The 72,089-nt window shown below is 52.4% G+C and overlaps 1 protein-coding gene across 1 annotated transcript; it reads left to right on the top strand.

The window, feature by feature from the left end:
• The first annotated feature begins 37,299 nt into the window (after positions 1-37,299).
• LOC149336913 (uncharacterized) lies at positions 37,300-39,433 on the top strand. The gene has a single exon (XM_089554787.1). The coding sequence runs from the start codon at positions 37,563-37,565 to the stop codon at positions 39,390-39,392; it is 1,830 nt and encodes a 609-aa protein (XP_089410913.1). The 5' UTR covers positions 37,300-37,562; the 3' UTR covers positions 39,393-39,433.
• Positions 39,434-72,089: the final 32,656 nt, after the last annotated feature.

Here is a 72,089-nt window from a genome sequence, read left to right as displayed (position 1 = left end):
GCGGTAACAGGGGATGGTGGTGGTGAAAAACATTTATAGTGCAATAAATATTTACAGAGAGGTGATTGGGGTAGGCCCTATTGGCCCTTTCCCCTAACAATACTAGGTGGAGCCCCTATTCCGGGGCCCCATTGGCAAGCAACGCCGCCCGCGTCCGGTGAACCAAGGCCTTTTGGGTCTTTAGGTCCTGACAGCCGAGCAGGGCCGCCTCCCAGTCCTCTCTGGTGGGGTTGGGGTTGGCGGGGATGGATGGGTTGGATTGACACGCCCAAACCATGTGGAAGGTGTCAGCCACCTCCCCACAGAACTGGCACGGCGTCCACAAGAGCATCACACAGCGGCGACAAATCAATTTGAGCACGTGCACAGTCAATGATGGCGCGATGCGCGGACAGAAAGTCCCACCCGAGGATGATGTCATGAGAGGAGCGGGCGAGAACGAAGAACTCAATGGTGTAGGAGGGACCTTGAATGACGAGGCGGGCAGTGCACGCTGCGAGAGGGCGAATGGGGTCAGCGCTGGCGGTCCAAAGCGAAAGATCAGAAAGCGGCGTCATCACTTTTTTTAATTTGCGGCACAAGTTGCGACTAATGATGGACACGGCAGCACCAGTGTCAATAAGCAAGTGGTACGGCGGGTGACATGCCGCTGTTTGCGGAGCTCGTCGTAGCTCTGGCACAAAGACACGACGTCGGAGATGGTTTGGGGGTCTTTAGACACCAACATTTGAAACGCATCGTCCTCAATCCCTTTCAGAATGTGTCGGATTTTGTCAGCCTCGCTCATAGATGAATTGAGCCGCTTACACAAATCAACGACGTCCTCGATATAACTTGTGAAGTTCTCGCCGTTCTGTTGGGCACGACTGCGCAACCGTTGTTCAGCGCGAAGTTTTCGGACAGCGGGGCGGCCGAAAACGTCAGTCAGGCTGCTTTTTAGAGCCGCCCAGGTAGTAAAATCCGCCTCGTGGTTGCGGAACCATAAGTTGGCGACGTCGGTCAAGTAGAAGATGACGTTCGTGAGCTTAACGACGACATCCCATTTGTTGTATGCGCTCACGCGTTCGTAGGAGGCGAGCCAATCTTCTACGTCAGTGTCGTCAGTGCCGCTGAAGATCGCCGGGTCGCGCTGACGGACGGCACCAGAACAGAGGACAGGCTGGGCAAGTTGGACCGAGGTGTCGGACGTCGTGGTAGAGCCTTGTAGCCTGGGCATCGTGGCGTAGGTCCACGGGGAGAACAAGCATCACCTCCACCAAGTGTAATGTGGAAACTCGCACAGTTAGCGTGGACGGGCACAGTCCTTGTCCCAGCGGTGCCGCTCAGCAGGCCACCGTTCGCAAGCGCAAAACCCGAACTTCGTCGGCTTCGCCTATCTTCTTGCTCGCCTTCGTCGGCGCTAGCTGCTGGGGCATCGAACTCCAACTCTCTTCCTTACACAACATATTATCAAAATTGTCATCGCCTTTACCCTAGCCCATGTAAAGGCCTGAAGAAGGCGGATGAGCGGCTCCTTCTCCGCCTTCTCATCAAAAAAATTCAGGGGGCACTTTGACTGTCTAAAGTGCGTAGGGGCGAAAGCGTTTTCCGCACCACTTTGCCTATGTGACGCTGGTGACGTCACCACTGGATGACGTCACACATAATTGATGGTCAAGTAATGACAAATTACTAATTAATGACTAATTACTGATTAATCACTGAACACTAATTGACAGCTAATTAATGCCGCTTAAGCTTCGCCTTTAGGATTGGAACGCGACCGCGTGTTGTAGCGCTGCCAGGGAGTCCACGGAACACCACCATCCGTTCGGCACGATGCCTTGCCCTTTGAACGTAACGCTTTTTGAGGAAAGGAAATGGCGCTGTAATTCTCAGTCATCTCGGTGGACACCTTAACCGCACCGTACAGGAAGGGAGGAAGCGGCAGTGAAAGAAGAAAGAAGGGCCTCAAAGATTTACGCAGAAACTGCCTCACATATCTCGGTGGACACCCGTCAAAACGCGGACACATCGGTCGACACGGCTGCCGACAGGGCTCTCGATACGGCTGCTGACACGGCTGTCGACACGGCTGCCGACACGGCTGCCGACACGGGCGCAGACACGGCTGCTAACGACAGCATGAGGCTTTAAAGGCTTTCGCCTTAATATAATGCTGTGCCCGACAGCAGTAAAACACTTTTTCCCCTCCTTTAACGGCAGCTGCCCGCACTGGAGTGCGGTGTCTTCTGACGCCTATCACATGGTGTGGGCCTACCCCTCCAACCCGACTATTCCCCTGTCCCCAGGCCAATCCGGGAGGACTGGGAGGCGACCCTGCTCGCCTGCCACGACTTACAGATCCAACAAGCCTTAGTCGGGCGTGCCCGGGCGGCGGCCGCCTAGACTGGGGCCCCATACTAGGCAGCACCAGCTAGTACTTGAAAGGATCGGTCCCTTACGGCCTGGTGGAAGCATACTTCCTCTCCCTTCTTAATAAATGTTTTCGCCACCACCACCACCGACCACAAAACTTCATTCAAGAACTGTTAGTGGAGTGTTTCTTGAGCTAGGAATATGTGTGAAAAATAACAAGTTGCATGTAATTGTACGCACGCATTTCTCGAATTCTTTGCCTAATTATATGGAAAAGCTGGAAGAGCTTATGTGCTCCGCTGAAATTTCGCATTAGGAAGTAACGTATTCGTGGGCAATTTGTGTAGCATGAGCTACATTGGCCGCACTCTCATCTTTTCGCGTGCTCACTCCACTGATCATACTGCGCATGCGCGAGGACAGAGTGACGTCACAGCGCACAGCTTGCGCGCCTTGCCGCGCGCGTTCACGGTCGCGTCGCCGCTGTCGCTGCTGCCGGCGGCGCAGAGCCACCTGACGACACTGCTCACGCTACGTATATCCTGGCATAGCAGAGCTAACCCACTACTGACGTTTTAGAGCGCAGCTCTTAGGCGCCCGTTTCTGCGTTTTGCGGCGTCGCCGTCGCCCTCGCCGTCCTCGTTGTCCGTTGTAACCAGTATTGCTCTCGCAATAAAACAGCGCCGCGCATACGGTTCTCGCCGGTGCGCGTCGCCAGACGGGGGAGAAAAAAAACCTGGATAGCGTCTAGCCTTGTTTGTGTGGCTGCCCCCTCCCTCACCGCTCCACCGTTCCCACCGCTGTTGACGGAGAGGGCGTAGTCTGCGTGCCCTAACCGATGCCCTGCACCTCTTCACTCGCGCGACAGCGTCGGCGCTGCGACAGAAAGTTCGAGATGTTCCTCGAAGTCACTGCCGGCCTTTGACCAATGAGGACGTGCGCCCAGCGCTAGAAGGAGAAGGAGAATGCACAGCCGACACTCTGTGCATGTGCACGCCTGCCTTGCCGCGAAGAAGAGGCAGACGTGGAGCGAGTCTATATAAGAATGGCGTTGACCGCTCGAGCCGCCGTTTAAGCTTCACTGAACAAATTGTGTTTTGTTTGCTTGCCTCTCTCTCGTGCAATAACTCTTCTTTATTGTAACCTTTCTCAAGTTTAACGTTACTGGTAGTGGATGGTTGCTTGAAAAAGGAATAAGTCAGAAAAATAAAAAAGCTGTCTGTAGTTGTAGACACATGTCTAGCTTCCATTCTTTGCCTCAATTTATCAAAAAGCTGAAACAGCTGATGAGCTGCGCTCAAATTTCGCATTAGGAATTTCGCATTAGGTCGCCCTCCCAGTCGACACTAGAGGCGAGCAGCTCGGACACGTGGCGTGTGAGGACGTCGCTGTTGTCCGTGGCGCTGCTACTCGGGGCCCCGTTGGGCAGCGCGATTTCCGCAATAAATGCGGACGCATCCTCCTCGAGGGCTCCAGCGCGAACCTGCCGCTAGCAGACTTGTGGCTTATGGACGCCAGCCTACTGACAGATTGGTCGAGTGTCACATCATTGCAGCGTGCGCTGGGTGCTCCGGGCGCGCGCGCTAATTCATCACTGCCGTGGGACGAGCGGAAGAGCGCGTGGCGTGCACTCCTTATCTCGGAAGGCCGTCATCGAAGAGCGCGCATCACTCGCGAACTCAATAAGACGCTGGCTCGGATCCGCATAGTTAAGAGAGGCGCGCCGCTAACGTTTGCTATGCGCGATTACTACAACTTACTGAAGGCTTGCTACGAGACGCTGTTGCGGCGAGCGGCGGTACAGCGAGCTGTCCGGCGCCCTACGCAACAGGGACAACAATAGAGCGTTGCGCTTTGGCGCGTTCTCCGCAAACCTGTTGGGCGACGTACAGCGGGTTTCGGCCGTGAAAGTTCTGGGCGTTTATTTCCTCGCGTCTGTTGAGCCGGCTCGCGAGTCGTGGACTCGCCTTAGAGAGACCGCCGAGAAACGGTTGACAGTGGCGGCGCGATTCCGCCTGTCCCTCGCGGAGCGCGCATTTATCATCCGCGCGTCGGTGTGCGCCCCACTGTACTATGTCGCTCCCGTTGCCCACCCACCCCGCACCTTCATGCGCCGTTTGCCCACTTTATGTGACTCGTTCTTCTGGGCAGGAAAGACAGAGTCTGTAGCGCGCGCGCTCCTCCGGCTTCCCACTAACATGGGGGGATTCAGCCTTCCCCACTTGCCCACGATATGCAATGTGCTCGCTTTGCGGGCCACCAATGACCTGGCTAACCAGGCCGGCTACCAGGGTAGGGGGCTACTGGCTTACCTACTCGGCACGTCGCGCTCCGTTTTTAAAGCGAAAGCTTTACTACTTCCACTTTCAGCCTTTGCCGTGGCGCGGTGGTGCCACCATAGACCTTTAGTTGACCTCTGTGTGACGTCATGTGTGACATCACGCCGAAGAGAAGGGCGACCGACTCTCGCCGTCGCAAGCCGCCGCGGTGCAACCACCGGCGCCTAACTCCTGCGCTCTCCGCTAGGAGCGCGATTGTGGCGTTACGCTGAAGAGATTAGGCTCGACTCACGTAGCTAGAAAGCAGCAGCTGTGCCAACCACCAGCGGCTTGACATTGCTTCGCGATCTCGCGCCCTCCGTGTGCTACGGCGGTGCATATGAACGGCGGCCTGACTGGACTGGATTGTACTGGACAGGATTGGATTGGATTAGAATAGATTAGAGTAGATTAGATCACATTAGATTACATTGGATTGGATTGAATTGGATTGCATTGGATTGGATTGTATAACAGATGCATCGCTTAAGTATAACCACAAGCACCACCACCTAGCTAGCTACACTACCAGCTGAACCATGGCGTAGGTACGGATATTGCTTTCGCAATTACCGGGCTTAACCAAGCTAAGCCACAGCGAATTTTTTTTTTCTCTGAGCAGAGTGTTGGCCCGACAGCCTTTTAGCACCCTCGGTTTTACCAGAGAGCCTGCCAGACGCTCAGGTCCCTCTCCGCAGCACTGCCAGAGGTAGAGTTATTTTCAACTCCCGCCTCTCGGACATGCGAACTCCTGGCCATCAAAGCAGCCCCACAGGAGAAATTCGCAATAAGCAGGGAGGTGCGATGGCGGGACCTGACGTCTTCATCTCTTCCCGCAGACGTGCGAGACTTGTAGAGACCTTGCCGCACGCGATCTTTGAGTGTTCGATAGCTAGGACATTTTGGGTCCTTATGTCGCGAATGTTCGGGGCGACCCTTGGCCCCAATTCAAGGTTCTGCGACCCTTTTGTGCGTATGCTTCTTTGTGTCGGGGCGTTCGTACTGTGGCGCCAGAGAGGTGCAGCGGCTCTACAAGGACAGCCGCAGAGGGCCATGTACGCCATATTGCGGCGGGTGCGTGCGCGCATGTTCGCCCAGGCGTGCGTAGACCTCACGTCGCTGGAGGAGCACCAGTTCCTTCGGCGCTGGTCTACCCGCTTCATCGTCGTAGGCAGGGGCCGTGTTACAGTGCGTCCCCTGCCATATTAAGTGTGGCGCGCGTGTGTGGTGCGCGTTGTTCGTGCGCGGGTTTTTGTGCGCGCGTTTTTGTGCGCGGTTTTCAATCCGGCGTGCTTCTCCCTCGTATGGACCCACTAGAACTTTCTTGGACACTTTTTCCTTTGGGACACTTCCGTTCTCTGTGAGTGTGTGTGCATAGGGCGACATCAGTTGCCACAATGTATCTTTGTTTTTGTAGAGGGACGGATGTCCCGTTTTGATCGTGAGTCCAAGTAAACTTCTCTTATGTAGACTTTGGACACTTTTGGTTTTTGAACACTTGCATTCCCTGTGAGTGTGTGTGCACCGGGCGACATCGGTCGCCGTAATGCATCTTTGCTTTTGTAGAGGGACGGATGTCGCTTTTTTATCGAGGATCCAATGAACTTCTCTTATGTGTAATCATTGACAATACTTTTCTCTCAATTTTGTACAAAAGGAAAGGCACATTACTGGCTCCCTGAGTCAGTGATCATGTCTATCGCGCTTTGAGCTACGAGGTGGAGGGTGCGGTGCACGTGCAAAAGTGCCATGTTTTGGTTCAATAGGCCCCCATCATTTTGAAGATGAGAACGTTGCACGCTTTGAGAAACAAAATGTGGTCTCTCCATGAGCACAAATGCGAAAATGTACTGTCGGGGACAAAAGTGGTATACTCGACGCGGCGGGAGCCGGAGCAACGGAAAAATGCGACATTTTGGCGAGCTAAAGCACGAAACATTGAAACGAGCCAAGCGATATGCCTGCTGGTAATAAAGGTCACACACTGGCTGTCTGATCCCAGATACCGCCTGTAGATGGTGTTGCAAAGCCGTTTTTCGTTGCTCCGGCTCCCGCCGCGTGGAGTACACCACTTTTGTCCCCGATAGTACATCGAACACATCCAGAACGATGGCAAAAACACCACCACCCTCAAGAAACTCAAGCAGGTTGTAGGCGCGATATCGCACCTCATCCGCAGGGTTTCGGAACTTCATAGAGACATGAAGGAGCGCGACCTATGTCACCCCATTCATCCCTTTGTCCTCAGCCGTGTGCTGTACGCTACCCCATACTTACAACTATCCAAACATGACATCAACGCTTTGGATGCTTTGATTCGCAATGCATTCAAGGTACCACCTCATCTTCCCTTTAACACACCCACAGACAGATTACTAGGCCTTGGCCTCGACACTACGATCGGGGAACTGGTGGAGGCGCATTGACAGGCCCAATACATCAGGCTCGCACAAACCTCCACAGGTCGGTATATCCTGTACTCCCTCGGAACCAATATACCGGCCAATAACCCAACCCTCCTCGCCATCCCACGATCCCTTCACCGGGAGCTCCTCATCACGCCACTCCCGAAGAATATGCACCCGTCCCACGATGAGCAGCGCCGCAGAGCCCGTGCGAAGGCACTCCATCGAGCGTACGGCCCCGAGCCGGACGCCATATGGGGGGACGCTGCCTGCACGGGTGATGAAGCGACAGCAGCTGTGGTGGACTCCTCTTTATCCGCCCTTCTCACACTACCTCTCCCTCCAGACACGTCCCCAGAGGCTGCAGAGGAAGCCGCCATTGCACTTGCTATCACCCGCACGGAAGCCCGGTACATTTTAAGTGATTCCAAAAAATGCGATTGTAAATTTTGCTCGAGGCCGAGTCCATGTCCCTGCTTTTGGCATACTGGACTCGCCCGATGCACCTAAGCCCCGCCAAGTGGAGCTAATATGGGTGCCCGCGCCCTCCGGGAATCCCGAAAACGAGGCCACCAACCTTTTAGCACGATGTTCTTTAAAGCGGGCTCAGGTGGCCTCGGATCGGGGATTCACGAAGGAGCGCATGCACTCATTCAGCGAGCTGACGCAAGCCTACAGAGCCTCACGCCACCTGTACCCGCCGCCCCACTCCTCCCTAGATAATAAACAAGCAACACTACGGCGCAGACTACAGACAAACTCTCTCCCCTCACCCCTTAGCCTAGCCCACTATAATCCCTCCTTCCCCACTCCGGCATGCGCCCTATGCCCAGAACCCTTCGCTTCTTCCCTAAAACGGAGAGTTGAGCTAGTTGGTACATGTTTCTTGGAAAAAACAGCGCTAAACGAAAGGACAACGAAAAAGAGTACAACAGGACCGGCGCTGACTATCAACTGAAGGGTTTATTAGGAACAACACGCAATATATACTCCAATGACAACCAAGAACGCATGGCAACACCAAAAGCTACAATGATACATCAATCACCTGGATCCAGATACTTCAGTTCACAGTCATGAACTGTTACAGAGGGGATGCTCACGCACGAGTCACTGTTTTATTGAATATGAAAGGCTTCGCTGATTTCCCGTGTTAGTTTATCTTTGTGTTTGTACAGAATCTTAGTTTCGTTAAAAATGGGGGTACATGATTCTTCAGAAGAATCAGGTTGGTTATTCTGGGAACAGTTCCTGTAATGCAAGGCCAAGTTTGACGACGGAGCCCCCCTTAATGAAGTGTTGTGGTCTCTTAAGCGGGTGTTCAAGCACCTTCCTGTTTGGCCTATATAGGTCTTCCCGCACGTGAACGGCACTTGATACACAACCCCTTCAGCACAAGGGACAAACCGCCGGTCATGCTTAATCTGGCAACCTTTTTTTGTTTTTCTTCGTTTCTTTTCCTCTTCCCTGGCCCTTCTATCTACAATGGCGCACAATTTGCCGAGCTTGTTTGGTCCCGAAAAAAGAACGTCAATGCCATATCTGCTGCCTACTTGCTTCAAACGGTGTGACATTTGGTGAATGTACGGTAGAACAACGAATTTCTTTTTTCCTTTTTTGAAGGTTCCTCTGGTTCATGCCTTTTGACCCTTTTAATTATCTGGCTGCAAGCAAGTAATAAAACATCATCTGGAAAGCCCGCACTTCTTAGCCTCTGAACCTGCTGATTAAAACTCGTACTGATGGCATGCACGCATGACTTGGTTATGGCAGCACCTAAGCAAGAAACTGCTATGCCACATTTAACAACCTTGGAATGCGCTGAACGAAAACTGAGCAAAGGCTTCTCTGATCTCTGAAGGAAGGACCAGCACACGTGATCTTGCTTCGTTGTCAATCTTATATCTAAAAACTGCAGCTCGTTGTTGTGAAGTTTTTCAAAGGTGAAAGTTAGTCCGTGCCCGCTTGCGTCGAAAATCTTTAACACCTCATCGACCTGTCTATTGAAGTTATGATGTTCGACAAAAACAAGATAATCATCCACATATCTAAAGATGCGTTTTATACTGACGCCTAACTTACTTTTAATAGCCTGATCTACATAACTGAGAAAGATGTTACTTAGTACAGGAGCCACTTTTGAACCAATACAGACCCCTGTTTTTGAGTGTACAACTTCCCTTCCCATGCAATAAAGGTGGACTTAAGATAAAAAGATAAAAGCTCCAAAAAGGCACCCACAGAGATCCCGCATTTCGAAATGAAATCACTTTCATCATTATCGTCTATTATGCACTTGCTAACATATTATAGCAGGCTATTGTGCGGAAGTGAATAAAATAAGTCCTGAACATCTATGCTGAACATACTGCACAAACCCGGATTATGACACTTCAAATAGTCAACAACAGCCAGGGAATTAGACACAAGAAACGGATCAACAATTGTTAGTGAACTAAGGTATTTCTGTAAGAAACATGACACCTCATATTGCCATGTTGCTCTCTCTGTAACAATACAGCGGAATGGGACATCGGGCTTGTGCGTTTTTGCTGAAAAAAATACATCCAGGCAGTCTTCTTTAGCATTCTTTACAGACGAGTGGAGCAACTGTAGATTCATTTCCCCCAGTAACTTCAAGGCTTCTCGCTTTTGCTGTTTAACATTTGCAGACAATGGTTTAAAGTTCTTTGCGATGGCTACTCTGGCTTTTTCAGTAAACAGTTTTTCCGGGAGAATGACAAAATGCCCCTCTTTATCGGAAACAGTCAGCCTCAACTTTTCAGACTCCAGAAAACTAACCAATGGCGCTAAGTTACGACTTCTTCCCGGCACGTCCTGAGTCCTTTTCAGAGCATCAACACATTCAACGACGCACCTGGGCCGCTCTTCTTGCGCTCCCTCCACATCCTTTCCCTCTGCCCGGCGGACCCTCCCCGGCGGGACCTAGAGAACCTCAAGACCTGGGAGGACTGGGAGACCCTGCCGCGTTCGGAGAACCCGGCCGTGCAGACTGTCGCCACCGGCCGGGCTGCCAGTGTTATGGACCTTAGGAACATAAACACTTGAGTGCAGTGGGGTCGTGCGGGGACCCTGGGGCGTGCCCCGAATTCCTCTTCAAATAAAGTTTTTCTCTCTCTCTCACCGATACCTTTTTATTGCGTAAGTAATGCTGCGCCAGGTTTTGAGCCGTCACGTAGCTCGCGGCGTTGAACTTGAACTGCGTTGCTTCATCCGCGCTCCGCCAGATGGCAGCGGCGCCGAGCAGTTTGATTTTTTTCGGCCGCTTATCTGTTTTTTCAGCAGCGTCCGCTCCTCCGCCTCTTCACCAATACATTGCTGTGCCCGGCAGCCCTAAAACATTTCGACCCCTTCTTTAGCAACAACTGCCCGCACTGTAGTGCGGTGTCTTCGGACACCTATCACATGGTGTGGGCCTGCCCCTCCAACCCGGCCATTCCCCCCATCCCCAACCCAACCCGGGAGGACTGGGAGGAGACCCTGCTCGGGTGCCACGACTTACAGGCCCAACAAGCCTTCGTCGGGCGCGCCCGGTCGGCGGCTACCGCCACTGGGGTCCCAAACTGAGGACCTCCACCTAGTGTTTGTAAGGATCGGTCCCCTACGGGCTGATCCAAACACGTCCTGTCCGTTCTGAATAAATGTTTTGACCACCACCACCTCCGGCGGACGCAGTTATTGCGACGCGCGTCTTTTCTTTCCTTTTTCTCTTTCGTCTGCTCTTTTAGCTCTCCTCTATCTGCACGTGGCAGCGGTGTTGGCTTGGCTCGAGTCAGTAGGCAGGCCCGTGCAATTTCCTTTTCATCCTTCTCTCTCAGTCACAACAACAACGAAATCGAAACAGAGCCTTTGGTATTTGAAGCGGAGATGCTACCACTCCGCCACGAAGGCTGAGGGTTTGAGCGTGAATAAAGGCTCATCTAGTGAATGCATGGGTCTCATAAACAGAATAAAAGAAATTAAAAAAATAAATTTAGGAAAGCGAAAAATAACAAATAAGAATATGAGAAGAAACAAAAATAACTAATACATAAAAATAAAGTAAAATATGAAAAAAAAACTGTGCACCTGCAAACGCTAACGCCTTACATCGGCGGCATTCGCATGATATCGGTTAAGCAGTTATCCTACTTTATAGTCAGACCACATAAATAAAAAACAACAACGAGTAGGAAATTGGTTGAGTTGGGGAATCGAACCAGATTCTCCGGAGTGCTGACGAGGACGCTAACCGCTCCACCATGCCAGCTTTTTTTTTCTTCAACATGGTATTTATTACAGTGATGTAATGTTCTATGTACATGAACTATATACAAGCCATTATGAAAACAGTGTTAAACAATGCATGTTGAAAAGACCATGCACTAGAAAAGGGGCAATGCAGAGCACATCAGTAATAGTGAGTGCCACTCCGGTTCGTACTCAGTCTGGGCATACACGTATCTTAGATGAACAACCATTCGACTGAAGTGATCCTTTGTAGACACAACAGGTTCACAGTGTCTGTCCATCATGCAGGTTTTCCAGAGGCTGTACAGTCCAATCAGAAAGAACATGTCCAGGGGTTCATCAACAAATGGCAGCGCAGTGAGATAGCGAACAGAATGTGGAGTCAGATGAATTCTTTTTTTAAATGTGCGCTGCAGGATATCCCAAAAGAGTACTGCATCTTTGCAACTGATGAAACAAGAAACTAAGATAGAAAGTGAAGTGGATACAGAGATAGCCGTGCGACCTTTCCTAACAAATTACACGTCTGTGTGTCGCACTCAGTGGGTCTTTCGGCAGGTGTCTTTCTTTTCTTAAAGAAGAGTCTACCTATTTCTAACTTTAAGTACCAGACTGACATAGAAGGGCGTCTGATGTGTTATGACTTTCGACTGCATGGCGAGTCGTGGAGGGTTATCAATGGGTATGCTTCAAATAATCCGGTGCAACGAGCAGTTTTATTTCAAGCAACTGCAACTCTCCTAGGATGTGAATGTTATGTCGTTTTCATGGGTGACTTCAACTGTGTGTGCGACCCACGCGATCGCACAGGTCCTAACCAAAACGCCGATAAGAGCTCTGGTATATTATTGTCTATTACCGAAAACGCAGGTTTAATTGATGCCGGATTGTCATCCGCCTTCACATACATCAGAGGAGCCTCACATTCACGCCTTGAGGTCGATAGTTTGGAATGAACAAAGGCGCGTCTAGTGAATACAGTGTCTTCGTTCACTGCCGTCTTCTTCCCTTCCCGTTCCATCGTTCTCAACACGATGGAAGGCTTTCGCCTGATCGAGTGAGACAAAACAACCAGGTATTTCCGTTCTCAAAGCGAATGTGACCAAGTCACGAGTTAGTGCGAGAGACGAGAATCCCGAGCGTCCGGGCAAGCTGCAGGTCTCGGCACGGCTTACGAGCACCGATAAAACCTTAACCTTTTAGCCAGCAGCGACGCCACGATCTTGTAATCTGGGTTAAGCAGAGTAATCGGGCGCCACGCTTACGGGTCAGATGGACATCTGGCGGGCTTCAGGATGAGCTCTACACGGTTCTCCCTAAAAGACTACGGCCTCTCCCCGTCCCTGACGAAGGCGTTCAACATCCGGAGAAGGTGATCCTGGAGGAAGGTGTAGAAACTGGCATAAAAGCTGGTGGGAATGCCGTCAGGGCCAGGAGCTGAGGCGGCGTTCATGCCCTTAACGGTCTCGAAGTGTTCTTCCGCGCCTACGGGAGCGCTCAGCTGCGCGCCGAGATCCCTCGGGACCTGCGGTAATTCAGCGCAGCAGCTACGGAGGGCGTCCGTAAAAGAGGCGGTGCGCTACTGTTCGGCCCCCGAAACAAACAGCCGCGAAAAGGGAGGCGTAAAAGCGTCAGAGATATCAGGCGCGCTGCTGCTCCTGGCACCGACCGGCAAAACTACCTGGTCCACGCGGGCCTGTAGTTCCTCGTCCAGACTGCCTGCTCGTACCTGCCGTAACACGGTTGGATATGAAAGCGGTCTGAACTGCACGAGCACCTTACTTGCTGACCGCGATGACTGCCGGCGTAAAATGTTGTAGTGCGCGTTAAGGATCTTGAGGTAATCGCGCAAACCGAAAGTAAGCGGCGCGCCATGCTGCACGGCGCCTAAACGAGCGAGCGTGGTGTTTATCTCGGCGTTATTCGGTTCCGGCGCTGGCGCCCTTCGGTAATAAGGAGCGAGCGCCATGCCACTTTTGTTTCGTCCCAATAAATACCCGTCTGGTCGCGTCCATCCGGGCCTCCAAGCGCGCTCAAGTGCTATCAAGCTTGAACAGTCTGTCAGCAGACATGAATCCATCGTGGGAGAGCGCCCCCGCCAATGTCCAGTACTGCAGACAGAGGACAATGATCGCTAATGCGTGGGGTACTCGGGGCAAACACGAGCACACTAAACGCCACGACAAAATACTCGCAAGGCAACTAGGGACTTCGCAAAGTTGTCAGGGACAGTTCAAATGGAGTCAACTATGCTGTTCATGGGGAGCAGCATCCCAGGTTAGCCAGCCTCTGTACATGAACCAGATAGTGGGGGCTGTTTCGCCGCGCTGAAGGTTCGATGTACATTTTCGCATTTGTGCGCATGCAAGACCGCATTTTGTTCTTTAAAGCGCGCAACGTTCTTATCTTCAAAATGTTAGGGGTGTATTGCACCAAAACATGGCTGGCGGTTGAGCATTGCTAACCACAAAATATTTTGTTAAAGCAAGGTACTTTTGCACGTGCACCACACCCACCACGAAGCTCAAAGCGCGATCGAGATTGACTTCTGACTCCGGGAGCCAGTAATGTGCCTTTCCTTTCATACCAAAATGAGTGAAAAAAATTGCCGATGATTATGTTATTTCCTAATACGAAATTTGAGCGCAGCTCATCAGCGGTTTCAGTTTTTTGATAGATTAAGCGAAGATTACAAGCTAGACATGTATGTACAATTACAGACAGCTTTTTATTTTTCAGACATATTCCTTCTTAGAGAAACACCCAACTACCCGTAAAGTTACACTTGAGAGAGGTTACAATACAAAAGAAATATTGCGCTTAAAGGGCACTACCACAAGAGAGAGAGAGGAACAAACAAAACACCATTTGTTCACTGAAGCTTAAACGGCGGCTTGGGCGGTCAACACCCTTCTTATGTAGGCTCGCTACATGTCTGTCTGTTCGCGCCAAGGCAGGTGTGCGCATGCATACAGCGTCGGCGGCGCAGTCTCCTTCTCGCACTGGGCGTGCATCCTCATTGGTCAAAGGCCGGGAGTGGCTTCGAGGAGTATCTGGAACTTTCTGTCCTGGCGCCGACGTCGTCGAACAAGTGAAGAGGTGGATGGCTTCTCTTAGCACACGCAAGGCTACGCCCTCTCCGTCAACATCGCGTAGAAACGACTCGGACAGTCTGCCACAATCTACGGCAATCCCCCCCCCCCCCCCACGCGCCACATCGACGAGCGGTGGGAGAGGGGGCAGCCACACAAACAATGCTAGACGCTATACAGGGGTTCCTTCTCAGTTTGGCGACGCGCCGGTGAGAGCCGTCTGCGCGGCGCTGTTTTAATGCTCTCGCCGCTTGTCGCGTGAACCGTGGAACCCCCTGCGCGTCGAGGAGCCGCAGCCGCGCCTTTAGCAGATGGTGTGACGTCAGCCTCTCCGCGCGCCCGGCACTGCACGTCACGTTGGACAAAGCGGGACCGTCTATACTCCGACGTCGCTTGACCACCGAAGTCTTCGGTGGCTTCGGTGCTCTCTGACGGTGCTGGCGTCGACACGGAACATGTGCCTATTCTGCGCCTGGCGCGTCAAAGCCGCGAACCCAGAATGCGTGACGCGCGAAGCCGCTACTCGGAGCCAGCAGGCTGGACGAATTGATTCCTGCGCATGCGCGCCGCTTGTGGCTCCGCGCTGGCTCGTGTCGATGCGGCTGGAGTGTAGGGGTCGAATTTCAGCCCGGCGCAGCGTCGCCATCATGACGTTCCGACCTAAACCGCCCCGCTTGCGCGCGCCGAACACATAGGCGCATAACAGAGACATCACGCCGCAGCGATCTGCCATCGCCTCTCTCTCTCTCTCTCTCTTCGTTGCTTTCTCAGCCCTCCAGGTTCAACTAGCGGCAAACCACTGCAAATATTTTTTATTGCGAAGCAATACTACTTTCGCTACCACCTCAGCCCGTGCCGTGCCGAGGCAGCGCCGAGGCCGCATAGCCACGCTTGACCTTTCACGTGACCTCGCTGCGTGACGTCATACCATCTGCTTAAAAACGGGGCCCCGTCTCACTCCGTTGCCGTAGAGTAACATAAAAGTAAAGAGCGGACACTCGGGCCCTTTCGCGGCCCAGTTCAGCGCTTCCCCGTTTCCGCCAGATGGCACTGAGCGTGCAAATAAAAAAAAGAAAAAGAGTATGGTCTTGGCATGTCTTGGCTTGCAGTGACATGCGCTGCGCGCCTACGGCCGCAGTTACGTCAGCAACAGCGGCGTTTTTTAAGTGCGTCAAGCAAACGGGCAAGCACGTCCAGGCGGCAGTGAGCGACGGACCGACGGTGTGAGCGGCTATATTAAGGCGAAAGCCTTTAATGCCTCATCGTTGTAAGCAGCAGTTGTCGATAGAAAATGTCACGCTTTTCAATTGGTCGAAACGGGCGTGACGTCACAGTGCGCGAATTTCAAAAGGGGTTAATTGTACTTTGCCTAGTAACCATGCAACCAATTGAAGGGATCGTATAGTGATGCTCCAAGTAAGTGGGACTGAGCTTAGTTAATTGCTTAATTACCCAATTAGCCTAATTAACATTTCTAGTCAGGCCATATAAAGAAAACGGAGTAGGAAATTGGTCGAGCTCGGGATTCGAACCCCGGTCTTCGGCGTGCGAGACGAGCATGCTATCCACTCGGCCATGCCAGCTCGATGGTTTGGTATGAACAAAGGCGCGTTTAGTGAATACGGTGTCTTCGCTCACTGCCATCCTCCTCCCTTCCCTTCCGGAGAGATTTAGGTGTCCACCGAGATATGAGAGACGGATACATTTCCTTTCCTCAAAAACGAATTTACCGACGAGCGAGGCGTAGAACCGAATGGGCAATGGCGTTCTATAGACTCCCTGGCAGCGTTGCAAGATGCTGTCGCGTTCCACTCTTAGAGGCGAAGCTTATCATCTTAACCACACATCAGTGACCACACTTTAGGTAAAAAAAGTGCCCCCTGAATTTTGACGGGTGTTCACCGAGATATGTGAGACAGTTACTGCGTAATTTCCTTTCCTCAAATAAAATTTTCATTTCCTTCATTACGGGCGCTCTTTGTCTTCTTTCACTCCCACTTCCTCCCTTCCTCTACGGTGCGGTTCAGGTGTCCACCGTGATGACAGAGAATTACTGCGCCATTTCCTTTCCTCAAAAAGCATTGCGTTCAAAGGGCAAGGCATCGCGCCGAACGGGTGGTGGCGTTCCGTGGACTCCCTGGCAGCGCTACAACACGCTGTGGAGTTCCACTCCTAAAGGCGAAGCTTAAGCGGCATTAATTAGCAGTTAATTAGTATTCAGGCATTAATAAATAATTAACCATTAATTAGTGATTTGTCATCACTTAGTAATTAGTACTCAATTATATGTGACGCCACCAGTGCCACAGAAGCAGCGAAAGTTGTTCGGAAGACGCTTTCGCCTTTACCCACTTTAGACAGCCAAAGTGCCCCCTGAATTTTTTTTTTTTTGCGGCGTCTGCAAGCTTCGTGGGCACGTCCGTTTTGTGTACTGCTGTGGTGCTGCGACGGTTGTTTCTTGGTAAGACCGCAGTTCGCTATTCTTGCTGTACTGTCTGCACATAAATTTTCATCTATGTGTCTCGCTGGGGGGCATAACCCTAAATACGCATATTTCGAACAAGAAATAGCGCATAACTGTAGCATTCGGCGCGAGGGCTGTTTGTTTTATTTACTAAAGCTGCACACGGCGGCTTCAGGACATGTGAATTCAAATATGATATCGCCTTTGTGTGAATTTGGTTAGCTACGCGTAGCATGCGTTGTGAGAAATTGTGTATTTTGTATTTTTGTTTGTGTTCATTAGGCTTATCTCAACGCAGGAATTTGACGATATGCAAAATTGTGGCTTTTCTATGTTCTCAGGCCATGCCACCGGGATGTGGGGGCTACGGCAGGTACTGCTGTGTCACGTGGTGCGGCAACAATGAAAAAACTCGAAGGAAGCCAGGCAAAAAATTCTTCTGTTTGCCACGAGACAGCAGGTATACATTTTAATTGCTTAATGTTGCCACTTGTTTTCAACGTAAGCTGAATTTCTGTGGAGAGGTCAGTCTGTGCACACATGTGTTATATTTCTTTTCATTTACTTCCAGTTCTACTCGTCGAAAGCGTCCACATTCAGTTTATATGGCTTGGTTATGCCATCCTGCGTGAGCAAAAGCTTCATGCCAATAAGTTTTCTCAAGTATGTTTTTCAATCATGTTTTGCATAATAAAAACACACCTCAGTCAAGATCATCTTGTGTGATTGTGTCGTTCCATTTACGTTCTTTTGCGTGACTCCAAGCGGTAGGGTAATAGCATGTAAAAGCAATGCAAAGTTCCGTGCACTTGACACCTGGGCAAACCTGCACGAACCGACGCTATGCATGCGAGAACGAAACCGAAAATGAAAGTAGAGCCTCCAAGATTCCTGTTGGCAGCTATCATCTCTGAGGCCAGTGCGTTTCCCCGGGTCCGCTAGGTGCGCTGTGCACAAAAGTCGGCCGCTGGGGCCTACGGGAGTGTCCACTCCTTACTTCTATATTACTCTATGCCGTTGCCTTGCGCGCCGCATAGCCACGGCCGCGGCCTGACTGCGCCCTTCTCGTCAAGGCCATGAGATGCCGCCTGCAGCCTATAGGCTTCGGCAGGTTGCAAAGAGAAAGCATCACCGAGCTACGGAGACAGAAGAAGAACGAGAAGAACGGCTTTCCAAGCGACGAGCTCAAGATGCAGCCAGGCGAACATACCAGCATAAGCATAACCACAAGCGGTACAATAGCAGAACCACGTATTGCTTCGCAATTATCAGGCTTAACCAGGCTAAGCCACAGACAATTTTTTTTTATTGCGAAAGCAATACTGCGTTCATGAACGGCCTTTCGCGTAGCGGCGGCCGGTGGCCATGTTTGACCTTTAAAATAACCTCTGACGTTACACCATGCTTAGTGGCGTCATACAAGGGTGAGAGATGGGCTACCAAGTCGAGTCCTCGCGCAGCGGCAGCCGGTAGCCATGCGTGAGCTGTAGACACGGCGCATTGCCTTGCTTCTTTAGACGCGGCGCGCCGCGTTCCTTCCGTTAGAGGTGCTGCGGTCACTTTCTCAACCTACCGAGCTTAACCAAAGCTAAGCCCCCACCAATTTGTTTTTTCTTGCTAAGGAGCGAAGGAGGTTGTACTTTTACCCTCCCCTGGTTACAATTGACGACGGCGATGGCGACGGCCACGCCGCTAAACGCAGATTGAGGCAAAGAATTCGAGCTTGTTATTTCTCACACATATTCCTGCCTCAAGAAATACTCCGCTAACAATTCTTGATTGTCATTAAGGAAGCTTTTTGGTCGGTGGTGGTGGTGAAAACATTTGTTAAGAAGGGACAGGAGGTATATTTGGATCAGCCCGTAAGGGACCGATCCTTACAAGCACTAGGTGGAGGACTCTAGTATGGGACCCCAGTGGCGGTGGCTGCCGCCCGGGCGCGCCCTACTAAGGCTTATTTGGCCTGTTAGTCGTGGCAGCCGAGTAGGGTCGCCTTCCAGTCTCCCCTGGCTGGGTTGGTGATAAGGGGAATAGTTGGGTTGGAGGGGCAGGCCCACACCATGTGATCGGCGTCAGCAGACACAGCAATACAGTGTGGGCAGCTGCCGTTAAAGAAAGGGTCAAAACGTTTTAGTGCTGCCGGGCACAGCAATATATTGGTGAGAAGGGGGAGAAGGAGCCGCTCCTCCGCCTTCTTCAGACCTTTACATGGGCTAGGGTGAAAGCGGTGACAATTTTGATAGTAGGTAGTAGTATGTTTGAACGTTAGACCGGATTAAAATCGGGTTCGTGATTGGGGGGGCGGGGGGAGGGGAAGACAGCCCGGTGAGAGATAGCGCGGGCGGCTTCGTCTTATACCTTGTCTCCTGTCAACCCCTGATGACCAGCGGCCCGTATAAGGTAACGATGTGCGGGGTCCGTATGCCGTATGCAATTTTGGTAGATTCGATAGGCTAGGAAGGGAGTGCTGCCTTGTTAGACGTTCCGACAGACCCCTCGCGAGTCGGTGATGATGTGTTATGAATCGGAATGTGAGGCCACGAGAGCAATCGCGACCCCTTCTGCTGCGTTGCACTGCTGGCTCTGAAGGTGAGGCCGTTAACTGTTTTGCTGCTGTGAACTACTGCGACCATGTATCATCCCACCTTGTGAGGAGCGGAGGCGTCCACGTAGTATACACGTGTTTTGTGGCCATAATGTCGGGCTAGGGCTTAAGCTCGTGCCAGGCGCCGGCCATTATGGTCTTCAAGTGACATGTTTGTTGGAAGAAGCCGCACGTGGAGGGCACGTCTCCACACTTCTGGGATTAGAAACCTGTCTTCCATGGGAGTCGTGTATTGAATATGGAGTAGAGGAAGAAGGCGGCGACCCGACTCCGTTAGCGAGAAGCGCGCGTACTGTCTTGTAAGGTGCGACTCCCAGAGCTCCCGGAAAGTATTCACCACCTTAAGGGCCATAATCTGGCTGCTTATCACAAATCACAATTTGTGCACCTCCGCCTCTCACAAAAGTGCACATCTAAAATCTCTCTTTCTCTTGAGAGCGGTCCCATACGCTAAAGTGACGAGATACGGGTACTACGATTCTACATCCACGAACACAGACGGCCAGATAATACATTGACCAGGTGGGCCACATGGTCCGCCGGGTTTCCAACAAACGCAGGGGGGTTACGAAGCAAGGATGCCTTGCGGCTGGCAAACGCCTTTGTAGCCAGTCGAATTCTTTATTCGGTTCATTATCTCCACCTACGGAAAGAAGAGGAGGGGGCGCTTCAGGTCACCTTTCGAGAAATTATTAAGCGTGCCCTTGACTTCCCCATCAGTACTTCCAGTAGCCAGCTTATGGCCCTTAAGGTGGTGAATACTTTCCTGGAGCTACGGGAGGCGCACCTTACAAGCCAGTACACGCGCTTCTCGCTAACGGAGTCGGGTCGCCGCCTTCTTCCTCTACTCCATATGCAACACACGACTCCCATGGAAGACTAGTTTCACATCACAGAACTGTGGAGACGTGCCGTCCACGTGCGGCCTCTTCCAGCAAACATGCCACATGAAGACCATAATGGCCGCCGCGGTGGCTCAGTGGTTACGGCGCTCGGGTGCTGACCCGAAAGACGGGAGTTCGACCCCGGCTGCGGCGGCTGAATTTTGATGAAGGCGAAATTCCAGAGGCCCGTGTACTGTGCGATGCCAGTGCACGTTAAAGAACCCCAGGTGGTTGAAATTTCCGGACCCCTTCACTACGGCGTCCTTCATAGCCTGAGTTGCTTTGGGACGTTAAACCCCAATAAACCAAACCACAATGGCCGGCGCCTGGCATGAGCTGAAGCTACAGCCCGACATTATGGCAACAAAACACGTGTATGCTACGTGGACGGCTCCGGTCCTCACAACGTGGGATGATACACGGTCGCGGTAGTTCACAGCAGCAACACAGTTAACGGCCTCACCTTCAGAGCCAGCAGTGTAACACAAGCAGAAGGGGTCGCGATTACTCTCGTGGCCTCACATTCCGATTCAAAACACACAATCACCGACTCGCGAGCGGTCTGTCGGAACGTCTAACAAGGCTGTACTCCCTTCCTAGCCTATCGAATCTACCAAAATTGCATACGGCATACGGACCCCGCACATCGTTATTTTATACGGGCCCCTGCTCATCAGGGGTTGGCAGGAAACGAGGTATCAGATGAAGCCGCCCCCGCTACCTCTCACCGGGCGGTTTTCTCCTCCCCACCCGATCAGGAACCCGATTGTAATCCGGTCTATACGTTCAAAGATATTACAACCTGCTATCAAAATTCTCATCGCTTTCACCCTAGCCCATGTAAAGGCCTGAAGAAGGCGGAGGAGCGGCTCCTTCTCCTCCTTCTCTCCAATATATTGCTCTGCCCGGCAGCACAAAACCTTTTGACCCTTTCTTTAACGGCAGCTGCCCACAGTGTATTGCTGTGTCTGTCGACGCCTATCACATGGTGTGGGCCTGCCCCTCCAACCCGACTATTCCCCTTATCACCACCCCAAACCGGGGAGACTGGGAGGCGACCCTGCTCGGCTGCCACGACTTACAGGCCGAACAACGCTTAGTCGGGCGCGCCCGGGCGGCAGCCACCGCCACAGAGGTCCCATACTAGGGACCTCCACCTAGTACTTGTAAGGATCGGTTCCTTACGGGCTGATCCAAACATGCCTCCTGTCCCTTCTTAAAAGTTGTTTTCACCACCACCACCACCGACCCCAAACCTTCCTTAATGACAATCAAGAATTGTTAGCGGAGTATTTCTTGAGGCAGGAATATGTGTGAGAAATAACAAGCTGGAATTCTTTGCCTCCACCTTCATTTCGCGTCGTGGCTGTCGCCATCGCCGTTGTCGTTGTCCATTGTAACCAGGGGAGGGTAAAAATACAACCTCCTCCCCTCCATAGCAAGACACAACAAATTGGTGGGGGCTTCATCATCATCATCATCAGCCTGACTACACCCACTGCAGGGCAAAGGCCTCTCCCTTGTCTCTCCAATTAACCCTGTGCTTTGCTAGTTGCCGCCACTGTATCCCCGCAAACTTCTTAATCTCATCCGCCCACCTAACTTTCTGCCGTCCCCTGCTACGTTTGCATTCTCTTGGAATCCATTCCGTTACCCTTAAGGACCAGCGGTTATCTTGCCTTCGCATTACATGCCCTGCCCAAGCCCACTTCTTCCTCTTGATTTCAACTAGGATGTCATTAACCGCGTTTGTTCCCTCACCCACTCCGCCCTCTTCCGATCTCTTAACGTTACACCTATCATTTTCCTTTCCATTGCTCGCTGCGTTGTTCTTAACTTAATCTGAACCCTCTTTGTTAGCCTCCACGTTTCTGCCCCATAGGTGAGTACCGGTAGGATACAGCTGTTATATACTTTTCTCTTCATGGATATTGGTAAGCTACCATTCATGACCTGAGAGAACCTGCCAGACGCGCTCGACCCCATTCTTATTCTTCTAGTTATTTCCCTCTCATGATCCGGATCTGCGGTCACTACCTGCCCTAAGTAGACATATTCTCTTACTACTTATAGCACCTCGCTACCAATTGCGAGCTGCTGTTCCCTTGCAAGGCTATTGAACATTGTTGGTCAAATGTTTAGGGGAATCCCCCAAGGTGGAGTAGATTTGTAATAAGGGAGTAATTACTCATTGGTATCCACCCGAGCGCAGCCATACGGCTACAAAGGAAAGCTATACAGCTTTCTCAGACACTTCGTAGTTAAAGAAAAATTCGTCCTGGTCCGGGGTTCAGACCAGGACCAGGACGAATTTTTCTTTAACTACGAAGTGTCTGAGAAAGCTGTATAGCTTTCCTTTGTAGCCGTTTGGCTGCGCTCGGGTGGATGCCAATGAGTAATTACTATTGAACATTACTTTGGTTTTCTGCATGTTAATTCTTAGCCCCACAGTTCTACTCTGCCTGTCTAGATGATTGATCATGCTTTGCAGTTCTTGTCCTGAGTGGCTTAGCAAGGCAATGTCATCAGCGAATCGCAAATTACTCAGGTATTCTCCATTAACTCTTATCCCCAACTCTTCCCATTCCAGTCCCCGGAATACCTCCTGTAAGCAGGCAGTGAAGAGCATTGGCGAGATCGTGTCTCCCTGCCTGACACCTTTCCGTATTGCAATTTTATTGCTGTCTTTATGGAGAACTATAGTAGCTGTGCAATCGTTATAAATATCTTCCAATATTTTCACATAGCACTCTTCCACACCCTGATTCCGCAATGCCTGCATGACAGCTGAGGTTTCCACTGAGTCGAATGCTTTCTCGTAATCAATGAAGGCTATATATAGGGGTTGGTTATATTCTGCGCATTTCTCTATCACCTGATTGATAGTGTGAATGTGGTCTATTGTCGAGTATCCTTTACGAAAGCCTACCTGATCATTTGGTTGACTAAAGTCCAAGGTTGTCCTGATTCTATTAGCGATTACCTTAGTAAACACCTTGTAGGCAACGGACAATAAGCTGATCGGTCTGTAATTCTTCAAGTCCTTGACGTCTCCTTTCTTATGAATTAAGATAATGTTAGCGTTCTTCCAAGCTTCTGGTACTCTCGAGGTCACAAGGCATTGCGTATACAGGGTGGCTAGTTTTTGTAGCACAATCTCTCCTCTGTCCTTCAGCAAATCTGCTATTACCTGATCCCCACCAGCTGCTTTCCCTCTTTGCATTGCTCCTAAGGGAAAGCAGCTGGTGGGGATCAGGTAACAGCTTTGGTTAAGCCTGATAGCTTGGGTTAGCTTTGGTTTGATAGCTTAGCTTTGGTTAAGCCTGATAGGTCGCGAAAGCGACCGCAGCGCCTCTAACGGAAGCAACGCGGCGCGCCGCGTCTAAGGAAGGAACGCAGTACGCCGTGTCTACAGGTAACGCGTGGCTACCGGCCGCCGCTGCTCGACGACTCGACTCCCTTGTATGACGTCACTAAGCATGGTGTGACGTCAGAGGTCCTTCATGAGCGTATTATTGCTTTCGCAATAAAAAATATTTGCAGTGGTTTGGCGCTGGTTAAACCTGGAGGGTTGCGTAAGCAACGAGGGGAGAGAGAGAGGCGATGGCGATCGCTGCGGCGTGATGGCTCTGTTATGCTCCTATGTGTTCGGCGCGCTCAAGCGGGGCGGTTGAGGTCGGACGCGTCACGATGGCGACGCTGCGCCGGGCTGAAATTCGACCCTTATACTCCAGCCGCTTCGACGCGAGACAGTGAAGTACCACAAGCGGCACGCATGCGCAGGAATCCATTCATCCGACCTGCTGGCTCCGAGTAGCGGCTACGCGATCGGCACACGAGGCGCGTCGTGCATTCTGGGTTCGCGGTTTTCACGCGCCAGGCGCAGAATAGGCACATGTTCCGTTTCGACGCCAGCACCGTCACAGAGCACCGAAGATGTCGGTGGTGAAGCGCCGTCGGAGTATAGAGGGTCCCGCTTTGGCCAACGTGACGTGCAGTGCCGCGCGCGCGCGCGTAACGTCGGAGGAGAGGCTGACGTCACACCATCTGTTAAATTCCTGGCGGCGGCTCCTCGAAGACCAGGGGGGTCCACGGGTCACGCGACGAGCGGCGACAGCAATAAAACAGCGGCGCACGGACGGCTCTCGCCGGCGAGCATCCCCAAACTGAGAAGGAACCCCTGGAGAGCGTCTAGCGTTGTTTGTGTGGCGGCCCCCTCTCCCACCGCTCACCGATGCGGCGCGCGGGGGGGGATTGCCGTCCATTGTGGCAGACTGTCCGAGTCGTTTCTACGCGATGTTGACAGAGAGGGCGTATCGTTGCGTGCGCTAAGAAAAGCCCTCCACCTCTTCACTCGTTCGAGGACGTCGGCGCCAGGACAGAAAGTTGCAGGTGCTCTTCGAAGCTACTCCCGGCCTTTGAACAATGAGGACGCGCGCCCGGCGCGAGAAGGATACTGCGCAGCCGACGCTGTATGCATGCGCACGCCAGCCTTGTCGCGAATAACAGACAGACATGTACCAAACCTGCATAAGAAGGGCGTTGACCGCCCGAGCCGCCGTTTACGCTTCAGAGAACAAATGGTGTTTTGTTTGTACGCCTCTCTCTCTTGTTGTAGTGCACTTTAAGTGTAATAATTCTTTTGTATTGCAATCTCTCTCAAGTGTAACTTTACTGGTAGTTGGGTGTTTCTTGAGGAAGGAATATGTCTGAAAAATAAAAAGCTGGCTGTAATTGTGCATACATGTCTAGCTCGTAATGATTGCGCAATCTATCAAAAAACTGAAACAGCTGATGAGCTGCGCTAGGAACTAACTTAATCATCGGTAATTTTTTTCCCTCAAGCCATGACCGTGTATGCAGACCCGTCTTGCAGAGGAGGAGATACCAAAATCGCTGTAGCGGCGGTGGTCGATTCGTCTTTACGCGAAATGACCATCGCGTCTCTCCGAGGCAGCAAGCTGGCTGCAGAGTCCGAGCAAGTAGCCGTTGCTCTAGCGGTGGCGGAGGGCTATAGAGCCGGGCGGTCACTAACAATACTCATGGACTCTCAAGCAGACTGCCGAAATTACGTGAATGGCAGGATAGGTCGTCACGCGCTCCGTATACACCTCGAAGCGAGCGGCAGAATTAAAAAAAAGGAAGAACAAGATGACAAGATCACACACAAAATTGTGTGGGTACCGGGGTACACGGAGTCGGCAGAGAACCAAGAGGCCGACAGGATAGCTCGAGGATACATTACTTTCCGAGCATCCGACGAGACCGCGGAACTTGCGCCAGCACCCAGGGAATACTCGGCCATACTACAAACTACAGAGGCAGAAGAATGGCATATCCCCCACCGCACAAATCTCTCAGCAGAGAGGAAGCTGTCACTTGGAGAAAATTACGAACAGGCTCTTTCCCAAACCTAGATATACTAAACAAAATGCACCCTACGATATACGCGGACAAACGTTCCTGGTGCGAAGAAAACCCTACTCTATACCACATCACATGGGCCTGCCAAAACATAGACGTGGTCCCCAAAATACAAAACCCGAGTGCGGAGCAGTGGGAGACTCTGCTGTCCAGCGACCGCTGTGAAGACCAACAAAGTCTGGTACAGCGAGCTCAACGGGCGGCAGTGGCCAGCGGAGCCCTGGACTGAGGGCAACCGACCGCTGATTAGAGGCGGACGACTTCGACAGAGAAGGCTCCTGGGGGTAGAACCAAAACGTCTCTGAAGATGCTCCGAAACCGCAGTAAAAACCATTAGTGAAAATAAAGTTTTGCCTTCTTTCTCAATTTTGTACGAAAGGAAAGGCACATTACTGGCTCCCTGAGTCAGTGATCATCTCTATAGCGCTTTGAGCTAAGTTGTGGGTGTTGTGCACGAGCAAAAGTACCTTGCTTTAACAAAATATTTTGTGGTTTGCAAGCTAAACCGCCAGCCAAGTTTTGGGGCAATATACCCCTAGCACTTTGAAGCTAAGAACGTTGCGCGCTTTAAAGAACAAAATGCTGTCTCTGCATGCGCACAAATGCGAAAATGTACATGGAACCTTCAGCGTGGCCAAATAGCCCCCTCTATCTGGTTCATGTACAGAGGCTGGCTAACCTGGGATAGTGCCCCCCATGAACAGCGTAGTTAAGTCCATTTGAGCTGTCCTTGCACAATCTTCGAAGTCCCTTGCGAGCTGGAGCATTTTGTCGCGGCGTTCAGCGTGCTCGTGTTTGCCCCGGGTACCCCAAACTGAAGGCGATGGGAGTGGTAAACTCCTATCAGGAGTTGCGGGAGGCCCACCTCATGAACCAATATTCGCGGATATCGCAGACGGTTCCTGGGCGCCGCCTGCTAAACCGCTTACACATCCAACACACATGCATACCGGAGGGGACGGAGAACATCCCGGTGCTGTGGCGCCACATGTTGTGGGTCGCTCCGCTCCCGCGAACATGGACATGGCTTCACATGAAGGCAGACGACAATCGCGGGTTCGCACGCTTGAGAGGCAGTATGGATATAAAGAGGGCGTCTACTACGTGGACATCACAGGGCCGTCGCCCACGGGATTCTTGACGGCTGCCGTAGTCCACTGGGGAATTTATGTCGATGGGCTATCTTTTCGGGCCCCAAATTCAACACGAGCGGAGAAAGTCGCAATAGCTCTCGCTGCCGTCGATCCACAATCGAGAGCGGTTATCACAGACTCTCGCCGGGCCTGTGAACATTATCTTGCAGGCGAAATATCATATCTTGCCTCCCAAATTCTAAGACGCACTCCCGCCGATCCAACTCGCACAAAAGTGATCTGGGCTCCTGGCCACCAGGGTCTACGAGGCAATGAGGCCGCTGATGCGGCCGCCCGAGCGCTCACACACCGGGCTCCTCATCCTAGCTCTCCTGGCTCACAACCTCATAAACCGCTTCTGCGGTTCCGCGAAATCCTAATTCATTATTGCGACAGCCACCGTCTCTACCCAGTACCTGCCAAGGGGCTGAGTAAGGCGGAGGAGCGAACTCTGCGGCACCTGCAGACAGGAACTCTTCTCGGTCCTGAGATAGCAAAACTCTTTGATCCCAACACAGATCGGCGCTGCCCACACTGTGGAGAGATCTGCGATAGCTTTCATATGGTGTGGGCATGTACCCAGAATCCTCACCGTTTCCTTCCACCACCCCCACCCGAGAGGCATGGGAGACAGCCCTCCTCAACTGCTCTACACTGGAGTCTCAAAGGGCTCTAGAAAAGCGGGCGCGAGACGGGGCCTCGTCGTGCGGTGTCCCGGACTAAGGATACCGACCATGCAGCAGGGTTTTTTGATCCTCAAACTCTCTTTGAATATTCAAGTTTTTCACCACCACCACCACCGCCACGCATTAGCGATCATCGGCCCCTGTCAGCAGTACTGGACATGGGCGGGCGCACCCTCCCACGATGGATCCATGTCTGCTGACAGACTGGTCGAGCGTGATAGCACTTGAGCGCGCTTCGAGGCCCAGGTGGACGTGACGAGACGCCTATTTCTTGGGACGAAACAAAAGTCGCATGGCGCTCGCTCCTTATTGCCAAAGGGCGCCAGCGCCGGAAGCGAATAAGGGCAAGATAAACACCACCTTCGCTCGTGTACGCGCCGTGCAGTATGGCACGCCGCTTACTTTCTCTATGCCCTATTACCTCAACATCCTTAAGGCGCGCTACCACATTTTACACCATCAGTCATCACGGTCAGCAAGTAAGGCGCTCGTGCAGGGCAGACTGGTTTCAGATCCAACCGTGTTACGCCAGGTACGAGCAGACAGTCTGGACGAGGAACGACAGGCCCGCGTGGAGCAGGTAGTTTTGCCGGTCGGTACCAGGAGCAGCAGCGCGGCTGACGTCTCTGACGCTTTTACGCGTAACATTTTGCAGCTACGGAGGGCCTCCTTCACGGACGCCCTCCGTAGCTTCTGTGCTGAATTACCGCAGGTCCCGAGCGATCTCGGTGCGCAGCTGAGCGCTCCCGTAGGCGCGGAAGAACTCTTCGACACCGTTAAGGGCATGAACGCCGCCTCGGCTCCAGACCCTAAGGGCATTGCCACCAGCTTTTGTGCCAGGTTCTACACCTTCCTCCAGGATCACCTTCTCCTGATGGTGAACGCCTTCGTCAGGGACGGGTAGAGGACGGAGTCTTTTAGGGAGAGCCGTGTAGTGCTCATCCTGAAGCCCGACGGGTGTCCATCTGACCCGCAGGCATGGCGCCCGATCACTCTGCTTAGCGCATATTACAAGATCGTGGCGTCGCTGCTGGCTAAAAGGTTAAGGATTTATCGATGCTCATAAGCCGAGCCGATACCTGAAGCTTGCCCGGACGCTCGGTATTCTCGTGTCTCGCACAAATTCGTGACCTGGTCATGTTCACTTCGAGAACGGGAATACCGGGTTGTTTCGTCTCACTCGATCACGCGAAGGCCTTCTATCGTGTTGACCACCGATACACATCGAGGTCGCAGGCTCTGGTTGCTCCTGCAGAACCTCCAACTCACTGTGCACAACACGTTTCAGACGCCTACGCGGATCGGCAACAGTGTCAGTGTGGACACCAGTCCGGACCTGACGCTGAGCCGCTGCATCCGCGGCGTTACCTGGAACAGAACACAACATACACTGGGCAGTGATCATTACATTATACAAATCACTGTCCCGTACAAACCACCACGTCACGCAAATACAACACACAAACTCATTAACTGGGATGCCTTTCGCGCTGCAAGCACCGCTATTCCAGACACACCCTTTGGAGACATTGACGCATGGGTGGAGACAATCAAGCATGATGTTCACCACAACACGCAACACATTGAAACTACAACCGAAATCCCTACCATCGACACACGCTTAGCCCACCTCTGGGAGGCTTATCACAGCCTCTTGGAACGCTGGAAAGGCATCAAACTCAACAAAACACTTAAAAAGCGGCTGGCCGCCCTGCATACACAAATCCAACAGCACTCTGAGGAGCTCTGCCGGTCTAACTGGGGACAGATACGCGACGGCATCGCCGGAAACCTGTCCAGCAAAGCGCATGGCAACTCCTCCTACACCACAATGACCCCGCACGCACCAAATCAGCAACACAGCACCACGTGACACGCCTCACACACGAACACATTGACGATCCCGACACCCTCGTAGACACACTTCAAACCATGTACACCTCTCCAGGTGCCCCCACATCTTTTCCCCACAACACAGGACAAGCAAATCCCACACTCGACACCGACATCACGGAGACCGAAGTCAGAGCGGCCCTCCTGATTCTCCGCGCCAACTCTGCTACTTCAACCAATGCTGGAGGGAGGCTAGCCACACGCAGTCGTGGCGCCACGCGAAGGTAATATTCATACCCAAACGCAACAAGCCACTTACCATCCAAAACCTTCGCCCGATTTCGCTAACCTCATGCCTCGGGAAGCTCTTCGAGCATGTTGTGTTAACGACACTCACAAGTCACATGGCGGACAACAATCTTTACCCGCATAGCATGCTGGTATTTCGCCCCCATCTATCGGCACAGGACGCCATGCTGCAACTCACACACGACATTTTCGACTCGCTTCTTCCAGGTCACACCAAGGCAGTTTTAGCTTTGGATCTCTCCAAAGCTTTTGATCGCATTCAACATCAGGCGATCAAGACTGCTCTATACCCATTGAATGTGGGTGTGCGCATGTACACCTACATTCAAGCACTCCTCACTGACCGCACGGCTGAGATACACTTCAGCCCTCTGTCTACCCCCTCCTACACGCTTCAGAGCATAGGCACCCCACAAGAGTCCGTCCTTTCCCCCTTTTTGTTTAACATTACCCTCATCCCCCTCGCCCGAAAAATGGCAACTATTCCCCACCTGATGCACACTCTTTATGCCGACGATATCACCCTGTGGAGCACCCACGGCAGTGACGGCGACATAGAGAACACCTCACAGGAAGCAGCCACCCTCACCCAAAATTACGCACGGACCATCAGACTGTCTAGCTCCCCAGAGAAGTCCGAACTGCTCCTCATCCGGCCTAAGAACCACCGCTGCTCCCACTCCCCCATTGCTATTGAACTTAATGGTGACCCGGTACCTGAGGTTAGCACCCTCCGTGTATTGGGCCAGCATATTCAGAACGATGGCCAAAACACCACCATCCTCAAGAAACTCAAGAAGGTTGTAGGCGCGATATCGCACCTCATCTGCAGCGTTTCGGGACATCATAGAGGCATGAAGGAGCGCGACCTACGTCGCCTCATTCATGCCTTTGTCCTCAGCCATGTGCTGTACACTACCCCATACTGACAACTATCCAAACATGACATAATTCCTTTGGATGCTTTGATTCGCAAGGCATTCAAGGTAGCACTTCATCTTCCCCTCAACACACCCACAGACAGATTACTAGGCCTGGGCCTCCACAATACCACCGGGGAACTGGTGAAGGCCCATCGACAGGCCCAATACATCAGGCTGACACAAACCTCCACAGGTTGGTATATCCTGCAATCCCTCGGAATCAAAATACCGGCCCATGACCCAACCCTCCTCGCCATTCCACGATCCCTTCACCGGGAGCTCCTCATCAGGCCGCTCGCTCCCGAGGAATGTGCACCCGTCCCACCATGAGTAGCGCCGGAGAGCCCGTGCGAAGGCACTCCATCGAGTTTACTGCCCCGAGCCGGGCGCCGTATGGGTGGACGCTGCCTGCACGGGTGATGAAGCGACAGCAGCTGTGGTGGACTCTTCTTTATCCGCCCTCCTCACAGTACCTCTCCCTCCAGACACCTCCCCAGAAGCTCCAGAGTAAGCCGGCATAGCACGGAAGCCCGGTACATTTTAAGCGATTCTAAGACTGCAATTCTAAATTTTGCTCGAGGCCGAGTCCATGTCAATGCTTTTGGCATACTGGACTCGCCCGATGCACCCCCGCCCCGCCAAGTGGAGCTGACATGGGTGCCCGCGCACTGCGGGAATCCCGGAAACGAGGCCGCTAACCTTTTAGCCCGAGGTTCTTTAAACCGGGCTCAGGTGGCCTCGGATCGGGGATTCACAAAGGAGCGCATGCACTCATTCAGCGAGCTGACGCAGGCCTACAGAGCCTCACGCCAGCTCTAACCCCCACCCCACTCCTCCCTAGATAACAAACAAGCAACGCTCTGGCGCGGACTACCGACACACTCTCTCCCCTCACCCCTTACCCTAGCCCACTATCATCCCTCCTTCCCCACTCCGGCATGCGCCCTATGTTTAGAACCCTTCGCTTCTTCCCTCCACATCCTTTCCCTCTGCCCGGCGGACCCTCCCCCCCCCCCTGGACCTAGAGAACCTCAAGCCCTGGGAGGACTGGGAGACCCTGCTACGCTAGGAGGACCCTGCCGTGCAGACCATCACCACCGGCTGGGCTGCCAGTATTATGGCCATTAGGAAAATAAACACTTCAGTGCCGTGGGGTCGTGCGGGGACCCTGGGGCGTGCCCCGAATTGCTCTTCAAATAAAATTTTTCTCTCTCTCTCACCGATACCTTTTTATTGCGTAAGCAATGCTGCGCCAGGTTTTTAGCCGTCACGTAGCTCCCGGCGTTGAACTTGAACTGCGTTGCTTCACCCGCGCTCCTGCAGATGGCAGCGGCGCCGAGCAGTTTGATCTGTTTCGGCCGCTAATCTGTTTTTTCAGCAGCGTCCGCTCCTCCGCCTGTTCACCAATACATTGCTGTGCCCGGCAGCCCTAAAACATTTCGACCCCTCCTTTAGCGGCAACTTCCCGCACTGTAGTGCGGTGTCTTCGGACACCTATCACATGGTGTGGGCCTGCTCCTCCAAACCAGCCATTCCCTCCATCCCCAACCCAACACGGGAGGACTGGGAGGCGACGCTGCTCGGCTGCCACGACTTACAGGCCCAACAAGCCTTCGTCGGGCGCGCCCGGTCGGCGGCTACCGCCTCTGGGGTCCCAGACTAGGGACCTCCACCTAGTTTTTGTCAGGATCGGTCCCTTACGGGCTGATCCAAACACCTCCTGTCCGTTCTGAATAAATGTTTTCACCACCACCACCCCCGGCGGACGCAGTTGTTGCTGCGACGCGCGTGTTTTCTTTCCTTTTTCTCTTTCCTCTGCTCTTTTAGCTCTCCTCTATTTGCACGTGGCAGCGGTGGTGGCTTGGCTGGAGTCAGTAGGCAGGCCCGTGCAATTTCCTTTTCATCCTTCTCTCTCAGTCACAACAAAACGAAATCGAACCAGGGCCTTTGGTATTTGAAGGGGAGACGCTACCACTCTGCCACGAAGGCCTGGGGTTTGAGCGCGAATAAAGGCTCATCTAGTGAATGCATGGGTCTCATAAAGAGAATAAAGGAAATTAAAAATAAAATTAGGAAAGCGAAAAATAAAAAATAAAATAAGAAACAAAAATAAATAATACATAGAAAATAAAGTACAACATGAAAAAAAACTGTGCACCTGAAAACGCTTACGACTTACAACGGCGGCATTCGCATGATATCGGTTAAGCAGTTATCCTACTTTATAATCAGACCACATAAATAACAAATAACACCGAGTAAGAAATTGGTTGAGTTGGGGAATCAAACCAGAGTCTCCGGAGTGCGGACGAGCACGCTAACCGTTCTGCCATGCCAGCTCGATAGTTCGGAATGAACAAAGGCGCGTCAAGTGTTCGTATATATAGCCCTGTTTTTGATCTATGTATTGTTTTCTTCACTGTCCCACCCCCTCTGTAATGCGAAAGCCCTGAGGGTAAAATAAATGAAATGAAATGAAGTGAATACAGTGTCTTCGTTCACTGCCATCTTCTTCCCTTCCCGTTCCATCGTTCTCAACACGATGGAAGGCTTTCCCCTGATCGAGTGAGACGAAACAACCCGGTATTCCCGTTCTCGAAGTGAACGTGACCAAGTCACGAGTTAGTGCGAGAGACGAGAATACCGAGCGTCCGGGCAAGCTGCAGCTCTCGGCACGGCTTACGAGCACCGCGGTGGCCCAGTGGTTATGGTGCTCGGCTGCTGACCCGAAAGACGCGGGTTCGATCCCGGCCGCGGCGGCTAGAATTTCTTTGGAGGAGAAATTCTAGAGGCCCGTGTACTGTGCGATATCAGTGCACGTTAAAGAACCCCAGGTGGTCGAAATTTCCGGAGCCCTCCACTACGGCGTCTCTCATAGCCTTAGTCGCTTTGGGACGTTAAACCCTATAAAACCAAACCAAACCTTTTAGCCAGCAGAGACGCCATGATCTTGTAATCTGCGTTAAGCACAGTGATCGGGCGCCTCGCCTGCGGGTCAGATGGACACCCGGCAGGCTTCAGGATGAGCACTGCACGGCTCCCCCTAAAAGACTCCGGACCCTCCCCGTCCCTGACGAAGGCGTTCACCATCCGGATAAGCTTATCCTGGAGGAAGGTGTAGAACCTGGCATAAAAGCTGGTGAGAATGCCGTCAGGGCCGGTAGCTGAGGCGGCGTTCATGCCCTTAACGATGTCTAAGTGTTCTTCCGCGCCTACGGGAGCGCTCAGCTGCGCGTCGAGATCCCTCGGGACCTGCGGTAATCGCTGTACCACATCACGTGGGAATGCAGTAAAAACGACAACTTTCGCAAAGACCCGAGTGCAGAACAGTGGGAGAGCCAGCTCTCCAGCGGCGATCTGGGTTGCCAACAAGGTCTGATCCAGCACGCCCAACGAGCAGCGAAGCTCAGCGGAGCCCTGGAATAGGGGCACCGACCCTGTGAGAAGAGGGAAGATGGACCTCTTCTTTCTCGTCTGCTACTAGCACCTTTCTAGAGCAATAAATGTCTTTCCTACCTACCTCAGCGCAGAAGCCACGGAGGGCGTCCGTGAAAGAGGCGGTGCCCTTTTGTTCTGCCCCCGAAACAAACAGCCGGGAAAAGTGAGGCGGAAAAGCGTGAGATGTCAGCCGCGCTGCTGCTCCTGGCACCGACCGGCAAAACTACCTTCTCCACGCGGGCCTGTCGTTCCTCGTCCAAACTGCCTGCTCGTACCTGGAGTAACATGGTTGGATCTGAAACAAGTCTCCCTGCACGAGCGCCTTACTTCCTGACCGCGATGACTGACGGCGTAAAATGTGGTAGCGCTTCTTAAGGATGTTGAGGTAATAGAGCATAGCGAAAGTAAGCGGCCCGCCATACTGCACGGCGCGTATAGGAGCGAGGGTGGTGTTTATCTGCCCGTTATTTGCTTTCGGCGCTGACGCCCTTCTGCAATAGGGAGCGAGCGCCATGCCGCTTTTCTTTCGCACCCAGAAATACGCCTCTTATTGCACCCACCCGGGCCTCGCAGCGTGCACTCAAGTGCTATCACGCTCGACCAGTCTCTCAGCAGACATAGATCTATAATGGGGCGCCCCGCACATGCCCACAACTGCTGACAGAGCTCGATGATCGCTAATGCATGGGGTGCCCGGGGGAAACGCGAGCACGCTGCACTCCAAGACAAAATGCTCCAACTCGGGAGGAATTCAAAACGTGTACATGGAAAGCTCAAATGGAGTCAACTATTCAGTTCATGGGGGGCACCATCCCAAGTCAGCCAGCCTCTGTACATGAACCAGATAACGGGGGCTATTTCGCCATGCTCAAAGTTCGATGTACATTTTCGCATTTGTGCTCATGCAGAGACCACATGTTGTTTCTCAAAGAGCGCAACGTTCTTATCTTCAAAATTCTGGGGGTGTATTGAACTAAAACATGGCTGGTGGTTTAGCATTGCGAACCAGAAAATATTTTGTAACACCAAGGTACTTTTGCACGTGCACAGCACTCTCCACCACGTAGCTCAAAGCGGGATAGACATGATCACTGACTCAGGGAGCCAGTAATGTGCCTTCCCTTTCGTACAAATTTGAGAAAAAAATTGTCGATGATTACGTTATTTCCTAATGCGAAATTTGAGCGCCGCTAATTAGTTGTTTCAGCTTTCTGATAGATTGACAGAAAGTATGCGAGCTAGATGCGTATCTACAATTACAGACAACTTTTTATTTTTCTGACATATTCCTTCTTCAAACAACCATCCACTACCAGTAAAGTTAAACTTGAGAATGATTACAGTACAGAATAATTATCGCATTTAAAGTGCACTGCCACAAGAGAGAGAGGCAACAAACAAAACACATTTGTTCACTGAAGCTTAAACGGCGGCTCTCTGTTGTTTTGTTTAGACTGAGAGAAGAATGAAAAGGAAATTGCACGGGCCTTTATGGGGGGCACCATCCCAAGTCAGCCAGCCTCTGTACATGAACCAGATAACGGGGGCTATTTCGCCATGCTCAAAGTTCGATGTACATTTTCGCATTTGTGCTCATGCAGAGACCACATGTTGTTTAAAGAGCGCAACGTTCTTATCTTCAAAATTCTGGGGGTGTATTGAACTAAAACATGGCTGGTGGTTTAGCATTGCGAACCAGAAAATATTTTGTAACACCAAGGTACTTTTGCACGTGCACAGCACTCTCCACCACGTAGCTCAAAGCGGGATAGACATGATCACTGACTCAGGGAGCCAGTAATGTGCCTTCCCTTTCGTACAAATTTGAGAAAAAAATTGTCGATGATTACGTTATTTCCTAATGCGAAATTTGAGCGCCGCAAATTAGTTGTTTCAGCTTTCTGATAGATTGACAGAAAGTATGCGAGCTAGATGCGTATCTACAATTACAGACAACTTTTTATTTTTCTGACATATTCCTTCTTCAAACAACCATCCACTACCAGTAAAGTTAAACTTGAGAATGATTACAGTACAGAATAATTATCGCATTTAAAGTGCACTGCCACAAGAGAGAGAGGCAACAAACAAAACACATTTGTTCACTGAAGCTTAAACGGCGGCTCTCTGTTGTTTTGTTTAGACTGAGAGAAGAATGAAAAGGAAATTGCACGGGCCTGCCTTCTGGCTCGAGCCAAGCCACCACCGCTGCCACGTGCAGATAGAGGAGAGTTGAAAGAGGAAAGAGAAACAGAGAGAGTAAAGACGCGCGTCGCAACAACCGCGTCCGCCGGAGTGGATGGATGGATGGATGGAAACAACTTTATTACACACTCACAAAAAAAAAAAAATCTTCCAGGGTGGTCCCCTACTGGTCCAGGAGTCCACGGGCTAGTGCTTCGCGTAAAGCCCGATCCACTAGCCATTTCTGGCCGGCGGGCTGAGCGGTCCGTAAAGCAGCCTCCCAGGAAGAATGGGTGGGATTGGGGATGGGGGATACTGCCTTTGGGGAAGGACATTCCCGTACTGTCACTGACTGGACAGACCGTCTGGTGAAGGCCATCCAGGCGAACAGCAAAAGCATTAAAAAAATACCCCTAAGGCACCGCAGGTTGATCCGCATCTGGCTCATCTAAGGGAGGCCCGACAGGGACTTCTCAAGCGTTGGCGTCACCAGCGACACAATCGTAAATTGCGACTCCGCATAGCCGCTCTCACTCGCGAGGCAGAAGAATACGCGAACACGCTAGCCCGCGCAAACTGGGCAACCTTTTGTAACGACCTCAAGGGTACATTAAGCACTAAACGCACGTGGTCCCTCCTACGCGCTCTCTTGGATCCAACAACCACTAAATCTCAGACACAAGTAAACACACAACATCTAATACAACTAGAGCTCCAAAGAGAGACGTAATTCGCCAACTACGGGACACTTATATACCCACATCTCTTCAGTCGGCAGATCCACCCAATCTCCCTCCATCTAACCGCCGGAGTGGACGCTGGCTGAAAAAACATACACGGCCGTAGCCCGAAGGCTGCCGACCTCGTCACCACCTCCCTCCTAAAAGATTCAAAGATTCATGTTGTTGTGATTGAGAGAAGGATGAAAAGGAAATTGCACGGGCCTGCAAACTGGCTCCAGCCGAGCCACCACCGCTGCCGGATTCGCCGCTAGGGGGCCAACGGGAGCGGATGCCTGCAACGTCGGCTCCGGCAAACGGTACGTGCTTCTCCTACCCAATCTCTCCTACGGCCACTAATCTGCTCGAAAACCGACATAACTGCCTAAGGAGGACAGGAAAGCCGCCCATTACGGGCAAAATCCGACCTATTCTGAGAGAAGAACAATTATCGGACCGAGACGCCAAGCCGCACAGCTAGGCCGCACTAGGATTCCTCCCCTCCGCCGACTCCGTCGGCGACGGCAGCCGTTGTCATGGAGGTAACGGTTGAAGGCCGCACCATCACCGCGGAAGAGCAAAACTCAAGCGACTGGACACCGGTGCTGTATAAAGCCTACGCCTCCCGACCAGCCAGTTCGCCGAAACCTTACCGCTCCGACAACGCTACCTCAGACGCAGCTCACCCGAACGCCAACAACGCGTCGCGCCACGCAGCAGCCGTAACCGGCAACGGCAAGACGCCGGCCCGTCTACCACCTGCGACTAAGGAGGCTCGCCTCGCAGTACAGCGGAGCAAGCAGCTGCCACCACCCCCACCGAACGCTATTCGAGTAGTCGTTCGCCCGCGAGGTGAACTACGACTCCTAGATGTCCCAGCACACCGGCTCTTGAAGACAGTTCAGACGCAGCTCGATATCATTCCACCGGACGACTTCTGCCTGCGCGTCCACCCGACCAATAATACTTTCACCATGGCAACCACACATTTCCCAACAGTCGAGACTCTCAAGACGCTGACCTCTCTCACCATCGGAGGCAAAACATATCCCTGCGCGGCATACGTAGCACCACCACCGGGGGCTACCAGAGGAGTCATCACGAACGCGTATGACGACGAGACGCCGACGCAACTGTACCACGACCTAGTGAAAAGAAATCCTGAATACACCATTCTAGCAGCGCGACGCATGGGCAAGACACACTCCACCCTGATCACCTTCGACGAAACCACAGTCCCTCACTCCATCAAATACATGGGAGCCATCCACCGCTGCACCCCATACCGTGGCAGTCCGGATGCCTGTACAAACTGCAGACAGCCGGGTCACCGTCACGACGTATGCCCGAGTCCCAAGACAAATATCTGCCCCCGTTGTGGAACACAACACTCCCAAGAAGACACACTTTGCACGCCCAAGTGCATTCTGTGCGAGGGCCCACACCTGACAGGCACGGGATCCTGCAAGGGACGCAACATCCACCAGCCACGAAAACAGCCAAACCATCGACAAACGCAGCAGCACGACTTGGTCCTGTCCAGAGAAAATTTTCCCCATTTGTCATCCGGACTCCCACAGCCCAACCAAAACAAACCAGCTTGGTCAGTGCCGTTGAAACAAGTCTGGGACACCTCCGCCTCTTCACACAGGCACACGACATCCTTGCCTGCACAACCCAGTCTACAACAAGCCCTGGCAAAATCTCAGGAGGAGGCAGCAGCGGCTAAAGCAGAAGCTACAGCAGCCCGAGCAGAAGCCGCCGCCTTGCGTCAACACATCGCCAAGCTGGAAGCCCAGATAAGTGCTCTTGCCGCTGGTTCTACCCTTCCACCTGCTCCCGCTCCTACCACATCCCAAACTCCTCCTCCCAACCCGCCTACCGCCGATACCTCGTCCTCCCACTCCGAGCCTAATTCCTCTCCTGATTTGCTAGCAATGGAGGCTGACACTGATCCCTTTACTAATTCACCTCCGTGCACAACGCCCTCTCCCTCCACACCCATGTCACTAAACAACATACCAACCCTGCTTGAATCATTTGCAGCTCGCTTTGAGGCAAAACTGCAGGACGCTTTAACTCGCATCAACGAGGAATACACACCCATCAAAGACGCAGTAATCCGCATAACACAAGACAACGCTATTCTTAACCACCGATTCGATGTGCTAACTCAAGGATTATCTGAACGCTGTAACGATCTTGAGTCCCGACTCCCAAAGCGTGACCCCACACCAAACAGACCCAAGAAGCCCAAAGCACCGGAGGAACAGGCCAACCCTATCCCTACCATAGTTCAGGGCTCCCAACCCCCCGTTACAGCTCCCTCCTCTATAGATTGTCATGATGGCAGTTCCACTCCGTAATCTTACACTCTGGCAGTGGAACTGCCGGGGATTTGGTCACAAGCGTCCCGTCATCCACCAACTGCTGTACTGCGCTACAGGACCCGACATCCTTGCCCTGCAGGAACCCTCAAACCCACTCACCCTACCCGGCTATGCTCCTGTTCTGCCCATGTCCCCCACACCCCCTCGGGTAGCATTTCTGGTACGTCGTTCACTCACCACCATCTCCCATTCCATAGTGATTGAAGACATTGATCGCCTTCTTATTGAGCTTGTGCCGCAACACACTCGAGCGAACAGTGTCTTCATCCTAAATGTATATAGCCACCCTAAGTGCCTTCAAGGTAACTTCGAGCGCCTCTTTACCCTCGCGAAGCGCATAGCTAACAAGTGCCCCTTACTCGTCGTGGGAGACTTTAACGCCCCACATACAGCCTGGGGTTACCCACACGACACACCGAAAGGACGTCGGGTATGGTTAGCCGCGCAACAAGCCGGTCTCTCCCTTCTCACAGATCCCACCTCTCCTACACGCACGGGAAACAGTGTCTGTAAAGACACTACGCCAGACCTTACGTTCGCACATCGCCTCCCTCACGCCACATGGTGCAACACACAAGAGAATCTTGGTAGCGACCATTTCATCATCGAGATTCTCTTACACATTCAACTACATCGCAGGCCTCCCAGAGGCTCCACTCTTACAAAGTGGGACTCTTTCCGCTCATGTAGAACAGCACGCACTTTCGTTCCCATCACGGACATCACCGCATGGACCGAGCAGCTAAAAAGCGATGTCCGATCCGTAACTTGTACTCTACCCGAAGACTGCCCAAGCGACACAATTGACTCCCGCCTCCTACATTTATGGGAGGCTAAAACAGGCCTAGAGCGCCGCTGGCAAAGGCAGCGATGGAATCGGACACTTAGCGTCGCCTCGCCCGCCTTAACAAAGAGATAGAAGCACACGCAGCGAATCTTTCACGTCAGAACTGGGAATCTATCTGCAACAAGCTTGATGGCAATATGAGCGTGCCGCAGACCTGGAACCTTTTTCGGCACTTAATAGACTCCACTCACTCTAAGACTGCCCAGAGACACGCCCTCACCAAACTCATACATACTTCAGATATACCTCCACCAGATCTCCTCCAAGACCTTCGAAATCAATACTTCCCCACATACCCTCCTGCACACCACCCTGATTATGCAGGCCCCCCTAACGACCAGCTTGACCAACCCATTACAGAAGCAGAGGTCCAGGCTGAACTCCAGACGCTTAACACGTCCTCAGCCCCCGGCCCAGACGGGGTACATAACAAGGCTCTCAGGAATCTCGACGCACAATCCATTGCTGCACTTACAGAATACTTTAATGAATGCTGGAGACTGGGCACCCTCCCACCACAATGGAAAGAGGCGAGAGTCATTTTCATACCCAAACCTGGCAAACCTCTGCTTACTTCTAACCTCAGACCCATCTCCCTCACATCTTCTGTTGGCAAACTCATGGAGCATGTACTCCAGCGCAGGCTTTGCCAATACCTAGAAAGCAACAATCTCATGCCCACTAGCATGTTTGGATTTCGACCAGGGCTTTCCACACAAGACGTCTTCTTGCAGCTAAAACATCACATTCTCGACTCACAGACCTCCGACACTAAAGCTATCCTAGGGGTGGATCTCACTAAGGCATTTGATAACGTTACACACTCAGCTATCCTAGAAAACCTTACGACCCTGGGAGTCGGCGCCAGGATGTACAACTACATCCGAGACTTCCTCAGCCACCGCACAGCCACGCTTACCTTCGGCGATAACAGCCTACCAGGGATCACGCTTGGAGCACGAGGTACGCCCCAGGGAGCCGTCCTCTCCCCTAGTTTATTCAACATAGCACTTCTTCACCTACCACAACAGCTAGCTCAAATTCCCGACATCCATTTCAGCCTCTACGCCGATGACATCACTGTCTGGGCAAACCATGGCAGCGATGCCGAAATAGAAGAACACCTACAATTGGCACTAACCACCATCGACGCATATGTACGGGAGCGTGGCCTGGCCTGCTCCCCTTCAAAATCGGAGCTTTTCCTCTACCGGCCCAAGCAACACGATTCAGTCAATGCACCCATCTCCCTCGCTATAGGTACCGAATTCAATGCGGGCCGAGGAAGTAGCGATAGCGCTTGCTGCCGCCCACGCCAATTCGAGAATAATCATCACGGACTCCCGAAAAGCATGTGAACATTACTTGGCAGGGGAGATCTCCCCCTTAGCTGCTTGTATTCTACGACGGACTGCCACTGATCCAACACCCAAACGAATCATTTGGGCTCCTGGCCACCAGGGCTTACGAGGTAATGAGGCCGCTGACGCGGCTGCCCGAGCGCTTACTCACCGGGCTCCTCATCCCAGCTCTTCTGGCTCGGAGACTAACCAGCCGCTGCTGCGATTCAGGGAAATATTAACACATTATAGCGACAACCACCGCCTTTTCCCGGCCCCTGCAAAAGGGCTGAGTAAGACGGAGGAGCGAACTTTAAGGCGCCTGCAGACAGGTACTCTACTCTGTCCTGCAATAATAAAACATTACGATCCTAACACGGATGGGCGATGCCCACACTGTGGGGAGACCTGTGATATCTTCCACATGGTGTGGGCATGTACTCAAAATCCCCACCTCCCCCCTTCCCCTACCCCTTCCAGAGAGGCATGGGAGACTGCCCTCCTCAACTGCTCCTCGCTTGAGTCCCAAAGGGCTCTGGTGAAACGGGCGAGAGACGGGGCCTCGTCGTGCGGTGTCCCGGACTAGGGACGCCGACCATGTAGCGGGGCCACTCTGTGGCTCCCAAACTCTTTTTTACAATATAAAAGTTTTCACCACCACCACCCATCCCATCCCACTAGTACACAAAATCCGCGTGCTAGGACTGGTTCTCCACTCCCACGGTGCGTACGGAGAAGTCATAAAGACACTTCAAACACACGCTCAACACACCACTCGACTGATTCGCCGCATAGCGAACCGCAGGGCTGGCCTACGCGAGCGAAACACGACTCGCCTCACCCAGGCTTACATCATAAGCCGCACAACATATGCCCTTCCATACTTACCCCTCAAACAGAAGGAGAGAGACCGGGTTAATGCGCTCCTACGTAGTTGCACGAGAACGGCTCTACGTCTTCCCACCAGCACATCCAACGACCGACTCCTCAAACTCGGTGTACACAACACCTTTGAGGAGCTGAAAGAAGCTACCTTTATGGCACAACTATCCCGTCTATCCAGCTCAGAGGCTGGTCGTACTTTATTGTCCCAGTTGAGCCTGACCCCAATTACAGAGCCTACCGAGGGGGTCCCCCTTTCTGCTACCCTCCGCTCTAACCTCAACGTAACCCCCATCCCCAAGAACATGTACCCTGAGCGAGACAGGGAACGCAGAGTAGCAAGGGCTCGGGTCCTTCACAAACAGTATAGCGAGGACCATGAGGTGGTCTACGTGGACGCAGCGGAATATACGACAGGCTCCCGTATGGCCCTGGCGGTAGCCGACAATAATGCAAAGCTTCTAACCTCCAGCTCAATCATTACCAATTCGACCACAGAGGCAGAAGAGGCAGCCATCGCGCTTGCTCTCATTTCTACATCTGCCACAAAAATTATCTCCGATTCCAAATCTGCAATTTTAAATTATGCGAAGGGCTACATATCCAGCACCGCTGCTCGTTTACTACGTTTCTGGCAGCCCCGGCGCCTCATCACCCTCATCTGGACGCCAGCACATGCTGGCCTCCCTGGCAACGAGGAGGCTCATTCCCTAGCCCGAGGTCTCACATTCCGGGCAGGAGTCGAGCCCCCTCTACTAGCCTCGGAGCGCCTGCTCTCCTTCCGTGATATTCTCTCGTACTACCGAGACAAACGAAGGGAATACGCACCCCCAGCTACATCCCTCACCATACCGCAGGCTGCACATTGGCGACAACTACAAACCCGAACTGCTCCATACCCAATACTGCTGCATGCCCGATACCCAGACCAATTCCCGTCATCATGCAAACTTTGCGGCAAACCAGGAGACTTCTTACACACCCTCCTCACATGCCCCACCTTCCCTCATCCGCCATCACCAACCGCGGCGGAGTCTTACTGGGAGTCTCTTCTGACCAGCTCGTCCGCTCAAGACCAACGCCGGATCATCTCCAGCGCTCACAGAAGGATTGCGCTCCAGGGGCTATCCTTCGCGTTGTAAGGGTGCCTCCTCCTCACATTGAGGAGGCATCCAAGTGCCATGTAGGGGGCTTCGCCCCCACGATTTACATCATTGGCAATAAAAGTTTCCACCACCACCACCACCACCGCTGCCACCTGCAGATAGAGGAGAGTTAAAAGATCAGAGCAAAGAGCAAAACGAAAGAAAAGACGCGCGTCGCAGCAACAACCGCGTCCGCCGAACGGGCGCTAACTAAAAAAACAGATAAGCGGCAGTAGCCGCACTTCGTCACCACGTCCGCGGCTCTGGCGGTTAACACACTTCTGCTCGCTACACGTCTGTCTCTTCTTCGCGCCAAGGCAGGCGTGCACTTGCACACAGTGTCGGCTGTGCACTCTCCTTCTCGTTCTCGCGCTGGGCGCGCGTCCTCATTGGTCAAAGGCCAGGAGTGGCGCCGAGAAACATCTCGAACTTGCTGTCGCCGCGCCGACGCTGTCGCGCGAGTGAAGAGGTGCAGCGCGTCTCTTAGGGCACGCAAGACTACGCCCTTTCCGTCAACATCTGTGGGAGCAGTGGAGCGGTGGGAGAAGGGGTAGCCATACAAAGAAGGCTAGACGCTATCCAGGGGATCCTTCTCCCCCGTCTGGCGTCGCGCGCCAGCGAGAACCATCCGCGCGGCGCTGTTTTATTGCGAGAGCAATACTACGACAGTTGTAACCACTCGTCGCGTGGTCCGTGTACTCCCTGGTCCTCGAGGAGCCGCCGCCGCGCCTAACTGATGGCGTGACGTTAGCCTCTTCGTTGCTATCGCGACGCGTGACGCCACTTGCTCTCTCCTACGACGTTAGGGGCGCAAGCGCGCGGCACTACTACGTCACATTGGCCAAAGCGGGACCCCTATACTCCGACGCCGCTTGATCACCGACGTCCTCGGCGGCTTCTGTGCGCTCTGAGGGTGCTGGCGTCGAAACGGAACATGTGCCTATTCAGCGCTGGGCGCGTCGAAGCCGCGAACCCATAATGCACCGCGCGCGTCGTCTGCGGAGCGCGTAGCCGCTACTTGGAAGCAGTAGGCTGGACGAATGGATTTCTGCGCATGCGCGCCACTCGTCGCTCGGCGCTGTCTCGCGCCGACGTGGCTCAAGTATAAGGGGCAGAATTTCAGCCTGGCACAGCGTCGCCAACGTGACGTGTCCGACCACAACCGCCCCGCTTCCGCGCACAGAGGACATAGGAGCATAACAGAGCCATCACGCCTCAGCGATCGCCAGTTACGCATGCGCAGTAGCGGCGCATGGCTAGCGTGCCGGGGAGGCCGCCCTGCGCTCTCCATCGCCTCTCTCTCTCTCTCCTCGTTGCCTTCGCAACCCTGCAGGTTTAACCAGCGCTAAACCACTGCAAAATTCTTTTTGTTTCCTGCTAAGGAGGGGAGGAGGTTGTACTTTTAACCTCTCCTGGTTACAACGGACAACGACAACGGTGATGACGACGGCGATGCCGCAAAACGCAGAAACGGGCGCCTAAGAGCTGTGCTCTTAAACGTCGGGAGTGGGTTAGCTCTGCTATGCCAGGATATACGCAGCATGAGCAGTGACGTCACGTGGCTCTGCGCCGGCGGAACAGCGGGATACGCGACGGCGAACGCGCGCGGTGCTGTGCGCAGTGACGTCACTCTGTCCTCGCGCGTGCGCAGTATGATCAATGAAGGGAGCACGCGAAACGATGAGACTGTGGACAATGTAGCTCATGCTACACAAATTGCCGACAAATACGTTGCTTCCTAAAGCGAAATTTGAGCGCAGCACATCAGCTTTTCCAGCTGTTCCATAGAATTAGGCGAAGAATTCGAGCAATACGCGTGTACAATTACAGACAACCTGTTATTTTTCACACATATTGTTACGGTGCATAACTGCTAGGTGAAGACGACGTTGTCTGGACGTTCGGCAGTGGACGACGACCAGAACGTGGCAGTTTGTGCTGGAGTGATTTAGCTCGGTGTGCCTTCTGACTGTGGCCTGTCCCGTCTGCTGCTGGGCTAACCCCCCCGTAATATTTGGTGGAGGTGCTGGGTATCACACCGGGACCCTGCCCTGGACCTCCGCAGCGGTCGTCAGCTTCGAGCCATCACTATGCCGTCCAGCCCACCTCCGGCCGCAGCATCACCACAAGCGCCGACCGTTGTCGTGGCTCAGCCTTGTGACCCGGGCACCTTTTGTGGCACCGATGACGTCGATGTGGATGACGTCCTTCCTCAAGAAACACTGCGCTAACAGTTCTTGAATGTCATGAAAGAAGTTTTGTAGTCGGTGGTTGTGGTGGTGAAAAGATTTGTTAAGAAGGAAGAGGAAGTATGCTTGGATCAGCCCGTAAGGGATCGAGCCTTAAAAGTATTAGGTGGTGGTCCCTAGTATGGGACCCCAGTCTAGGAGGCCGCCGCCCGGGAGCGCCCGACTAAGGCTTGTTGGATCTGTAGGTCGTGGCAGCCCAGCAGGGTCGCCTCCCAGTCCTCCCGGGTTGGGTTGGGGATAGGGGAATAGGCGGGTTGGAGGGGTAGGCCCACACCATGTGATAGGCGTCAGAAGACACCGCACTGCAGTGCGGGCACCTGCCGTTAAAGGAGGGGTGAAAGTTTTATTGCTGCCGAGCACTGCAATATATTGGTGAGAAGGCGGAGAAGGAGCCGCTCATCCGTCTTCTTCAGGCCTTTACATGGGCTAGGGTAAAGGCGATGACTATTTTGATAGTAGGTTGCAATATCTTTGAACGTATAAAGCGGATTAAAATCGGATTCCTGATCGGGTGAGGAGGAGAAAACAGGCCGATGAGAGAGCGTGCGGGCGGCTGCGTCTGCTGCCTCGTTTCCTGCCACCCCTGACGAGCAGAGGCCCGTATAAGGTAACGATGTGTGGGGTCCACATCCCGATGCAATTTTGGTAGCCACGATAGGATAGGAAGGGAGAGCAGCCTTGTTCGACGTTCCGACTGGCCCGTCGCGAGTCGGTGATTATGTATTTTGAATCGGAATGTGAGGCCGCGAAAGCAATCGCGACCTTTCTTTCTGAAATCTTTCCGGTCGGTCCATTGGATTTTTCGCTTACTGTCCTGAGCCTTTTCTGGTGTCTGGACCCTTATTTCGACGATAATGTGGTCGCTCCCTAGGTCGGTCGACGTGTTTTTCCACGTGGTGGTCGTCATCCCGGTATTTCGGACGAACATGAGGTCCGGCGTGGTGTCGAGTGCGCCGGGTCCGTAAGTAACGTGAAGTCGAGTTCATGCGCATCTTGTCCGAGTTGTCTTCCCTTTGTAGTGCTGTATCCGTAACCCTATGATGTGCCTGCCGCGTTGAAATCGCCCCCTGCAATCAACGTCCGGGACCCGGCAATCTTGAGCGTCTTCTGAAACTGCGCACGGAAGCGTTGGCGGTGTTTTGACGGGCTGCTGTAAACGTTCAATATGAATATACTTTGTTTCCTCTGCTTGGTGGGTATCAGATCAATGAAAGCGTGTTCCATCTGGCCGCCACTTAGTTCGTGTTGAACGACTGTGAGACGCTTCCTGACGAGCGTGCCTACACCCCTCCCCTTGATTTTGCTGTCGCGCGTTTTGCAGCCAGCCAAGGTAGCCGCGTTGGTGAGTGCTTCTTGGAGTAATATCAAAAAGTAGCAGCTGCTTCTCTGCACGCGCAAAATATCACCAACAGACCCGATCACCACACAACTCAAAATTGAGTTCTGTGGCGATCACGTCTCTTGGTCATATTTTCCGCATGCAAAGAAGCAGCTGCTACCTTTTGACTCCTGCCATTCTAAATTTGTGAAACGTGGGATTGCTTCGCTTTGCCTTGAATCGGCTCTCAAAACATCATGCCCTCACAAAATGCCGGACAGTTTCAATAACCAATTTGCTAGGCTTTTTGCATCCGGGTTCTCCCGTTCGCTCGTGACTGCGGTGGTTGAATGTTTCCTAAACAAGACAAAGAATGGTACTGGTAGAGCTAGGCCAGATCTCTGTCGAGAAGAGGTAAGGTGGGGCCATACGTGCATCGTGTGGCCCATAATTTGAAAAACGTTGCCAGCCGCCATGCTGTACGGCTCGCCTTTTTGGCATCGAGAAAGCCAGGAGGCCTTTGCTCCCGTACTGATAAAGAAAACACCAAGGAACGAGGCTGCGAAACAAAGCACCGAAGACCGTTCGTGAAATGGGCTGAACGGGTTGTCTACGAAATCCCCCTGTCTTGCGGGCACTCCTACATACGTCAGACGTGCCTGAATGAGTGAAGGAGGGAACATGAGAGAAACGTAGAGCAGAAAAAGGAAGGCACACATCTGACTAAGCACATTAGTAAGTGCCCGTCCTGCAATTGTGAGCCATGCTTCACTGATGTGCGCATTCTCCGCAAAAGCAATGATACTAATGATAGGGAGTTGATAGAAGCGTTTTTTATCAAAAGGAAAGGCGGCTTGTGTGTAAGCGACACATCAATTGCATTGTATAACTGTGAAAAGAAAATCTTTGAGCGCTCCTTATCATGTCCTTCCTGAGCTTTAGGTGCTGCGCATGTGAGGACAAGATGTGTAAGGACGTTTCATGCATGCAATAAAATCAGTTGGAAGTTGGCGCTTCGTCCTGTCACCTACCTACGTGTCTTGTCTCTTTTTTGCGCCTAAAAAATATTTAATTATGAACCAAAACCAACTAGCCCAGCAGCAAGTGCTCTTAGACAAGCTGCTTTAAACTCGCGCGCCCGGCTGGCGGCCGCCGCTGCTGTAATCCCGAAGAAGACACCTCTACTTACTGCTTGTAAGTACTGGTCCCTTAAGGGCTGATCCTAGCATACCTCCTGTTCTCTATAGAATAACAAATGGTTGCACCACCACCGTGCCGTTTCTATAGAGTTCGATTCTCCCCTAGACCACTCCATTATCGGCTGTCCTGCCGATCCTACCCCGCAGGGACCGCCCGGCATGGGAGGCCATCCTGGCATCGCAGGACTCGGACTCCCAACTTCGCTATGTGAACCGGGGTGCAACGCCACGGTCCTACGTGCCCTGGACACATTCACTTAATGTGAGAGCGTGAGGGTTGTGCGGTGGCCCTGAGCTCTTGATGGGTTCAAACTCACTTCCGTAATAAACTTTTCTGCCCATCGTATCCTTCATGCCTGCTCAGCAGTCATTTCGGCGCGGCTTAACAGAGCAGCGAGGAGAGCGGTCCATAACGCCTAAAATTGGAAGCCTGTAAAGGAAAGGCAGGCGTATCCAAGAAAGCTTTTTTATGTACGGCTTTCCGACGAGCTTACGGGGGTGGTGGTGGTGGTGGTGGTGAAAAACATTTATGAGAAATGAAGTTCTTTACAAAAAGGTGATTGGGGTAGGACCCTATTGGCCCTTTCCCCAACAATACTGGGTGGAGCCCCTATTCCGGTGCCCCATTGGCAAGCAGCGCCGCCCGCGTCCGTTGAACCAAAGCCTTTTGGCTCTTTAGGTCTTGACAGCCGAGCAGGGCCGCCTCCCAGTCCTCTCTGGTGGGGTTGGGGGGGATAGATGGGTTTGATTGACACGCCCAAACCATGTGGAAGGTGTCAGCCACCCCCCCACAGAACTGGCACGCGCCACCAAATGATGTATTGAAATGTTTAAGCACCGCCGGGCACAGCACGGCGGAACTGGCTGAAAGAAAGAGTTTTCCTTCCTAAAAGTTTGCAGCAGAGTGGTTTGGTTTATGAGAGTTTGACGTCCCAAAGCAACTCAGGATATGAGAGACGCCGAAGTGAAGGGCTCCGGAAATTTCGACCACCTCCTGGGGTTCTTTAACGGGCACTGATATCGCACAGTACACGGGCCTCTCGAATTTCGCCTCTGTGAAAATTCGACCCCCGCCGCAGGGATTGAATTCGCGTCTTTCGAGTAAGCAGCCGAGCATCATAACCATTGAGCTGTAGCGGAGCGTTTCTTCTCTTCGATGCACTTTAGGTTCAAGCATTTTTTAATTTTTCTTTACTCCTAATTACATCACTGTTTCTGTTGTCCCTATACACTGACGCCGTTCTCCGCCACACTAGCGAGATGCTCTCCACTTGCTCTGGTCCCTCCTTTTCCATACCATTTCTGTCAATGTTGCGGGCTTGGCCAATCTCAGACCGTCTGGCGATGGAGGCAAAATTCTAGACACCCATGTACTGTGCGATATCAGTGCACGTTAAAGAAGCCCAGGTGGCCAAAATTTCCGGAGCCCTTCACTACGGCGTCTCTCATAGCCTGAGTCGCTTTGGGACGTTAAACCCCATAAACCAACCAACCGACAATTGCAGTTTTCAGCGCAGCCATCTTACCACTGGACTGTGCCAGCAGCGCTCTGATTGATGGATTTCACACAGACACTTACAGTGCATGCGCAGCATAGTCCTATACGCATGCGCGTTCAATCAACCTATTAGTAGTTAAAAGGTCTAAATGCCAATCAACCGCGAACCTCGACCCAAAGCTCAACTCCATCCGGGAGGACTGCGAGGCAGCCTTCCTCGGCTGCTCCGGTCTGAAGAGGCAAAGGCCCTGGTCGACCAAGCCCGAGCCGCTGTGGTCGCCATAGGGCTCCTGTAATGAGGAACCCATTTGTTTAGAAAAATTTTTTTTTGCATACGCGCACATGCCAAGGTTACCAGATACATTGAAATTTACAATAACACATCACCAAGCACATAAGTAGAGCAAATTAAATAAGGACCATAAACATCTCTAAGTAACTATCAGGAATTGCTCGTGGGCGGTGTAAAACAGCAGACCGTACCTATTGATAGAAGAGTGAAAAGGCAATAGTTTGACACTGAAACAGTGAAGAGGAGAGCTTAGCGCCTATTTGGCCTAAAAACCAGGACAAGACGACCGTAGTTAACAGAAATGAATGGGCATGACCATTGCCGGAGAAACTCTTCCTCACCCAAGGAAAACAGTTCCTCGGACAAAAATGGCTGAGGCTTAACTTGGTTAACCCTGGTCAGATGCGAAGCATATTGATGGCTAGGCTTGGTAATACATGGCTTTCCTTGGTTGAATACTTGGTCATTTTAATACAACCACTAGAAGCCTTCGTTGTGGGGGAAGACAACGTCATGGCTACAGCGGAACGCCGACTAACCCCGAGACGCGCGTTGGGTGAGCGCCTGGATTGCCACGGAAGCCGCGTCCGCCTGCCCGGTGGAGCGAGCGTTTCACCTACACCGAGTGTGAACGTGCGTTCGAAATGCGCGGGAATGCCGCTCGAGGACATTCCGGTGTCTGCGATGGCATGGTTCTCCCTCTCCCAGCGCGTGACGGCGATCTGTCGTGACGTCATGTGTCACGTGGTATGTCACGTGGTGTGTCGTCACTGTAGCACGTGGTCTGCACGGCGTGCAACCACAGCGACGGCGCGAGGTGGACCCTCATCTTCCTCTGTCGTGACGTCATGTCTCACGTGGTATGTCACGTGGTGTGACGTCACTGTACCACGTGGTGTGCACGGCGTGTAACCACGGCGAAGGGCTGTAGTGTACCTCCGTCTTCCTCGGTCGTGACGTCATGTGTCACGTGGTGTGACGTCACTGTACCACGTGGTGTGCACGGCGCATAACCACGGCGAAGGGCTGTAGTGTACCTCCGTCTTCCTCTGTCGTGACGTCATGTGTCACGTGGTATGTCACGTGGAGTGACGTTACTGTACCACGTGGTGTGCACGGCGCATAACAACGGCGAAGGGCTGTAGTGTACCTCTGTCTTCCTCTGTCGTGACGTCATGTGTCACGTGGTGTGTCACGTGGTGTGACGTCACTGTACCACGTGGTGTGCACGGCGAGTAACCACGGCGAAGGGCTGTAGTGTACCTCGAGTAATATGCTTCGCATAAAAAAGCGACCAGCTCCCGTCGCAGACGGCCGAGAATCGGCCACACAGCGCGGCGTCCAAAGCCACCAGCGACCGCGGCGCATCGACTGCGCCATAAACTAAAAAGACCTGCAACAATTAACAGGCGAGCAAGTTTACTGACTGTGAGAGCGGGCCCCTCCTGGCCATCTCAAACATGCTACCGCTCGTATTCATGTAATTACGTTTTTCAGACACACACTATGTAGCCCCGTGACGCGGTCCCTTAACAAGGCAACCGTGTCGACACTTCGCTCGTAGGTAGAGGGAACACACATTTCGACTCGTGCAAAGAACTTGAGCTTTCATTTAATTATTTAATTCCACATTACTGTACACCAGTATTCAGGCCCTAACAGGAGTGGCATATATCAAGCAGTGCACAAACAGGAAAATGAAAGTAACACAAGCTATTTACACATTCCCTCTATAACGAAGACATCTGGGCTAGCTAGTCGCTGACTATCGGAAATCAAGAGGAAGGAGACACTCAGGTCATGCAAAAAAAGGCTTTGCATTTTCACATTTTGTCCTGTACCCTGTCCCCCATGGCGAAGTCCATCAGTCTGCGCAAGTGCTCATTGGCTTTCACTTTTCGCGCACACACACTAAACAGCACTGCAAGTGTTTTCTCAGTTTTTCCGAACTCCCATGACATCAATGCTTCTGTTGTCCCTATCTATCTACGCCGTTCTTCGCAATCCTAGCGCGAGTCTCTTCTCTTTCTCCGACCCCCCGATGACCTCACACGATGACCTCACACAAGAGCTCGTCAGCTTTCTTAAACATTCGGAGGCGGAGACCTTCCCCGAAGATTCGAAACACGCCGAAGTAATAATGACACCTAAACCTGGTAAAAGGCTACAAATTGAAAACCTCAGGCCCATATCACTCAAGTCGTGTCTTTGCAAGCTTTGCGAACGGGTTGTAACTTTAAGACTGCAAAATTACATGGAAGATAACGACTGTGTACTACATACTATGTTCGGCTTCAGAGCGAAGCTCTCGACGCAGGACGTTCTCCTCCAAATACAAGATGTCCTGCGAAACGTACCTCGGACTGGAGAAAATGTTATAATGGCCCTGAACATCAAGGGGACATTCGATAACGTCAGCCACGAAGCGATCCTTACGGGCCTAGACAACCTTGATTGCGGACGCATAATCCACGGCTTCGTCAAAGCCTTCCTGTCCGATAGAACTGCCACCATCGGCACAGGATACCTTCGATCGGCCAAAATTCGCATTCCAAACAAGGAAACACCCCAAGGGTCAGTTATCTCACCCCTCCTCTTCAACATAGCTATGACAGGCCTAGATCGAAAACTAGAGAACATCGAAGGCATCAGGCATGCAATGTATGCTGACGATATAACAGTCTGGAAAAACACGGGCTGTCTCCGAGAGAAGAAAGAAAGGCTACAGCAAGCGGACTCTACTGTAGAGCAATACCTCGCAGAAAGAGGACTCGCATGCTCGACCGAGAAATCGGAACTGCTGAGAGTCTGGAGAGGCAAGCAAAACCGGACCGTCCCAACCAACGAGGACCTAAAACTTAATGTCTACCTAGAAGGGACGCCCATATCCGAAAAGACATCAATAAGAATTTTGGGCATGTGGGTTCAATCCAACCAGCGCAGTACGCACACTTTTACCCTACTGAAAGCAACAACGCTACAAGTGGCACGCATGATCACCCGTATCACCAACAGGCGACATGGCATGCGTGAAGAGCAGACAGTAAAACTAGTCAGAAGCCTAGTAGTTAGTCGAATCACGTACAGCCTATCCCACCAGTTCCTCAATAAAAACGGAATACAACAAGCGGATGCCCTGCTACGCAAAGCGCATAAGACAGCGCTCCGACTACCACGCAACACGTCTACAGAAAAACTCATGGCCCTGGGATTACATAACACCTTTGAAAAGCTACGAGAGGCGCAGCTTGAGTCGCAAAAACTCAGGCTGTTGCAAACAACGACTGGAAGAGCGCTTCTGCAGAGGCTCGGGTACCGCGTGCAGATGCGAGAAATGTCGAAGACGGCAACAATCGCCGACGAGCTTCGCAAGACCCTCAAGGTAGCGCTAATACCAAAAAACATTGATCCTATCCTCCATCGAGCCAGAAGACAAGGGAGAAAACATACGCCCTCAAGCCACGACCGTGTATGCAGACGCGCCTTGGAGAGGAGGAGATACCAAAATCACTGTACCGGCGGTGGTCGATTCGTCTTTACGCGAAATGACCAGCGCGTCTCTCCGAGGCTGCACAGCTGCAGAGTCCGAGAAAGTAGCCGTTTCTCTAGCGGTGGCGGAGGGCTATAGAACCGGGCGGACACTAACAATACTCCCGGACTCTCAAACAGCCTGCCGAAATGACATGAATGGCAGGGTAGGTCGTCACGCGCTCCGTATACTCCTCGCAGCGAGCGACAGAATTAAAAACCAGGAAGAACAAAACGACAAGATCACACACAAAATTGTGTGGGTACCGGGGCACACGGGGGTGGCAGTGAACCAAGAGGCGGACAGGATAGCTCGAGGATACATTACTTTCCCAGCATCCGACCAGACCGCGGAACTCGCGCCGGCACCAAGGGAATACTCGGCCATACTACAAAACTACAGAGGCAGAAGAATGCGATATCCCCCACCGCACAAATCTCTCAGCAGAGAGGAAGCTGTCACTTGGAGACAATTACAAACAGGCTCTTTCTCAAACCTACATATACTAAACAAGATGCACCCTACGATATACGCGGACAAATGTCCCTGGTGCGACGAAAAACCTGCTCTCTATCACATCACATGGGCCTGCCAAAACATAGACGTGGTCCCCAAAATACAAAACCCGCGTGCGGAGCAGTGGGAGACTCTGCTGTCCAGCGACCTCTGTGAGGACCAACAAAGTCTGGTACAGCGAGCTCAACGGGCGGCAGTGGCCAGCGGAGCCCTGGACTGAGGGGGCAACCGACTGCTGATTAGAGGCGGACGACTTCGACAGAGAAGGCTCCTGGGGGTAGAACCAAGACGTCTCTGAAGATTCCCCCAAACCGCAGAAAACCGCTAGTGAAAATAAAGTTTTACCTACCCTTCCTTCCAGTACTGCCTTGCAACACAGCATAGCAACAGATTGAGTTTGACAGACAGATAGATTAATTTGGGTCAGTTGGGACCAAAATCGATGACAAATCATCATTTAGCGTTCCTGTCACGATCCTTACCACCAAATTTGGCCCGGACCACCCCCAAAATTGGCCCGGGTCACAGATAGGTGAATATACTGCAATACAATTACTGTTAGCAGTTTTCGTCAGAAAGATCAGGGGGGCACTTTGTTGACCTAGAATGCAGTGAGGCGAAAGCCTTAGGCGCGGTGTTGCTGCTTGTGGCACTGTGCGGTGGCCCTGAGACCTTGCACGGTCCAAACTCGCTTGCCTAATAAAGTTTTCCATCCATCGTGTGGCACTGATGCGTGATTAAGATGTTAAGCTTCGCCTCCAGGAGTGGAACGCCACAACATCTTTGAACTCTGCCAGGGAGTCCATAAAACGCCATCGCCCGTTCGGCTCAACGCCTTGCTCGTTGGTAATTTGGTTTTTGAGGAAAGGAAATGTGTCTGTCTCGCATATCTAGGAGGACACCCGAACATCGCCATAATGGGAAGGGAGGAAGATGGGAGCGAACGAAGACACCGTATTCTTTAGACGCGCTTTTGTTAATTCCCGTTAGAGAGCTCCAGGTGGTCGAAATTTCCGGAGCCCTTCACTACGGCGTCTCTCATAGCCTTAGTCGCTTTGGGACGTTAAACCCCATAAACCAACCAACCAATTCCAAACCAGCGAGCGGGCATGGCGGAGTGGTGAGCGTGCTCGTCTCGCAGGAGGCGGAGGAGGAGACGGTGATACTCGCGGCTAAAATTGAAGGGGCAGAACACCTTACAGGAAGCACCCACACTCAACCAAAATTACGCACTGACCATCGGGCTGTCTTCTTCCCCAGAGAAATCCGAACTCTTCCTCATACGGCCTAAGCACCCCCGCTCCCCCATTACCATTGAACTGAATGGTGACCCGGTACCTGAGGTTGGCACCCTCCGTGCATTGGCCTGCACATCCAGAACGATGGCAAAAACACCACCACCCTCAAGAAACTCAAGCAGATTGTAGGCGCGATATCGCACCTCATCCGAAGGGTTTCGGGACATCACAGAGGCATGAAGGAGCGCGGCCTATGTTGCCTCATTCATGATTTTGCCCTCAGCCGTGTGTTGTACACTACCGCATACTTAAAGCTATCCAAACATGACATAAACGCTTTGGATGCTTTGATTCGCAAGACATTCAAGGTAGCACTTCATCTTCCCCTCAACACACTCACAGACAGATTACTAAGCCTGGGCCTAGTAATCAGGCTCACACAAACCTCCACAGGTCGGTATATCCTGGACTCCCTGGAAATCAGAATACCGGCCAACGACCCAACCCTCATCGCCATCCCACGACCCCTTCATCGAGAGCGCCTCATCAGGCCGCTCCCGGGGAATATGCACCTGTCCCACCATGAGCAGCGCCGTAGAGCCCGTGCGAAGGCACTCCATCAAGCGTACGGCTCTGAGCCGGACGCCGTATGGGTGGACGCTGCCTGCACGGGTGATGAAGCGGCAGCAGCTGTCGCGGACTCGTCTTTATCTGCCCTCCTCACACTACCTCTCCCTCCAGGCACCTCCTCAGAGGCTGCAGAGGAAGCCGCCATTGTACTTGCTATCACCCGCACGGAAGCCCGGTACATTTTAAGGGATTCGAAAACTAGGATTCTAAATTTTGCTCGAGGACGACATCATGTCCCTGCCATTGGCATACTGTACTCGCCAGATGCAACCTCACCCCGCCAAGTGGAGCTGCTATGGGTGCCTGCGCACTCCGGCAATCCCGGAAACGAGGCCGCCAACCTTTTAGCCCGAGGTTCTTTAATCCGGGCTCAGGTGGCCTCGGGTCGGGGATTCACGAAGGAGCGCATGCACACATTCAGCGAGCTGACGCAGTCCTACAGAGCCTCCGCTAGCTTTGCCCCTGCCCCCTTCCTCCCTAGATAAAAAACAAGCAACACTTTGGCGCAGACTACAGACACACTCTCTCCCCTCACCCCCTACCCTAGCCCACTATCATCCCACCTTCCCCAATCCGACATGCACCCTATGCCCAGAACCCTTCGCTTCTTCCCTCCCCATCCTTTCCCTCTGCCCGGCGGACCCTCCCCCACGGGACCTAGAGAACCTGAAGAGCTGGGAGGACTGGAAGACACTGTTGCGTTCGGAGTACCCGGCCTTGCAGACCATCGCCGCCGGCCGGGCTGCCAGTGTTATGGACCTTAGGAGCATAAACATTCGAGTGCAGTGGGGTCGTGCGGGGACCCTGGTGGTGGTGGTGTAAAACATTTATTTATATTATATACAAGAGAGGTATTGCTTGGACCGTGCCTGAAGGGCCCGGCCCTCACAATCACTAGGAGGGATCCCCAGTCCGGGACCCCTGTGGCCTCCGCGGCGGCCCGGGCTCTTGTCACCAGGGCTCGTTGGTCCTGGAGAGTTGAGCAGCCGAGCAGGGCAGCCTCCCAGTCCTCTCGGATGGGGTGGGGGTGGGGTGGGAAAGCAGGATTGGCAGGGCATGCCCACACCATGTGATACGTGTCCGCAAACACTTCCCCACAGTGTGGACACTCGCCCGAAAAGGCCGAATTGAAATGTTTGAGCACTGCCGGGCACAGTACCGTGTTGGTGTAGAGGCGAAGTAGCCAACGCTCCTCTGCCTTATTGAGGCCTTTACAGGGGGGTGGGTATCGGCCGTGAGCGTTTTGATACAGGAGAGAGATCTCCCGAAAAGTAATAGCCGGATTAAAATCAGTAGCCGGATCAGGCGGCGAGAGAGGCGATGCCCGGTGGTTAAGCGCGCGGGCGGTAGTGTCCGCTACCTTATTTCCCTCTATCCCCGCATGTGTTGGGGCCAAGATGATGGTGCGCCGGGTTGGGAAATCCCAGTACTCACATCTGTGTAAAATTTGGAAAGCACGATCTGGAATTTGGCCCTGTTGAAAATTGCGGCAAGCTACTCTTGAGTCGGTGATAATGACTCGGGACGCTGGATCCGCAGCTGCAAGTGCGATAGCAACTTCCTCCGCGAATGTAATGTTGGGGGCACGGAAGGTGAGGCCCTGAACTGGGTTGTTTTGGTGGACAACGGCAGCCGTGTACCAACCCCCATGGTGTGGACCTGCCGCGTCCGTGTAAAATACCCCTGGTCGAGCACCGTACTGCTTGGAAATGGCCTCCGCTCGCGCGAGGCGGCGGCCATCATGGGCATCTTTTGTCATGTTATTGGGGAGGGGGCGAACCTTTAGTGCGAAGCGCCAGGCCTCGGGCATGGATACCCGCTTCTCCTCTTGGGTTGTGTAATTGATGTGGAGGCGGATCAGTAGGCGGCTACCCGCACGTGTTCTGCTTAACCGCAAGTATTGATTGCTGAGATGAGCCTCGCGCAGCTCCCCAAAGGTGTTCGTCATCCCCAGGCCGAGGAGACGTTGGTTGGATGTTGCAATTGGGAGGTCGAGAGCTCTCTTATAGATTTTTCGGAGAATCACTTCGAAAGCGTTCTCATCGCACTTGCGCAGGTGGAGGTACGGTGCCAAATACAGGATTCGACTGGTTACGAATGCATTCGCCAGCCGCAGGGCGTCTTTGCATCGCAACCCCCGTCGTTTGTTTGATAACCGGCGGACCATACGGCCCACCTGATCCCCCACCTTGCGGAGTTTCTTCAGCGTGGTGTCAATCTTGCGGTTCTTTTGTATGTAGAGTCCCAATACTCTGATTTCATCGTGTTCATGTATCGGGCCCTGGGGCGTGCCCCGAATTCCTCTTCAAATAAAGTTTTTCTCTCTCTCTCTTGGCTGGCTAATTGCTGCAAGGGAAAACGTTTCCTGGCGCACTGTTTTTCATTGATCCTTTTTAGAGCGCAGCTCTTTGGCGTCCGTTCCTGGGTTTCGCGTCGGCGTCGGCGTCGGCCTCGTAACCAGCTCCGCCCCCAATGTCACGCTTTTCAATTGGTCGAAATGCTCGTGACGTCACAGTGCGCGAATTTCAAATGGGGCCAATTGTACTTTGGCTAGTAACCATGCAACCAATCAAAGGGGTCGTATAGTGATGCTGAAACTAAGTTGGACTGAGTTCAGTTAATTGCTTAATTAATCAATTAGCCTAATTAATATAGAGGAGAATGAAGAGGTCAGAAGAAAAGAAAAGAAAGATGCGCGCCGCAGCGACAACAGCGTCCGCGGAAGGAAACGCTGCTGAAAAAAACAGATAAGTACGAAATCGCGTTCCCTCCACCACCACGCACTTCCCCACTCAGTAAGGCGTTGCTCGTCATATACGTTGTGTCGAACATCCTAGACAGTTCCAACAATTGACAGGTTAATGACAGAACACGATGGATAGAAATACAATAATATAAATATGAAATAGCCTAATTAACCTTTCTAGTTAGACCGCATAAATCAATAAAACCGAGAACGAAATTGGTCGAGTTGGGGAATCGAACCAGGGTCTCCGGAGTGCGATACGAGCACGCTAGCCACTCCGTAATGCCAGCTGAATGGTTTGGAATGAACAAAGGCGCGTCTAGCTAATACGGCGTCTTCGTTCACTCCCATCTTCCCCCTTTCCCTTACGGCGAGGCGCAGGTGTCCACCCAGATATGCGAGACAGATACATTTCCTTTCCTCAAAAAATAAATTTACCGTCCAGCAAGGCGTACAGCCGAATTGGCGATGGCGTTCTGTGGACTCCCTGGCAGCGTTGCAAGACGCTGTCGCGTTCCACTCTTACAGGCGAAGCTTAACATGTTAACCACACATCAGTAACACACGCAGACAGCCAATGGACGCGTCATTCGCTGGCAGCACTTGATTCATCATTCACAACCACATTCTTGACGTACGCTCCCTTGCCGCACATGCCAAGGACGTACACCACGATCACATTCTGCGCCATTCCTCTGTACTTTGCTTTGCTGAAACTTGGATGGATCCCGAAGAGCCTCTCGAAATCATAGATTTCCTATACTGCTGTGGTGCTCGCAGAGACCACAACAGAGCGGCGGGAGTCGCTATCTACTTGCGCACAGGTCTCTTTGCAATACCAGTCGAAATTTTTGGCACGTCACATGAAGTTGGCGAACTGTGCGCCGCAAAGTTGCCCAACGGCTTGCTGGTAGTAGCTGCCTACTTCGCCCCTACCGCACTCACGAAAGACGTCGTGCACTTCCTGCAACTCGCATTAACCGTCCATCGATCCACACCGATGTTAGTAGTGGGGGACTTTAATGTTGACATAAAGACAAACAGCAATTTCCTAACACTTATGCGGGAGAACATCCCGTTCCTCTCGCTCGTAACGCGTCCCACGGCCGTGACAACCTCGCGAGGCACTTGTATAGACCTCGTCTTTGAGAATCAAGCATTGGTGTACCAAGTCGAACATATATCAGTCTATTTCTCCGACCACAAAGCTTCCTTCATGACTATCAAGAACTGTTAGTGGAGCCTTTGTTAAAAGAATACGTGTGAAAAATAAAAAAAAAATTCTGTGATAGCGCATACATGTGCTGCTCGATTTCTTTGCCTCAATCTATCGAAAAGGTGAAACAGCTTATTTGCTGCGCTCAAATTTCGCATTAGGAAGTAATGTAATCGTCGGTAATTTTTTTCATTTTATTTTTATTTATTTATTTTTCAATTTAATATATTTTGTTTCCTTTCCTTTTTATGTTGTTCTTTATTTCTATTTTTCTTATTTTCTTTTTTCATTTATTTTCATTTTCCTTTTTTCCCTATCTTGTTTATTTCCCATTTTATATTTTGTATGTTTCTTTTCTTATTTTTATTGTTTTTAATTTTAATTTACTTATTTTTATTCTTTTTATTTTTTCTTATCCCCGCTTATTCATTACTTTTATTTACGAAACCATGCATTCACTAGATGCGCCTTTGTGGCGTAGTGGTAGCCTCTCCGCTTCAAATGCCGAAGGCCCTGGTTCGGTTCCCAGCCTCGATGCTGTTTGTTTTTAAGTAGTGACGAGTCGGCGGCGACGGCTTCCGCTACCTGCGCCGCATGTGACGTCACTCGCATTCGCGCGAGCGCAGAATTGGCAAATTCATGCACCGGCTCGCGCGAAGCTAGGCTCCGACCCTCTTAGTGAAGCATTTCGCTTGGAAACTTTTTCCCACCGTGAATATGGGCACCCTAGAGAAAGAGAGAGAGACAGATAAACTTTATTGTAACAGAAATTCGGGGCACGCTCCGGGGCCCCCGCACGACCCCAATGCCCTCAAGTGTTTATGTTCCTGAGGTCCATAACACTGCCAGCCCGGGCGGTGGCGATGGTCTGCACGGTCGGGTACTCCGAGCGCAGCAGGGTCTCCAAGTCCTCTCAGGTCTTGAGGTTCTCTAGGTCCCGCGGGGGAGGGTCCGCCGGGCAGAGGGAAAGGTTGGTTGGTTTATGGGGTTTAACGTCCCAAAGCGACAAAGGCTATGAGAGACGCCGTAGTGGAGGACTCCGGAAATTTCGACCACCTGGGGTTCTTTAACGGGCACTAACATCGCACAGTACACGAGCCTCTGGAATTTCTCCTCCAAAAAAATTCAACCGCCGCAGTCAGGATCGAGCCCGCGTTTTTCGGTTTAGCAGCCGAGTACCATAACCATGCATGCCGGAGTGGGGAAGGAGAGATGATAGTGGGCTAGAATAAGGGGTGAGGGCATAGAGTGTGTCTGTAGTCTGCGCCAGAGTTTTGCATGTTTGCTATCTATGGAGGGGTGGGCCGGCGGGGGGTAGAGCTGGCATGAGGCTCTGTAGGCCTGTGTCAGCTCGCTGAATTAGTGCATGCGCTCCTTTGTGAATCCCGGATCCGAGGCCACCTTAGCCCTGTTTGAAGAACCTTGGGCTAAAAGGTTGGCGGCCTCGTTTCCGGGATTTCCGGAGTGCGCAGGCACCCATATCAGCTCCACTTGGCGGAGTGGGGGTGCATCTGGCGAGTGCACTATGCCAAAAGCAGGGACATGGACTCGGCCTCGAGGAAAATTTAGAATCGCAGTTTTAGAGTCATTTAAAATGTGCCTGGCTTCCGTGCGAGTGATAGCAATTGCAATGGCGGTTTCCTATGAAGCCTCTGGGGAGGTGTCTGGAGGGAGAGGTAGTGTGAGGAGGGTGGATAAATAGGAGCCCACAATAGCTGATGTCGCTTCATCTCCAGTGAAGGCAGCGTCCACCCATATTGCGCCCGGCTTGGAGTGGTACGCTCGATGGAGTGCCTTCGCACGGGCTCTGCGGCGCTGCTCATGGTGGGACGGGGGCATATTCCTCGGGAGCGGCCTGATGAGGAGCTCCCGGTGAAGGGTTCGTGGAAGGGCAAGGCTACACCTCAGTTACGCTGTATGGTGGAGGCGGCGAAAACATTAGAAAAAACAGCAGGTACAGCCGGCCAAATCTTTAGCTGGCGTGCGCGACAGCCACTTTTTCTGCGCTCCTGCATTTTGCGACGAAGCAAACTTGCCGAAGGCTCAATATTAACCACGGGCTTAATATGGCTGTGCTTAGATTTGATACTTTCAAAAGTTTGCTCCGCCAGGAGCTGCAGGAGCACGGAAAACGCAGCCGTCACAAACGCCAGCTAAAGATTTGGCCGGCTGTACGTCTGCACCAGCCCGTAAGGAGGACCGTCTTTCCAATCGCTAGGTGGAGGCGTCTTCCTTCTATATTTATAGCAAACATATACCACCCCCCGTCCCTGCCGATGGCCCCGCTAGAATCACTTCTGCGAAAGCTACACCATCTAGCAGGGAAACATCCCCTACTCATCGGTGGGGACTTCAACAGTCAGCATACTGACTGGGGATACGCAACCACGACACATCGAGGTCGCAGGCTCTGGCTGCTCTTGCAGAACCTCCAACTCACTGTGCACAACACGTTTCAGACGCCTACGAGGATCGGCAACAGTGTCAGCATGGACACCAGTCCGGACCTGACGCTGAGCCGCTGTATCCGCGGCGTTACCTGGAACTGAACACAACATACACTGGGCAGTGATCAATACATTATACAGATCACTCTCCCGTGCAAAGCACCCCGTCACGCAAATACAACACACAAACTCATTAACTGGGATGCCTTTCGCGCTGTACGCACCGCCCTCCCAGACACTCCCATCGCAGACATCGACGAATGGGTCCAGTCACTAAAGCATGACGTTCACCACAACACGCGAGAGATTGAAACTACAACCGAAACACCTACCCTTGACACACGCCTAGCCCAGCTCTGGGAGGCTTATCACAGCATCCTAGAACGCTGGAAAGGCAACAAACACAACAGAACGCTTAAGAAGCGGCTGGCCGCGCTGCAGACACAAATCCAACAGCACTCTCAGGAGCTCTGCCGATCCAACTGGGGACAGATATGTGACGGCATCGCCGGAAACCTGTCCAGCAAACGCACATGGCAACTCCTCCAACACCTCATTGACCCCACGCGCACCAAATCAGCAACACAGCACAACGTGACACGCCTGACACATGAGCACATTGACGATCCCGACACCCTTCTAGACACACTTCAAACCATGTACACATCTACAGGCGGCCCTATACCTCTACCGCACTACACAGGACAAGCAAATCCAACACTCGACACCGACATCACGGAGACGGAAGTCAGAGCGGCCCTCCTGACTCTCCGCGCCAACTCCGCACCTGGTGCAAACCAAATCACAAACTCCATGCTCCGTAATCTGGATGACCAATCGATCACCCACATTACGAAATACTTCAACCAGTGCTGGAGGGAGCGTAACCTCCCGCAGTCCTGGCGCCACGCGAAGGTTATATTCATACCTAAACCCAACAAACCACTTACACTTCAAAACCTTCGCCCTATTTCGCTAACCTCATGCCTTGGGAAGCTCCTAGAGCATGTTGTGTTAGCGAGACTCACAAGTCACATGGCGGACAACAATCTTTACCCGCATAGCATGGTAGGATTTCACCCCCATCTTTCCGCACAGGACGCTATGCTGCCACTCTCACACGACATTTTCGACGCGCTTCTTCCGGGTCACACCAAGGCAGTTTTAGCTTTGGATCTCTCCAAAGCTTTTGATCGCATTGAACATCAGGCGATCATGACTGCTCTATCCCCCTTGAATGTGCGTGCGTGCACCTGTGCCTACATTCAAGCATGCCTCACCGACCGCGCAGCTGAGATACACTTCGGCCCTCAGTCTTCCCCCTCCTGCACTCTTCAGAGTATCGGCACCCCTCAAGGGTCCGTCCTTTCCCCCTTTCTCTTTAACATTACCCTCATCCCCCTCGCCCGAAAATTGTCCACTATTCCCCACCTGAAGCACACTCTTTATGCCGACCATATCACCCTGTGGACCACTCACGGCAGTGACGGACACATAGAGAACACCTTACAGGAAGCAGCCACCCTCACCCAAAATTACGCACGGAGCATCGGACTGTCTTGCTCCCCAGACAATCCCGAACTGTTCCTCATCCGGCCAAAGAACCACCGCTGCCCCCGCTCCCCCATTGCCTTTGAACTGAATGGTGACCCGGTACCTGAGGTTGGAACCCTCCGTGTATTGGGCCTGCACATCCAGAACGATGGCAAAAATACCACCACCCTCAAGAAACTCAAGCAGGTTGTAGGCGCGATATCGCACCTCATCCGCAGGGTTTCGGGACGTCATAGAGGCATGAAGGAGCGCGACCTATGTCGCCTCATTCATGCCTTTGTCCTCAGCCGCGTGCTGTACACTACCCCATACTTACACCTATCCAAACATGACATAAACGCTTTGGATGCTTTGATTCGCAAGGCATTCAAGGTAGCACTTCACCTTCCCCTCAACACACCCACAGACAGATTACTAGGCCTGGGCCTCCACAGTACGATCGGGGAACTGGTGGAGGCCCACCGACAGGCCCAATACATCAGGCTCACACAAACCTCCACAGGTCGGTATATCCTGGACACCCTCGGAATCAAAATACCGGCCAACGACCCAACCCTCCTCCCCATACCACGAACCCTTCACCGAGAGCTCCTCATCAGGCCGCTCCCGAGGAATATGCACCCGTCCCACCATGAGCAGCGCCGCTGAGCCCGTGCGAAGGCACTCCATCGAGCGTACGGCCCCCTGCCGGACGCTGTATGGGTGGACGCTGCCTGCACGGGTGATGAAGCGACAGCAGCTGTGGTGGACTCCTCTTTATCCGCCCTACTCACACTAGCTCTCCCTCCATACACGTCCCCAGAGGCTGCAGAGGAAGCCGCCATTGCCCTTGCTATAACCCGCACGGAAGCCCGGTACATTTTAAGCGATTCTAAAATTGCGATTCTAAATTTTGCTCGAGGCGGAGTCCATGTCCCTGCTTTTGGCATACTGGACTCGCCCGATGCCCCCCCACCCCGCCAAGTGGAGCTGATATGGGTGCCCGCGCACTCTGGGAATCCCGGAAACGAGGCCGCCAACCTTTCAGCCCGAGGTTCTTTAAACCGGGCTCAGGTGGCCTCTGATCGGGGATTCACGAAGGAGCGCATGCACTCATTCAGTGAGCTGACCCAGGCGCACAGAGCCTTACGCCAGCTCTACCCCCCGCCCCACCCCTCCCTAGATAACAAACACGCAACACTCTGGCGCAGACTACAGACACACACACTCCCTTCACCCCTTACCCTATCCCATTATCAAGCCTCCTTCCCCACTCCGGCATGCACTCTATGCCCAGAACCCTTCGCCGCTTCCCTCCACATCATTTCCCTCTGCCCGGCGGACCCTCCCCCGCGGGACCTAGAGAACCTCAAGACCTGGGAGGACTGGGAGACCCTGCTGCGCTGGGAGGTCTCGGCCGTGCATACCATCGCCACCGGCCGTGCTGCCGTGTTATGGACCTTCGGAACATAAACACTTGAGTGCAGTGGGGTCGTGCGGGGACTCTGGGGCGTGCCCCGAATTCCTCTGTAAATTAAGTTCTCCCTCTCTCTCTCCTACTAACTCAAGCAGTTACGCATCATTTGCTTTTTCTAAAAAAAAACAGTGAAGATATAGGCTCCTTTCATTTTGAGGAAAGGAAAGGAGCATGACTGGCTCCCTGGGTCAGTAGACATGTCGATCGCGCTCTGAGGTACATGGTGGTTGTGTCGTACAAAATCCTTCGCGTTCACAACATAATTACTCGTTAACACTGCTAAACCGCCAGCTATGTTTCGCTACCCCATATTTTTTCAAGAACATTGAAGATAAGAACGTTGCGTGTGTCGAGAAACAAAGTATGGTTTCTGCATGCGCCCCAATAATCAAGCAGATGCAACCGCTCAGCAGAGTGGAACACCCCGATTATCTTGTCCATGTACAGAGGCTGGCTAAGCTGGGATTGTGGCCCCATAAGCAATGTCGTCGACTACTATGGAATTGTCACCTATTGTTTTCTTTATCTTTCGGCTTTCCGCGTAAGTTCGTGGAGCGTCTAGAACAGCTTTACTCAGGCCTTACAGCTCGTTTGTTGTTTAACGGCTCGTGGAGCGACCCCTTTAGCATAGAACGCGGCATTAGACAGGGCTGTCCCCTGTCGCCAATGTTCGTTTCATGATTAGACCCGCTCTTACGACGACAGTTGTGTAGTGCTATTATGGCTTTTTTCGAATTACAGCGAGCTGTCTGGTGCCCTGCTTAACAGGGGCAAGAGCCAAGCCCTTGCGCTTCGGGGCTTTTTCGTCAGACCTGCTTGGCGATGTAGAGTGAGTCTCGGCGGTTAAGGTCCTAGGAGTAGCGTTCCTCTCCTCAGGGGTGGTAACCCGCGTTACGTGGAGAGATTTGAGAGCGACCGCAGAGCAGCGTCTGGCAGTAGCAGTGTGTTTTCGCCTGTCGCTGTCTGAGCGGGCATTTATCATCAGATCATCCGTGTGCGCGAAGCTCTATTACATCGCTCGCGTCGCATGCCCGCCACGCACTTTGACGCGTCGCTTGGCCACGCTTTGTGGCAGTTTTTTCTGGGCAGGAAAGACGGAGACCGTCGCTCGCGCGCTCCTCCGCCTTCCCACGCGCATGGGTGGGTTTTTCCTGCCCAACCTGCCCACAATGTGCAGCGTGCTCGCTGTCCAAGGCGTCCACGACCTGGTCATCGCCACTGACTACCCAGGGATAGGATAGGATAGGACAACTTTTAATGTCCAACAGAAAGAGGGTAGCCAGAGGGCTACCCGCCTAGACGACGGCCGAAAGGTCTTGACTCTCGGCGGTGGCTTTGGCCAGTCGGACGAGTTGTAACTGAGTCGCCGGGTCGGAGCTCAGTAGTAAGGTCTCCCATTGATCTTTTGTGTTTATACCTCGTCCCTCCCGGGGAGCATGAGGACATTCCCATAGTGTAGTACATTATACCCTCCATTGTTCTCTGCCCAAAGCGAAGTGGGCCCACCCACTCCTGAAATCCAAAATCTGTGTCCAAGCTGAATTGAGTGTGTTCAAGAAGATGGTGGCCCTCCAATATGGCTTTGTTCATTTTCAAAAGCCCCCCCCCCCCCCCTTCCTAATAATGACCTTCGACAATTTACGCCAAAATTGCTCTAAAATCTAATTTCAGAATGCCCATAACGATCGCTGCCGGAAATCTTCGCCCGTATCACATTCCCTTGTTCCTTTTGTCCAAATAGCCGCTAGCTACGAAGATTTCACTGACATTTGCTATAAACTACACACAGAAATTTTGCTTATGAATATTAGGCATAAAAAAAGTGAATTTTTGGGTCATCTGATGAACTGCCTCCTCTGTGATTCTCCTGAAAGAAGTAAAGTTCCTTCATCAATTGTAAGGAAGCAGTTCTGTTCTGGGACGTCGTACAGCGGACCTCCGAAAAACGAATTGGCTTGACTCCTCACACCATATGACGCCTTACCAGAGTGCTAAATGTTGATGAATTTCTTGATATGTGTATTAATGGCTAGATTACACAGGTTATTGAAAACTAAAATGACGGGCTGGCACTGTGATTCTGTTTTTTGATGAAATCTCGAGATATTTCTGCCAACTGGTTGTTCCTCTGAGCGAAGTGTATGAGAACACAAACCTTAAATCAGAACACCACCTCCTTCTGATGGCGTGCTCAGCCTTAACTCCCGCTGCGCTGTCTTTATTTATTTCATTTCATTTCATTTATTGTTTCCTTAAAGGCCGGAAGGCATTACATAAGGGGGGGGGACATATTGGTTTACAACGGCGAAAGTGATAGGAACATGCATGACGATAAAAAAAAACATACCAACTAGCACAACCGGGGTTGTAGTCACGTCAGGGTTCCCCAGCAGGTGATATATTACTCATTAAAGATGTATGCGACAATATTCACTACAAGGAGCGCAGAAGCGATCACGATCTATATGAGGTGAATTTTTATTTTCTCGCGGACTGTTTTGTGATCAGTGCATGCAGCGATGTCGTTAGGCAGTGAATTCCAGAGTGCTACTGAGTTGGGAAAAAATGAGTTGTTGTAAGCAGACGTGTGGCCACTGATATGTGCTATCGGGTTACTCTGACTGAGCCGGGATGACGTTCGTAGTGGGGCGGTTAATACAGCGTGGCGTGATCTTGTGTTATGATAAAATGTATGAACTAAGCATAGGCGGGGAACGACGCGTTGTGATTCTAGTGTTGAGAGACGGAGGGACTGCTTGAGGTCGGTGACACTGGCTTCCCTTGAGTAACATGAAGTGATAAACCGAGCTGCACGATTTTGGATCGATTCCAATTCGATGGTGAGATACGATTGCCATGGGTGCCAGATGGATGATGCATACTCTAATTTTGGCGGAACAAATGTTTCGTACGCGAGTTGTTATATGTTAGATGCCTTTCATGTCGTTCATTAAAAACTTATCAAATAATTAATGTACAGTGAACATAATTTCAGTGTAGTAACTCCCATGTACGAACTAAAGACAGATTTTGGGCCTTTGGGCTGCGTGCTCGAATCGGAATATGAAAGTACTCGGTTCCATCCCCGCAACTTCGAAAGAATTTTTTTGTGTATTGTAAACCAAGGCGACGTCATCTAAGATGTTTGGAGCCGCTGCTTTTAATCAGCGGCGGCGTAGGGTTTCTTTGCCGATTAGCCATATAATGATTTTGCACAAAAAACCACGGCGGTTGCGCGGTCCCATGCACTAGTAGCCGTGGCTTCTTTACATAGCACTAAGGAACATTAACTTATGTTTCGTGGTGCGAAACATAAGTTCGTGTTGCACCACTGGCACCAAGAAGGAAATATCTCGAATTTGCGAAGATCCCCAGTATTGTGTCTTGGTTCCTCCCCTCTGCTATTTCGCAGCCAGGTACGGCCGTCTCAATGCCGTACCATCCTGGTCTTCTGTCTGGAACTGGCCCGGAGGATCATAATGGCGGCTTTTGTTGAAAAACGAAAAATTATAACAGTGCAGTGTGAATTAGTGGGAAACACTATACTCAAATGCGAGGGTAAGATCTACTTGGAGCCGCCTGAGCTCTCGCTGTTTCAATCTCCTGGGGAGCACCATAAGATTCTTGTCAACTTCTGTCTTAATCCTTGTGCTCACCGTTTAAGGGGAGGTCCGCCTCACCTTGCGATAGTTGTCCTTCACCTTCTATCTAGGCCGGCCAACCGTACTTGTAGCCGAAGTCAAGAGACCGGGCTAAAACAGAAGACCGGAAAATTGCACAGGAGAGCGTATTTCAGAACATCTTCCCTTTTCGCTAGTTCGGCGCGGCGTTGGCTCTTCGAGGCAGAAGCACACAGACAAAACACTGCAATCTCCCTCTTCCCCCTCTGTTCTTCGGAATGGCACCAGTTACCAGAAACAAAAGCGTCCACAGAGAAGGAAATTGTTTCGGCCCAGCTGCTCACGCATTGAATCTTTCAGCATTGGTTAAGGTACGCGCGCGGTATTGCATGCCAATGTTATATTTCATGTTACACTCATGCAGCATGGTCCGTGTTCCTGGCTTCAAGCCTTTCGACAAGCATGGCACCTTTCCCAACTCGGTGCATCCTGTGAGTTCTTACGCCTGAAATAAAAGAACCGTTCGCAGATATAAGAGGCGGTGAATATGCAGTCGCCAGGTCTTTCCCGTGACGTCATTTTTTTTTCCAGTGCGTGTATTCTATAACAGGACCTGCCGATGCAGCCGTCGCTATATGTCTGACATGACATCTATAGAACTTTTCACATTTGCCGTTTTCAGCGCAGCCATCGTACCACTGGACTCTAACAAAAGCGTCATGATTGATGGATTTCATACAGGCAGCTTCTGCGCATGCGTGGCACAGTCCAGTACGCACGCTCGTTCAATCAACCTGTAAGCAGTACCAATCAACCCCCAGCCTCGCCCCAAAACCTAACTCCATCCGGGAAGACTGCTCCGGTTTTAAGAGGTAAAGGCCCTGGTCGACCGAGCCCCTAGCAGCGGTGGTCGCCAAAGGGCTCCTGCAATGAGGAACCCATTTAGTGAGTGTGAGAGTTGACCCCCTCGTGGCTATCTCAGATTTGCTCCCTGTCATGTGCTATAAGGGGACAGAAGAGGTATACTCCTCGCGGCGGGAACCGGAGCAACGGAAAACTGCGGTTTTTTGACGAGGTAAAGCACGAAATATTGAAACGAGCCAAGCGACATTCCTCCTCATAATAAAGGTCACGCATTGGCTTCTCGATTACAGATATGCCGCCTGTAGATAGCGTTGGAACGCTCTTTTTCGCCGATAGTACATGTAATGAAGTTTTTGTGACAGTCAGACAGCCTAACGCCGCATGGCACGGGACCTTAACAAAGCGACCGTGTCGATACATCGCTCGCAGACCGGGGGAACACACATTTCGACTTGCGCGAAGATCTTGAGCCTTCATTAATTTACAACAATAACTGATGGGCACGTTAGTCAGACATGATTTCTTGTGAAACAGCGCAACGGCACAAAACCAGAGGACAAGAAAGGACGATACACAGCGCTGACTAACAACAGAATGTTTATTCAGTAAGCCATGCTTATAAAGGCGCCAGCGGCACTGAAAAACAGAAAAATAGAAAGAACCGTGACAGATATTCCTCCGACCAGGCACGTATTTGATAACAGAAGGCTAACACGTGTGCAAAAATTCGTGTTCTTTCTGCAAGATAGCGACAGAAGGGGCGCTTACACACCTCTGACCCACCTTCAAGATCTCAGACGCTTCAATAACTTCTCTAGTCAGCTGATCGTTGTGTCTATCAACAATCCTGCTTTTGTCATACAGAGGCTGGCACGAACAATCACGACAGTGAACACCCATATGGCGGGCAGCATTCTTGACATCATTTTTGTGCTTCCTCAGCCTATCGTTCAAACAACGACCAGTTTGTCAAACATAGGAACCACCACAACTCAAAGGGATCGAATAAACCAGATTATCGAGAGAGAGAGAGAGAGAAAACTTTATTACAACAGGAATTCGGGGCACGCCCCCGGGTCCCCGCACGACCCCACTGCACTCAAGTGTTTATGTTCCTGAGGTCCATAACACTGGCAGCCCGGCCGGTGGCGATGGTCTGCACGGCCGGGTCCTCCGAGCGCAGCAGGGTCTCCCTGTCCTCCCAGGTCTTCAGGTTCTCTAGGTCCCGCGGGGGAGGGTCCGCCGGGCAGAGGGAAAGGATGTGGAGGGAAGAAGCGAAGGGTTCTGGACATAGGGCGCATGCCGGAGTAGTGAAGAAGGGATGATAGTGGGCTAGGGTAAGGGGCGAGGCGAGAGCGTGTGTCTGTAATCTGCGCCAGAGTGCTGCGTGTCTGTTATCTAGGGAGGGGTGGGGCGGAGGGTAGAGCTGGCGTGAGGCTCTGTATACCTGGGTCAGCTCACTGAATGAGTGCATGCGCTCCTTCGTAAATCCCGCATCCGAGGCCACCTGAGCCCGGTTTAAAGAACCTCGGGCTAAAAGGTTGGCGGCCTCTTTCCGGTATTCCCGGAGTGCGCAGGCACCCATATCAGCTCCAATTGGCGGGGCGGGGGTGCATCGGGCGAGTCCAGTATGCCAAAAGCAGGCACATGGATTCGGCCTCGAGCAAAATTTATAATCGCAGTTTTTGAATCACTGAAAATGTACCGGGCTTCCGTGCGGGTGATTGCGAGTGCAATGGCGGCTTCCTCTGCAGCCTCTGGGGAGGTGTTGGAAGGGAGAGGTAGTGTGGTGAGGGAAGATAAAGAGGAGTCCACCACAGCTGCTGTCGCTTCATCACCCGTGAAGGCAGCGTCCAACCATACGGCGTCCGGCTCGGGGCCGTACGCTCGATGGAGTGCCTTCGCACGGGCTCTGTGGCGCTGCTCATGGTGGGACGGGTGCATGTTCCTCGGGAGCGGCTTGATGAGGAGCTCCCGGTGAAGGGATCGTGGGATGGCGAGAAGGGTTGGGTCGTTGGCAGGTATTCTGATTCCGAGGGAGTCCAGGATATACCAACCTGTGGAGGTTTTTGTGAGCCTGATGTATT

The sequence above is a fragment of the Amblyomma mixtum genome, chromosome 7, assembly GCF_055824585.1.
Source record: "Amblyomma mixtum isolate Tamu chromosome 7, ASM5582458v1, whole genome shotgun sequence".
Lineage (NCBI taxonomy): Eukaryota > Metazoa > Arthropoda > Arachnida > Ixodida > Ixodidae > Amblyomma > Amblyomma mixtum.
The sequence above is the reverse complement of the archived record's forward strand: the minus strand, read 5'-3'. Positions and strand labels throughout refer to the sequence as shown.

Bases quoted from the DNA above. Each gene is read 5' to 3' on its own strand.
- LOC149336913 (XM_089554787.1), top strand. From the start codon at position 37,563: ATGGAGGTAACGGTTGAAGGCCGCACCATCACCGCGGAAGAGCAAAAC.